The sequence below is a fragment of the Macaca mulatta genome, chromosome X (assembly GCF_049350105.2).
Source record: "Macaca mulatta isolate MMU2019108-1 chromosome X, T2T-MMU8v2.0, whole genome shotgun sequence".
NCBI classification, from domain to species: domain Eukaryota; kingdom Metazoa; phylum Chordata; class Mammalia; order Primates; family Cercopithecidae; genus Macaca; species Macaca mulatta.
This window is the reverse complement of record NC_133426.1, coordinates 140,929,747-141,001,835: the sequence shown is the minus strand read 5'-3', so window position 1 is coordinate 141,001,835 and position 72,089 is coordinate 140,929,747. Positions and strand designations below refer to the sequence as shown.

The 72,089-nt window shown below is 40.9% G+C and overlaps 1 protein-coding gene across 1 annotated transcript; it reads right to left on the bottom strand.

The window, feature by feature from the left end:
• Window positions 1-18,333: 18,333 nt before the first annotated feature.
• On the bottom strand, window positions 18,334-60,346 carry HPRT1 (hypoxanthine phosphoribosyltransferase 1). The gene is made up of 9 exons (XM_028842547.2): window positions 60,166-60,346; window positions 46,942-47,048; window positions 44,826-45,009; window positions 33,165-33,230; window positions 29,490-29,507; window positions 25,500-25,582; window positions 20,575-20,621; window positions 20,327-20,403; window positions 18,334-18,971 (listed from the first exon to the last, which is right to left on the bottom strand). Exons 1-9 carry the CDS (start codon window positions 60,190-60,192, stop codon window positions 18,924-18,926), a joined length of 657 nt encoding a protein of 218 aa, XP_028698380.1. The 5' UTR covers window positions 60,193-60,346; the 3' UTR covers window positions 18,334-18,923.
• Between the last annotated feature and the right edge of the window lie 11,743 nt (window positions 60,347-72,089).

Here is a 72,089-nt window from a genome sequence, read left to right as displayed (position 1 = left end):
TTTTCCGTAGTAATGTTCTCCTCTTAACATACTATATATCACTTATACATTATTATTTATTGTATATTAAGTGCCACAAAATTAGAGACACTTTTCTTTTGTTGTTGTTGTTGTTGTTGTTGTTCACTTATGTGTCCCCGGTACCCAGTAGAGTGCCTGGCCCATATGTAGTATTCAATAGATATTTGCTGAATGAATGAATGAATTGCACAGGCTTAGGCTGGACTGGACCATACATTTGACCTCATGTATGCCAAAGATACATAGTAGAGGAAGGAGGTCTTTTGTGAGGAGAGACTTTCAAATGCCAATTCAATCTCTTTAATGATTATTGCATTTTTTTCCAGATTTTCCATTTCTTCCTTAGTTCCATTCTAGTAATTTATTCTATTTAGGTTCTCAAACTTATTTCTATAAAGTCTTCACAATATTCTCTTATTATAGAAAATTTCAAAAATACATAGAAGTAAAAGAGTGTAGTTTAATGAGCCCCATGTACCCAGCATCAACATATGGGCATTCTAGTTTCTCCTGTATCTACCCAATCGCTCCCATCCCTCTGGATTCTTCCTTCCTTCCTTCCTTCCTTCCTTCCTTCCTTCCTTCCTTCCTTCCTTCCTTCCTTCCTCCCTTCCTTCCCTCCCTCCTTCCCTCCCTCCCTCCTTTCTCCCTTTCTTTCTTTTCTTTTCCTGTTTCTTTCTTTCTTTCCTTCCTTCCTTCCTTCCTTCCCTCCCTCCCTCCTTCCCTCCCTCCCTCCTTTCTCCTTTTCTTTCTTTTCTTCTCTTTCTTTCTTTCTTTCTTTCTTTCTTTCTTTCTTTCTTTCTTTTCTTTCTTTCTTTCTTTCTTTCTCTTTCTTTCTTTCTTTCTTTCTTTCTTTCTTTCTTTCTTTCTTTCTTTCTTTCTTTCTTTCTTTCTTTCTTTCTTTCTTTCTTTCTTTCTTTCTTCCCTTCCTTTCCTTTCCTTTCCTTTCCTTTCCTTTCCCTCCCTCCCTCCCTCCCTCCCTCCCTCCCTCCCTCCCTTCCTTCCTTCCTTCCTTCCTTCCTTCCTTCCTTCCTTCCTTCCTTCCTTCCTTTCCTTCCTCTCTCTCTCTTTCCTTTCTCTCTCTTGCTCTTTCTTTCTTTCAAGATGGAGTCTCACTGTGTCACCCAGGCTGGAGTACGGTGGTATGATTTTGGCTCACTGCAACCTCCACCTCTGGGTTCAAGTGATTCTCTTACCTCAGCCTCCCGAGTAGCTGGAATTACAGGTGTGGGCCACCATGTCCAACTAATTTTTGTATTTTTAGGAGACAAAGGGTTTCACCATGTTGGCCAGGTTGGTCTCAAACTCTTGACCTCAGGTGATCCAACCACCTCAGCTTTTTTTTTTTTTTTGAGACAGGGTCTCACTCTGTTGTCCAGGCTGGAGTGCAGTGACACAATCTCGGGTCACTGAAACCTCTGCCTCCCGGGCTCAAGCAATCCTCCCACCTCAGCCTCCCAAGTAGCTAGGACTATAGGTGTGCACCACCAACTCCAGCTAATTTTTGTATATTTAGTAGAGATGGGGTTTTGCCATGTTGCCAAGGCTGATCTCTACCTCCTGGGCTTACGTGATCCTCCCAACTCAGCCTCCCAAGTAGCTGGAACTACAGGCATGTGCTACCACCGCACCTAGCTACTATTTGTATTTTTAGTAGAGACAGGGTTTCCCCGTGTTACCCAGGCTGATCTCGAACTCCTGAGCTGAAGTGTTCCTCCTACCTCGGCCTCCCAAAGTGTTGGGATTACAGGCATGAGTCACCATGTCTGGCCCCCTGGATTATCTTCAAGGAAATCCCAGATATCCCAGCATTTTATAATAAGTATTTCAGTATGTATATCTAAAAGATAAAGGGCCGGGTGCGGTGGCTCATGCCTGTAATCCCAGCACTTTGGGAGGCCAAGGCAGGTGGATCACCTGAGGTCAGGAGTTCAAGACCAGCCTGACCAACAAGGAGAAACCCCATCTCTACTAAATAATACAAAAATTAGCTGGGCGTGGTGGCGCATTTCTGCAATCCCAGCTACTTGAGAGGCTGAGGCAGGATAATAGCTTGAGCCTGCGAGGCGGAGGTTGTAGTGAGCAGAGATCGCGCCATTGCACTTCATCCTGGGCTACAGAATGAGACTCTGTCTCAAATAATAATAATAAAAAATAAAATAAAACAAAACATAAAGACTCTTATTTCTAGTATTTTCTTCATGATCTTTAAAATCTCAACTACATCTATAGTAATGATTCTGTTTTATTTTTAATATTGTTTATGCCTTCTCTTTCTTACTTCCTTTTTAAACTTTAAATTTTGATGTAAGTTCAAATTTACAGAAATGTTGCAACAGTAGTACAAAGAATTCCTGAATACTCTTTGCCCAGATTCACCAGTTTAAAAAAAAATCTTGTCCTACTTGCTTTATCATTTGCCTTCTCGCTCTGTCTCTCTATCTGTATGTGCGTGTGTATCTATTTTTTCAGAACCGTTTGTAAATTGCAGCTATTGTTCTCCTTCACCTGCGGATATTTCAGTGTGTATTTTCTAATAAAGACATTCTTTTACACATGACAGTACAATCAGAAAATTTAGCCTTGATTTGTTACTACTATACTCCAATCTCGACAACTGTTTCAATACCATCCTTTATAGTTACTTTTTTCACAGTCCAGGATCACACATTAAATTGTATCCTGAACCAGGAAGAGTTCCCCAGACTTTGTGACATTGGCATTTTTGATGCACATAGGCCAGTTGTTTTGTAGAATGTCCCTCAATTTGGGTTTGTCTGATGCCTCCCCACGAATAGACTCAGGTTATGCATTTTTGGAGGACTACCACAGAACTTATGCTTGTTCTCAGAGCAGCATAGCAGGAGGTAAATTATATCATTTTTTTTCCCATTATTGTTGATGTTCTTTCATTATCCGTTTACGGTAGTGTCTTGCCATTGTAAAATTACTACTTTCCCCTTTGTTATTAATAATTTGTGGCTTCATTTGGGGGTATCTAAGTGTCCTATTCCTCATCAAGCTTTCACCCATTGATGACTCTTGCCCAAATCAGTTATTACTAGTATGGTTGCTAAATGGTGAGTTTCTCTCTCTCTCTCTCTCTTTCTCTCTCCCTCTCTCTGCCTTTCTTTTCTTTCTTTCTTTCTTTGTCGGAGTTTCCCAGGCTGGAGTGCAGTGGCGCGATCTCGGCTCACTGCAACCTCTGCTTCCCGGGTTCAAGCAATTCTCATGCCTCAGCCTCCTGAGTAGCTGGGATTACAGGCACCTGCCACCACGCCTGGCTAATTTTTTGTATTTTTAGTAGAGACGGAGTTTTGCCATGTTGTCCAGCCTGGACTCCTGACCTCATCCATCTGCCTCGGCCTCCCAAAGTGCTGGAATTACAGGCGCGAGCCACCGCGCCCGGCCGTCAGTTCACAGTACTTTCAAATATCCCTTTTGATTTCTTCTTGATGCATAAATTTTTTAGAAGGCATATTAATTTCCAAATATTTGTGTATTTTCCAGAGATATATTATTGGTTTCTAATTCATTTCCATCATGGTCATGAGCATACTTTATATGATCTGAATACTTTCAATGTGTTGAGACTTGTGGTGACCCTTTTAATTGTCTATCTTGGTAAATGTTCCATGTGCACTTGAAAAGAGTATAGTTTCTGACGTTCTTAGTTGGAATATTCCACAAATGTAAATGAGGTCAATTTGGTTGATAATATTGTTCAAGTCATATATCTTTACCAATTTTCTGTGTACTTGTACTGCCCAGTTTTTCATAGAGGGATACTGAAATCTTCAACTACAATCGTTAATTTGTCTCCTTTCCCCCACGGTTCTATCATTTATGCTTCATGTATTTTGATGCTCTGTTAAGTGCATAAGTGTTTAGGATTATTATGTCTTCCTGATGAGTTGACCTCTTTGTTCAATGTAAAATGACCCTTTTTCCCTAGCAGTAATCATTGCTCTGAAATCTACATCATCAGTTCTTATAATAATGTCACTCTAGTTTTCTTTTGATTTTTGTTAGCGTACGTCTTTTTCACTCTTTTAATATTCTTAGCTTAAAAAAAGGAAGGAGCAGAGCAGTTGTATAGTATGCTACTATTTGTGTTACATGGCAGAAATATGTATGTATATATCTACTTGCATACACATAAAATAGCTCAGGGAGTGAGGAAACTAAAATTATCTGTTGGCTGTTGGGAAGTGCACTGGTTAAATGGAAAAAAGGGATGAGAGGAAAATTTCACTGTGCACTCTCTCATACTTTTTAAATTTTAGGTTATACAAATATATTTAAATTATTCAAATATAATTTTTAATTATGCAAATTATACTAATTTTTAAAATTCAAACATTAAAAATAAAACAGATAACTAATAAAAAGCATTATATCAGAAACAGAAAAATAATCATCAAGCAAATAGCATATGAAAAAGTTACCATGTCCAGGCACAGTGGCTCACGCCTGTAATCCCAACACTTTGGGAGGCCGAGGAGGGCCGATTGCTTGAGCTCAGGGGTTTGATACAAGCCTGGGCAACACAGTGAACCCCGTCTCTACAAAAAAACAAACAAACAAAAAAAACCAACAATACAAAAATTACCAGGGTGTGGTGGTGCATGCCTGTAGTCCCAGCTACTTGAGAAGCTGAAGGGTTGGATGGTTTGAGCCTGGAAGGTAGAGACTGCAGTGAACTGTGATCGCACCACTGCACTCCGGGCTTGGAGACAAAGTGAGACCCTGTCTCAAAAAATGAAAGAAACAGCTACCTGCCTCATTCAGTGAGTGTATTAGTTTTCTAGGGCTGCCTTAACAAGTACCACGTGCTGGGTTCTGGCTTAAACAAGAGATTTGTTTTCTCACAGTTCTGGCAACTGGAAGTCCAAGATCAAGGTGCAGGCAGGGTTGGCTTCTTCTGAGGTCTGTCTCCTCGGCTTGTAGATGGCTGGCTGTCTTCTCCCTCTGACTGTGTGTCTGCGTGCTAATTTCCTCTTATAAGGATACCAGTCATATCGGATTAGAGTCCACCCTAATGACCTCATTAATTAATTTACAATGACCTCTTTAAAGACCTGTCTTCAAATATAGTCACTTTCCGAGGTACCATGGGTTACGACTCCAACATAGGAATTTTGAGAGGACACAATCATCCCATCACATTGAATCACCAGAAAGATTTACGTAACTCAAGATCAGTTTATACTAATAGCTAAGAGTTAGTAATAGCAAATGATACAGAAAAGAAGGAAGCTGGAAAAATATATACATCGGGCATGGGGGCTCATGCCTGTAATCCCAGCAATTTGGGAGGCCAAAATGGGAGGACTGCTTGCAGCTAGGAGGCTAGGAGTTCAAGACCAGCCTGGCCAACAGAGTGAGACTCTGTCTTTAATATACATACATACACATCGGGGGGTCCAGAGAAGCCCAGCACAGGCTTCCAATGTCCTTCTTCATTTGAGAGGAAGCCACACAGGATGTGATCTTTCCGTCTTGAGCAGCAAGCCACAGAGCATGGACAGAATATCTCTGCCCAGGGAAGCCTGTTTGGAGTTTCAGGGTCTGAGAGACTCAGATAGGGGCTGATCACACACATACAACCTGCTAGCAACCGGCCATGGCACCTGAAACTCAGGACCCCAAGCACGGATCCGGGTTCACATATGTCAAAGCAACCCTGACAGACTGGTATGGTATGTTCCATTGCTCCAGGTGTACATAACAAAATCACGAATCAGTAAAAGAACACTCTTGAGGGCCACATTCCCGGGGGATAGCTAAGGGTGAGTCATGGTTCCCTTGGAGACATGAAAGAAAGAAAATAACAGAGCTGCTATGTTACCTCTTTGCTCAGAAAACCCAACCGGGAGATTTCTCTATTCCTAACTCCCATCACTTACAAACAGGAGTTGAGGTACAGGTTTTAGGGATAGAGAAGTGAGGGGGTGAGGGAGCTAGGGATTGGGCACCATTTGGCCTAAAAATTACATATACCCAGGAATCGTGTTTTAATTGAAATTATCTTTACCATGAAAAATGGATACCTCTGCTTTTCTGGGCTTTTTTTCCTAATTATGTCAACCTTTCCAGCTCTTGGAACAGAATGCAAAGTCCTTTGCATGATACACAGAGCCCCATCTGATCTCCCCACTCCGGGATCTCCCTGCCCTCATCTCCATGGCCGTCTTCCTTCATGTCTCTGCTCCAGCCATGCTGGCAGTCCTGAGGTTCCTCACACACACCAGGCCCCTGCCCGCTTCAGGGCCTTGGCTGTCGCTGTTCTGTGTGCCTGGAGTGTTCTTAGAAATCCTCTTCACTGTCCCCTCATCTCCTGCACGTCTCTCCTCAAAGGTCACCTCATCGGAGGCCTCCTGGCCGCTGTATCTAAAACAGCAGCCCCTGCCATTCTGTGTGCCCTTTTCGAAATCCTCAAACCTGACAATATATCGTTAACCTGAATATTTAATTATTTTTTACCTGTTCTTCCTCCAACTCCAGAGGAGAATACCTGCACCATGGGGGGCAGGACAGTTTTCGGTTCACAGCGAGGTCCTGAGGCCTAGCACCATGCCTGGCTGAGTGAGTGCCAACTGACTGAATGAATGAATTCGATCCAGACAGACACTGGGTGGAAGAAGGAAAAGATTTAGGACACAGTAAGATTCTCTATTTTTAGCTCCAGACTCTAGAGGAAATACTCAACTAAACTGTTAACTTTTCTCTCAGGATTCACATATGCAAATATTATATTTAATATACAATTTCTTTTAGAAAGGTGATTCTTGCTCCCTTTAAGGGGCTAACCCTGTCTTAACAGTTTATTTCTTTCTTTTTTCTGATGACAAGTAACACATTTGTAAAAGAAAATTAATGCAGAAAGGAGTAAAGTAGAAAGTGCAGGTCCTTTGGATTGGAGGTTAGGGGGAGAGGAAGAGCTGGGGCTAATGCATTTTGAAAGGGACAGCTGTCACATTGTTGGCATCATGGCAGCTGTGTCCATAGGGCTCACCAAAATGCCCCCCTGGATAAAATGGCCACATCGAGCTGTTTTCTTGCTTTGCTGTTTATGCCCTTTGCCTGTGTTTTTAGGAAAATATCCTCGAATGTGTATTTTTTTTTAATTTTTAAAGTTTTTGTTATATTAAAAAAGTCCTTTGTCTGTCCAACAAGTTACTAATTCTTTTCTCCAAATTATTGCTTGACTTCTAACTTTGTGGTGCTTTCCACCATTCAGAAGTGATTTGATTTTATTTTAATTATTATGTTTTTTGAGACAGAGTCTCACTCTGTCACCCAGGCTGGAATGCAGTGGCATGATCTTGGCTCACTGCAACCTCCACCTCCCAGGTTCAAGTGATTCTCATGCCTCAGCCTCCTGAGTAGCTGGGACTAAAGGCATGTGCCACCATGCCTGGCTAATTTTTTGTACTTTTAGTAGAGACAGCGGTTTGCCATGTTGGCCAGGCTGGTCTTGAACTCCTGGCGTCAAGTGATCCGCCCACCTCGGCTTCCCAGTGCTGGGATTACAGGCATGAGCCACCGCGCCTGGCCTCAGAAGTGATTTTTATTGGATGGTGGATTCTGTCAATTCTTTGCCTTTATTGTCTCTGCCTTTGGTATCATGCCTAGAAAGATCTTCTCCCGGCTGGGCACGTTGCCTCAAGCCTGTAATCCCAGCACTTTGGAAGGCCGAGGCAGGCGGATCACGAGGTCAAGAAATCGAGACCATCCTGGCCAACAGGGTGAAACCCCATCTCTACTAAAAATATAAAAATTAGCTGGCCGTGGTGGTGCGAGCCTGTAGTCCCAGCTACTCGGGAGGCTGAGGCAGGAGAATCGCTTGAACCCATGAGGCGGAGGTTGCAGTGAGCTGAGATCACACCTCTGCACTCCAGCTTGGGGACAGAGCAAGACTCCATCTCAAAAAGAAAAAAGAAAAAAAAAAAAAAGGTCTTGTCCCTGCCTCCCTGCCTCCCCCCCCACCGCCCACCCCCGGATTAGAAAAGTGTTCACCTAAATTTGCTTCTAGTATTGTCCATGGTTTGATTTTATTTTTCATTTAAATTTTCAAGGCACCTGGAATTTATTTGGTGATAATAGACATTTATAGAGTGCTTATGATGTGTCAGGTTCTGTTCCAAGTGCCTTATATTGATCATCTTATTTGAAAGCTGGTAGAAACTGTGTTTTCACAGGTGAGGAAACGTAGGGACAGGAGGTTGGGTACTTATCCAAGACCACACAGCTGGTGAAAGTTGGTCCATCTAATGCTAAAGCCTATACAGGGTTCTTGTAAGGATTATAATTAGTGTATGTAAAGTTTCTGGAATATAGGAGGCAGTCAACAGATGATAGGGTTTAATATTATTGCATACTTCCCATAAACATAATTTCTGATGGGTGTATATTATTTTTTAAAATGGTATCTTTTAAAGTTCAGTTTATTTCTAAACTATTATTCCTTCACAAGTATGAAAAGCTTTTAGAATTCCATGGGAATAAATGAAATCTTTATGTAAAGAAAATGTTCTCATAAACAGAGAGGGCAACAACACACACCGAGGCCTGCTGGGGAAATGGAGGGGAGAGCATCAGGATCAATAGCTAATGCATGTGGGGCTTAATACGTAGGTGATGGGTTGAAAGGTGCAGCAAACCACCAAGGCACACGTTTACCTATGTAACAAACCTGCAAGTCCTTCACGTGTATCCTGGACCTTAAAATAAAATAAAAAGAATTAAAAATAAAAAGCATGTTATCATAAAAATAAATTTTGGAAGGATGTACATCAACATGTTTAGAGTTTCACTGGGTAATGGAATAACTGGGTTTTCCTAAAAAAAAAAAAAAAAAAAAAAAAAAAAAAGAAAGAAAGAAAAGAAATCTTGCCTCGGCCGGGCGCAGTGGCTCACACCTGTAATCCCAGCACTTTGGAAGGCGGAGGCGGGCAGATTGCAAGGTCAGGAGTTCGAGACCAGCCTGACCAACACAATGAAACCCTATCTCTACTAAAAATACAAAAATTAGATGGGCGTGGTGGTGGGCACCTGTAATCCCAGCTACTCAGGAGGCTGAGGCAAGAGAATTGCTTGAACCCAGGAGGCAGAGGTTACAGTGAGCTGAGATCTCGTTACTGCGCTCCAGCCTGGGCAACAGAGAAAAACTCCGTCTTAAAAAAAAAAAAAAAAAAAAAAATCTTGCCTCTATATTCCAGTTTTCTAGAAACTGTTTTTTTATTTTGTGATCAGAAAAATAACCACAATAACTGCTATATATATGTTTTAAAGGCTATGAATAGAAGGAGGTGAGATGTATGTCGAGAGTGACAGAGGCTTATAATATTTTCTTTTTGGTAACATGGTAAGAACCTGAAGCTGATGGGAAGGATAAATGGAGAGAGGGTGGCTCTCCAGGAGCAGAAAGGGGCAGTGAAGGAAGGAGGGAGGTCTTTGAGGAGGCAGCAGGTAAGAGGACGTTTATGCAGCATTTATACAACTATATAAAGACAGAAAGAATGAAAGAAAAGATGTAAAAATGGATACCCTGGTATTAGGGTAGTGGGATGATGGTTGCATTTTACTTTTATTCTGTATTTGTATCTTCTTGTGCATGTTTACTTCTTTTATACATTCCATTTCCCTCCATCCAGGTCCATAACTTTTTAAAAATTTTATTATTATTAAGATGGAGTCTCACTCTGTCACCCAGGCTAGAGTGCAGTGGCGCAATCTCGGCTCACTGCAACCTCTGCCTCCCGAGTTCAAGCGATTCTCCTGCCTCAGCCTCCTGAGTAGCTGGGATTACAGGCATGTGCCACCATGCCCAGCTAATTTTTCTATTTTTGGTAGAGACGGAGTTTCACCATTTTGGCCAGGCTGATCTTGAATTCCTGACCTCAATTGATCGCCCGCCTCGGCCTCCCAAAATGTTGGCATTACAGGCATGAGCCACCGCACCCAGCCTATTATTATTATTATTATTTTTGAGACAGGGTCTTACTCTGTCACCCAGGCTAGAGTGCAGTGGCACAATCACAGCTCACTGCAGCCCTGATCTCCTGGGCTCAAGTAATCCTCCCACCTCAGTCTCCTGAGCAGCTAGGACTACTGGTGCGTACCACCACACTTGGCAATTTATTTTTATTTTTATTTTTTTTTGGTAGTGACGGGTTTTCACCATATTGCCCAGTCTGGTCTGGAACTCCTGACTTCAAATGATCTGCCCGCCTCGACTTCCCAAAGTGCTAGGATTACAGGCGTGAGCCACCATGCCCAGCCAAATCCATAACTTTTAAAATCGGGGGAAATGTTATTTATCATGAAAACAAAAGTAGAAAATCTGTTTCCCAGTGCAGGAGGACCATAAATTAGAGGTAGCTGGAGCACCTGACTCTGGCACAGAAGCCACCCTGGAAGAAACTTTTTTTTTTTTTTTGAGACAGAGTCTCACTCTGTTGCCCAGGCTGGAGTCCAGTGGCACGATTTTGGCTCACTGCAACCTCCGCCTCCTGGGTTCAAGCGATTCTCCTGCCCCAGCTTCCCAAGTAGCTGGGATTTACAGGCGCATGCCACCACACCCAGCTAATTTTTTATATTTTTAGTAGAGACAGGGTTTCACCATGTTGGCCAGGCTGGTCTCCAACTCCTGACCTCAAATGATCTGCCCGCCTCGGCCTTCCAAAGTGCTGGGATTACAGGTATGAGCCACCGCGCCCAGCCCACCCTGGAAGAAACTTCTAGGGCTTTCCACCCTCCAGTGTTCTATCTTTTTAGTGGCCTGTTGTGGCTGTTTTTCAGGCCCTTGGTCGATTTCCCCACTTCTTCCCCTTCCTGATTAACCATAATTATAGAATTATCCATTGCTTCTAAGAGACTTACATTTTAATATCTCAGACATTGGGTTGCCCCCCGCCCCTTATAATCACTAGCATGTTGTAATAGACAATGTGTCATGCCACCTAGGTTCCCCTTCCTGGACAAAAGGTCTCCTTTGAGTAGTGGCTGAGAATGCTGACAGCCGACAGCCCTCAGTGAGTGGCTGATTCTTTTTGGAATCACCTCGTTTGAAGAAAGCTACCTCTGCTGAAGAGATGCCCATTCCTAAGGTAGCCCACATCCAGTGACCAGTCAACATGGGGATATGAAGACCTAATTCACTCACCACAAGGCAGGACAACACTGAAGGGCCATCTCAGCTTCTCGAGCTCCCTGTGGGGTTGGCTGAGGCCTTTGTTGTGACTGCATGGCATCCCAACTTCTCCCTGTGCCCCACCAACCCTGCTTGGTTCTCCTTCTCCAGTACTGATCCCAAGGGCGTTTTCCCATAAATGTCCTGCATTCTCACCTCCTTTTGAGCCTGCTTCCCAGAGAACCCAACCTGCAATACATCCTAACTTCATTGGTAGCATCTTTTCTTCCTTGGTGGTACATAAAATAATGGTATATCTTGTAATTGATAGGCTCTTAGATTTGATGAAACACTGGAATATTTTTTGGTCTATCAAACTTAAAACATTTTCCATGATCCCCATTTTTACCTTAACAAGCAGAAAACACCACTTTCTTGGCACTTGAGACAACAGAGGTTATTTTCGGTTGCCTACCCAACACCAAACCAATTCTCCACTTCTTCCTTCTTCATTGAATCCTAATTCTGTTCAATGTGTCCCAAGGGAAATGGAGTCTAATCTTAGCTCCAGAAACGGACCTGACTGGGCAAAGGGCAATCCCACCCCCAGCTGCCAGTGACTGGTAAGAAATGGGTGCATGGGCCCATTCTGGTCAGTGTGACTTGAGAGATTTTTCACCCCTTTTAAGAGAGTTGACACAGAAAGACTTTCTCAAAGAAACTTGCACTCAGATTACTATTGGCAGCCCTTGTCTGACCACAAGGACTGGCCTTAGGATGAAGTTGGCTCTATGGACAGCAGAATCATGGGGCGGAAATCCCATGGGTCTTTGACATCATAATGGAGCAGTGGATCAAACTGATCTGGCCTGAGCTACCTCTGGACTTCCCAATTACATAGCCGATAAACCCCCTCATTGTTTAAGCCGGTTTGAGCTGGGCAATCTGACTGGAGTCTAGAACATCCTAACTGGCACAAAGGCCCTTAAGATGACCCCAATCCATCTGTCTGGCTTTCTCTCTTATCACTTCCTTCTACATCCTCTCTGCCACAACCAAATTAGAATCATCACCATTCGCCACACTGCCCTGTGATTTCCTTCCCTCCTTCCTTTTCCTCCCTCCCTCCCTCCCTCCCTTCCTAACCAAATTAGAATAATCACCATTCGCCACACTGCCCTGTGATTTCCTTCCCTCCTTCCCTTCCCTCCCTCCCTCCCTTCCTTCCTAATCAAATTAGAATAATCACCATTCGCCACACTGCCCTGTGATTTCCTTCCCTCCTTCCCTTCCCTCCCTCCCTCCCTCCCTTCCTTCCTAACCAAATTAGAATAATCACCATTCGCCACACTGCCCTGTGATTTCCCTCCCTCCTTCCCTTCCCTCCCTCCCTCCCTCCCTTCCTTCCTAACCAAATTAGAATAATCACCATTCGCCACACTGTCCTGTGATTTCCTTCCCTCCTTCCCTTCCTTCCCTCCCTCCCTCCCTCCCTCCCTCCCTCCTTCCCTTCCTCCCTTCCTCCCTTCCTTCCTTCCTGAGACGGAGTTTCACTCTTGTTGCCCAGGCTGGAGTGCAGTCACGCGATCTCAGCTCACTGCAACCTCTGCCTCCTGGGTTCAAGTGATTCTCCTGCCTCAGCCTTCCGAGTAGCTGGGATTACAGGCACCACCACACCCAGCTAATTTTTGTATTTTTAGTAGAGACAGTGTTTCACCATGTTGGCCAGACTGGTCTCAAACTCCTGACCTCAGGTGATCGCCCACCTTGTCCTCCCAAAGTGGATTTTCTTTTTTTACCCATGCATTTGCCCAAGCAGACTTTCTGGCTAAAATCTTTCCCCTAGCCTTGCATCCTCTATATCCGTCTGTCCAAATTTCCCTTACTCTCCAAAGTCTCATTTTAAATGTTGCTTTTCCCTGAAGCTTCTGGAATGACTCATCTCTCCCTTCTCATTCTGATCATTTCCTCTTTGAATTCCCATAGCATTAGATATGCCCTCCTCTCCCAGCATTGAATCCAGCCTTGCCTCGCATTAGAGTCACTTGTACACCTGACCTTAAGCCCCCTGAGGGCAGGGATAGTTTGTATTTATCCCAAAGTCCTGAAACAGCTAGTACAGAACCTGAGAAACAGGAAGGTCCCAGAATTGTCTACTGAATAGAACAAGGAGAGTGCTGAATTTGGTTGCTCCTTTTAACCTGTGTGACCCCAGACATTTGTTTTCTATGAAGGCTCAAAACATGGTTATATTTCCTAATTTACAAGTAACACATGTAAACCCATGTTTTGAAAGTGGGGGTGGGGAGGATCAACTGAAGGCAGCCTCTTCACCCAAGTTCCAAAGGCCAGGTGGCCCATTGTGAACCTTGTTTAACCACACAGAACACATGAATAGCTAGAACAAGGGATTTAACAGTTACCAGAATGTTTTCAGAGAGGTGACTTCAGAAGTGCCAAGCTTCAGGAAGACCCGGACAGAGAAGGGATTGGACAACTTTAGGAAAGTAGGTGCCAAACAGCCCCTTTACAGTTTACACATGCCTTGATGTCAGAAAAATAGATTTGAGTACTGGTTATGCATCAGAGATGTCACTCTGGACAAGCTCCTTATGCTCTCTGGGATTCAGCTTTCTCATCTAAAAAATGGGGATAATAGCTGGGCGTGGTGGCTCATGCCTGTAATCCCAGCACTTTGGGAGGTCAAGGTGGGCGGATCACCTGAGGTCTGGAGTTCGAGACCACCCTGGCCAACACGGCAAAACCCCATCCCTACTAAAAATACAAAAATTAGCCGGGTCGTGGTGGCTTGTGCCTGTACTCGCAGCTACTCGGGAGGCTGAGGCAGGAGAATCACTTGAACTTGGGAGGCAGAGGTTGCAGTGAGCCGAGATCACACCACTGCACTCCAGCCTGGGCAACACAGTGAGACTCTGTCTCAAATAAAAAAAAAAAAAAGGAAAAAAGAAAAAGGGGGGATAATAATAGTGCTTACCTCAAGAGGTTGCTGTGAACACCAAAAGAAGCAATACACACCAAGTGCCTACAGATAGTAAGCACTTGGTAAAAATGTAACTGCCATTAAAAATAAATATGATGCTCACAGGGTCAGTGGAAAGTAGGAGTAGTGGGAACAGAATAGGAGGGAACAAAGCACCTCTGAGTAGACCTTTCTGTATAGCTCTGACTCTTATTATGTTTCACCCTAATAATTCACTAAAACTAGGATATGAAGGCTGAGGGTGTATTTGGAATACAAACACTAATGAACCCAACTGCATTATAAATAATGGCCACACTGAAAGGGATGAAGAAGAAAATAAGTAATTTTGGAAAACACTATTTTGACTGGATACTGTAAGGCAAACTTGTCCAACCTGCAGCCCGGGATGGCTTTAAACATGGCCCAACACAAATTAGTAAACTTTCTTAAAACATCATGAACTTTTTTTTGTGATTTTTTCTTTTTTTAGTTTATCAGCTACCGTTAGTGTTAGTGTATTTTATGTGTGGCCCAAGACAATTCTTCTTTTTCTAGTGTGGCCCAGGGAAGCCAAAAGATTGGACACCCCTGCTGTAAGGCTTCGGACAAAAAGATCTGTCCACAAATAATGAACTCTAGTTAGTCAATCTGTTACAGGCATACGGAACTACTTTAGGATACTAGGGTTAAACAAATAAGTGAATAAAGTGTACATAACAAGAGCCACATTTCCCACTGTTGAAAAAGCGAAAAAGAAGAAGAGGGGGAGGCTAGGATGAAGGCTATTAGAGCAGAAACATTAGTTATCAACTCATGTTTAATATGTATACAGATACAGAAATAGATGTAGATATGTGTGTATGTGTGGTTAGTACGCATGTTTTATTTCCTAATCCTATCCACTGGGAGGACCTACAAACAATTCACAAATTATTTGTATGGCATTCCAATAGAAATGAGCATGCCTAGCACCAGATCCTGGTTTCTAATAGCATTCTCCAATAATGGAACCAGGGCTCCTTGAAGTAATGGCTGATTCTGGGTCAGGGTAGGGAAAACACAACATGAGCCTGTTATGTCTTGCACTGCCAGAAAATAGAAACACTCAAAAAAGGGTAGGGGCATGACAAGAGGACACAGGGGGCAACGGGAAGATGCGGGGCAAAAAGTTCCAGGCAGAGGAAGCCACATGAAAAATAATCAAACCTTTGACTTATGTTCAGAGCTCTCAGATATTGCCATAATTAAAGGGACAGAAAAAATGTTGGGAAAGGAAGTTCTACTGAAAAGCTACCAAGTTTGAATGTCACTTCACTCATTAATCATGATGAGGAAGTCCATTATGAAGTACATCCATATTGTGTAAAGAGAAAACTTGAAACTTAATTTGGCAGTGTTTAATGCTTGAAGTTGCAAATAATAATGAAAACCATTAAAACATCATCACTCTTTCAAGTGGTTTGAAGTGTCTATAAAATTCACATTTGAAAATGGCAGAACAAGCTGAGCATGGTGGCTGATGCCTATAATCCCAGCACTTTGGGAGGCCATGGCAGGAGGACTGCCTGAGTCCAAGATTTCCAAGACCAGCCTGGGAAACAGAGTGAGATTGTATCTCTAAAAAATTAAATTAAAAATTAGCTGAGAGTGGTAGCATACACCTGGCCTGAGCCCAGGGAGGCAAGAGGTTGCAGTGAGCCGAGATCATGCCATTGCACTCAGCCTGGGCAGCAGCAGAGCAAGGCACTGTCTCAAAAAAAAAAAAAGAGTAAACACAATCCTTCATACCAGAAAGTTATTTTGTCTGAAGCTGTCCACAGGATCATAAAATAAGCCAGCAGAAAAATCTGAAGAGAATGTTGGAGAAACTCTCTAACAGTCTTTGAAAATGCTTTCTAGTGCCAGAGGAAATCAGTTTACATTCTTAGAGATCAGCTGTGACCTCGAAAAGCTGTGTTTAATGTACAAGTCATCCGGACTTATTACATTCAATGAGCTTAATGTTTTCCTCTATGTTATCAGTGTATTAATTTCTACACAAGAGCTGGCCACTATAGGTTAAGTGGCAATGAACTAAGAGGGCAGATGGTGGAATACAACTGCCTGGGTTCAAATTCCTCATCTGCTACTTACTAGCTGTGTGATCCTGGGCAAATTATGTGGCTCTCTGGACCTGCACTTCTTCATCTGTAAAGTTGGGACAATTAAAAAACCCAAACAACCTACCTTATAGGGTTATCATAAGGATTCAAAAGCGCTTAGTATCATTCCATTGCATATAGAATTCAATACATGTTAGGTATTCTTAATTTTTTTTTTTTTTTTTTTTTTGCTTAACCTGAAAAATGTTTTGCTTCTTTCTAGGTAATACAGACATTATAATTTTCAAGTATTTTAATTGCTTTTTAACTTCCTATCATTCTATCATTTATCCAACAAATATTTATTGAGCACTACAATTTTTCAGGCACTCTTGTAGGTGCTGGGGATGTAGGAGTGACTAGGACTGACAAGGTCCTGTACTCATGGAGCTGACAGCCTACTAAGGGAGACAGACAGTAAGTAAGAAAGGAAAAGATCAACTTAGTAGATGCTTCTAAGGGAACAGCTCTGCCATGAATGTCTCCACACAGGCCACATAGACAAGGTCAATAGCAGTCTGACACATCTTGGAGGAATGCCATGTGATCCTCCCAGGAACACTGTAACATAACCAGTCTTGGGAAGAAGCTGTCCCAAGGCCATTTGTCACCCACCTCCCTATGTTGTGGGAGCTGCCATAAGGCAGTTTCTCATCTGCCTCCCTGGTTCTGATAAGACATGGGACTTTCAACATTGCCTCCTCACGTAGTGGAGAGCTGCGAGGTTATAAAATCATTTAGCTGGAGTCTGGAGCTAACTCCTCCAGGACATAGCAACCCACCACTTGTGTCATTCAAGTAAATTATATAACATGTTATTAGGTTATCTGACCGGCAAACTGCCTATCACCGGCCATTTTTTACCTACAAAAATGGTAATTTCATATGGTTCAACTTACTAGAAGGTGGTAATAAGTGCAACTGAAAATAAAAGAGTAAAGAGGCTTGGCAGTGGGAAGCTGGATGCAGTATTCAAGAGGGTAGCCAAGTGGACCTCAGCAGGCTGACATTTTAGGGGAAGAAGGGGATTCAGGAGTTCTGGATATTGCACTCACACATGGTAACATCTACCTCAACCTTACATGGGTATGAAGATCAAATGAGATAACAGAAGCAAAAATATTTTGTAAACTAAGAAGTTCTACGACTACAGAAAATTATTTAGTATTAGTTTGAGTCTCCTACTTTGTTGCTGGGCATTACAGCAAACTTTTTTTTTGAGACAGGGTCTCACTCTGTCGCCCAGGCTGGAGTGTAGGGGCATTGTCAAGGCTCACTGCAGCCTTGACCTCCCAAGCTCAAGCAATCCTCCCACCTCAGCCTCCCAAGTAGCTGGGACTACAGTTGTGTGCCACCATACCCAGTTTTTTTTTTTTTTAATTGTAGAGATGGCATTTTGCCATGTTGCCCAGGCTGGTCTTGAACTCCTGAGCTCAAGTGATCCCCCACCCTGGGCTCCCAAAAGTGCTGGGACTATAGGCATGAGCCACTGTGCCCGGCCTACAGCAAACTTTTTAAGGAACACGTGTAAGCTAGATGGCTCATAAGGTTGCTAGTTCATACCTCACATGGAGCAGATAAGCAATTAAGAGTTTTGGCTTAAAACTTTTCTCCTGCTCCCAGAGAACAAAAGGTGTTGTTGTCATTGTTCTTGGTCAATAAAGCACTATCTACACAAAGAAGGTGATAGGACATATCTGAGAACAATCTGTTGAGATATAGCTGACATTACAATCTGCAAAACTGAACAGAATTCCAAAACAAAGCCATGTTATTTTAGCATAGTAAAATGTAATATAAAGTGTACCACGTGTCTGAAATTTAATGTCTCCGAAGTAGCTAGGAATTTTTGTAGCTCCACCAACCAATTCTACTACATAATCATTAAGATTACAATTTAGCTACTAAAACTTAACAAACAAGGAAAATGGAACCAACAGAAAACTATACTAGGTTAATTTGTAGAGAAATGATAACTATGCATAGCTTTTTTTTTTTAAAGAGACAGACCTTATTTTAAGGATTTTTAAATTGAAGAATCCATAAAGCAGTAAATTTTTGGGAATTTATTGGTTTGCATTTAAAAGGAACTGCTGACAAAGATTCACTGGTAATAATCTGAACAAGTTGGAAAATACAGTCAACACTACTGAAACACTACTAAAATAATTCCAGGACACAACAAAACTTCTTAGATGCTGTCTTTGATGTGAAAATTGACTGCTTCTTACTTTTCTAAACACATGGTGGTATAATTAACAATATTCAATCACTTCTGTTCTTTCCTGCATATATAAAAATTAAAATACCAATTAAAAAACTAATATATCCTCTCTTTATTTCTTACAGATACGAGTTCAATGTTTCACTCAATAGTGGTGTGGTTTAAGAGAATTTTTTCATTTACAAGTTAAACAACAATCCACCCAAAGGGAACTGATAGTCTATAGGCTCATAGTGCAAATAAACAGTTTAGGAATGCAGCAACTGACATTTCTAAAGTACAAAACAGATAAAATTCTTAGAAGATACATGCAAAAAGCTCTACTAAGCAGATGGCCACAGAACTAGAACATTGATAATTTTACTGGCGATGTCAATAGGACTCCAGATGTTTCCAAACTCAACTTGAACTCTCATCTTAGGCTTTGTATTTTGCTTTTCCAGTTTCACTAATGACACAAACATGCTATAAAAAAAATCCAGAAATTCACATTTAAAAAGTATATTCTGAAATGAAAGGCAAGAACAGCATTTTACATATAAGAACACTATTAGTTGGCAGGGTTCTTACTAAACAGAGATAGTACTACTATATTTTAGACCAGTAACTTTTGGGGAGTGTATCTTTTGAAAACAAAGCAGTAATCTATCCCATTAATTTGCTTCCTGTCTTTTTTTTTTTTTAATTTTTTGAGACGGAGTCTTGCTCTGTCGCCCAGACTGGAGTGCAGTGGCACGATCTCGGCTCACTGCAAGCTCTGCCTTCTGGGTTCACGCCATTCTCTTGCCTCAGTCTCCCGAGTAGCTGAGACTACAGGCACCCGCCACCATGCCCGGGTAATTTTTTGTATTTTTTGGTAGAGACAGGGTTTCACCATGTTAGCCAGAATGGTCTTGATCTCCTGACCTCGTGATCCGCCCGCCTCGGCCGCCCAAAGTGCTGGGATTATAGGCATGAGCCACCACGCCCAGTCTGTTTCTTGTCTTAACACGTAGTTTTTTGTTTTTTTGTTTTGGTTTGGTTTTTTGAGACAGAGTCTTGCTCTGTCACCCAGGCTGGAGTGCAGTGGTGTGATCTTGGCTCACCTGTAGCCTCCACCTCCCGGTTTCCAGTGATTCTCCTGCCTCAGCTTCCCAGGTAGCTGGGATTGTAGGCACGCACCACTACACCCAGCTAATTTTTGTATTTTTAGTAAAGGCGGGGTTTCACCATGTTTGCCAGGCTGGTTTCAAACTCCTGACCTCCTGTGATCCGCCCGCCTTGGCCTCTCAAAGTGCTAGGATTACAGGTGTGAGCTACCGCAACCAGCCTCAATATGTAGTTTTGAAAGACAAATCAAGTAGGGAATTTTAAGCATTATCAAAGTGGGAGGCCAGGGTAAGTGGCAAAAAAAGATGGAGTAAAAAACCTGCTTTAGGTAGTGTGCTGTTGCAGTCTTCCTAAATCTTCCTCAACCATGTTCATGAACACATCCATGGGACTCCTGCCTCCAGAGTAAGAGGCAGGTATCCAAAGGACAGTGAATTAAAAGACTAAACTCGATCATTTATTTCTTACTTATGACCACATTTATCATCTGAAATAATAATGCAACAGTTATTATATATTAAAGCTGTTCAACTATTTCAGCCAACAAGAAGTGTCACCCTAGCCTGGCCAGGTTCCAGTTCTAAGGACGTCTGTACTAGACTACAGCTTTATGTGACTAATGGGAACCATCAGTCTGTTATTATGAGGTGCTGGAAGGAGAAAACAATTCTCTTTCCTAAATTTTTACGTGGGTTTTGAAAAATGAGTGAGAAAAAGAAGCAATTACTTACATTCAAATCCCTGAAGTATTCATTATAGTCAAGGGCATATCCTACAACAAACTTGTCTGGAATTTCAAATCCAACAACTAAAAAGAAACATAATTCATCATTTAGATACAGAAAACACCACTTTTAAATCTAATACTGGCAAATGTGCCTCTCTACAAATATTCTCTAAGCAATTATAAGCCATTTCACATAAAACTCTTTTAGGTTAAAGATGGTTAAATGATTGACAAAAAAAGTAATTCACTTACAGTCTGGCTTATATCCAACACTTCGTGGTGTCCTTTTCACCAGCAAGCTGTTAATTACAAAATGTGACATATAACATACAGAGAGACTACAGGGCATTACAAAAGAAAAGACTAATGTTTCTAAACACTGTTTCATTTCATCCGTGCTGAGTGTACCATGGTCACTTTTAACACACTCAAGGAGAGACTATGAAATGGAGAGCTAAATTATGGGAATTACTAGGAAGGGACAGCAATGAGTTGGCACTACAGACAAGGCCCTTGGTTGATCACCTGGAACCTGAAGGACAGTTCTGAGACCTGCACCCTGACTACCCATGTGTCCACTGAAGGGGAGCTAATAAGGAGGATGAATGGGTATCGAGTGTCAAAGAGCAAAGATGAAAATATAACGGCTCTCAGTCCAAAAACCTTGGAGATACAATCCCTAAACTGTAAAAGGGTGTGGGAGAGGTGAGCATCACCTTTTATCACAACATTCTTTTCTTTTCTTTTTTTCCAGACGGAGTCTTGCTCTGTCACCCAGGCTGGAGTGCAGTGGTGCAATCTCCACTCACTGTAAGCTCTGCCTCCTGGGTTCATGCCATTCTCCTGCCTCAGCCTCCCGAGCAGCTGGGACTACAGGCGCCCGCCACCACGCCTAATTTTTTTTTGTATTTTTAGTAGAGACGAGGTTTCACTGTGTTAGCCAGGATGGTCTCCATCTCCTGACCTTGTGATCCACCCACCTCAGCCTCCCAAAAAGCTGGGTTTACAGACGTGAGCCACTGCGCCCAGCCACAACATTCTTTTCTTTTCTTTTTTGAGATGGAGTTGGCTAGAGTGCAATGGCTCGCCCAGCTCACTGCAACCTCCACCTCCCGGGTTCAAGTGATTCTCCTGCTTCAGCCTCCCGAGTAGCTGGGATTACAGGCATGCGCCACCACTAATTTTGTATTCTTTTAGTAGAGATGGGGTTTCTCCATGTTGGTCAGGTTGGTCTCGAACTCCCAACATCAGGTGATCTATCCACCTCAGCCTCCCAAAGTGCTGGGATTACAGGCGTGAGCCACCATGCCTAGCCTCACAACATTCTTTTTTTAAAAGAGATGAGTCTCGCTCTGTGGCCCAGGCTACAGTGCAGTGGTATAATCACAGTTCACTGCAGCCTTCACTTCTTGGGCTCTAGCGATCCACCTCAGCCTTCCGAGTAGCTGGGACTACAGATGTGTACCACTTCACCCTGGCTGCATCACAACTTTTTAATAACTGGCTTACAAAGAGGAACTTTAGGCTAAAACAACTAGTGTGCCAAAAGAACCAGTATTTATTTTTGAGAGCAAAAGCTGGAGGTGGTATAAGTCAACTCTACCAAAAGCTAATTTTATAACCCAAATGCTGCCTGTAGAAAAATATTCAGCCATTAAAAAAAGCTATAGAAGCTGCTTTGAAAGCCTTTATAGATGTTGAAGGCAGTCTCAAGAAAACTTATGCTTTCCTACATATATACAAGATATATACAAGGCAGTCTCAAGAAAACTTATGCTTTCCCACATATATACAAGATATATACAAGGCCGTCTCAAGAAAACTTATACCTTTCTAGATAAATACATATGTTTAAAGAGCTGGAAAGGGCCCAAAGTGATCTCAACCTGGACTGCACATCAGAATCACCTGGCAGCTTTAAAGAACCAAAACTCAGCTACTCAGGCCACAGCCCTGACCAATTACATCAGAATTGCTGGAGGTGAGACACAGGCATAGGTTGTCCTGGGTTTTTTTTTAACTCTCAGGTGATTCCAATGTGCAGCCTAAGTAGATAACCACTAACCTAAGCCGGAGACTCCAAGGGATATCATCTAATCATGCCCCTCATGACTCTTCCAATAAATGGATAGAGGAGACACTTCAATTCCATTTCCATTTAAAAAGAACATAACAAGCCAATCACAGCAAAAACCCTTCCCTCTACCTGAACTCAGGAATGCTCCAGAAAAGGTATCACTAAACTCAGTGCAATCTGTATTAGGAGTTCAGGAGAACTCAGCACTTCATATGCCTACAGATCTGAATGTTTAATAAAGCTCCATCTCTAAGGCATGACTAGAGTTGCATCTGAAGCATTTTCCATACTGTAAATGGGTAACCGCTCTTAAGAAGATATATGTAAATGGCTAATAAGCAGATGAAAACATGTTCAACATCATTACCATCAGAGAAACACAAATCAAAACCACAATGAGATACCACATCACAGCCACTAGGATGGCTATAATAAAAAGGACAGTAACAAGTGTTGTCAAGGATATGGAGATATTGGAACCCTCATATGTTACTGGTGTAAAATAGTACATATACCTTGTTAAACAGTCTGGCAATTCATCAAAATGTTAAACATAGAATTACCATATGACCTAGCAATTATATACTCAAGAGACCTAAAAACAGGTATTCAAACTTGTACACAAACATTCAAATCAACATTATTCATAAAAGTGAACAGGTAGAAACCCAAATGTTCACCAACAGATGGATAAACAAAATGTGATATATTTGTACAATGAAATATTATTCAGCCAAAACAAGGGATGAAGTACTGATACATGCCCCAACCTGGATGAACCTTGAAAACACTACGCTAAGTGAAAGAAGACAGGATATTGCAAGAGTCCATTTATATGGAATGTCCATAATACACAAATCTGTACAGACTTTCTGTAGAAAGTAGATTAGTAGTTACCAGGGGCTGGGAGAAGGGAGAATGACTGCTAATGGGTACAGGGTTTCCTTGGGTTCTAAAACGAAATAGGGGTAGCAGATGCACAACTCTGAATATATCAAAAACCAGTGGATTGTACAACTTTAAAAGAATGAACTTTATGGCATGTGACTCAGAGCTCCATAAAAAAGAGTATGTTTACAGTTCCAGAACCAGCTACCTATATAATATGCGAAAAATCTTACTACTTCCCTACATTCTAAAATGCACGATTAAGCAGCTGCTCACTTCAATGAGATCAATCACATTATAACCAACAGTGAAACAGTGCTTTGCAGTTAAAAAGACTTTCAAATACATTATCTCCTTGACTCACATAGTTTCCCTGAGTAAAAGATGTTAATAATCATTCCCCTTTAAAGATGAGTAAATACATTCAGAGAGATTAAATATGGAATAGTTGCTCAGATTAAGTGGTAGTGAAATGCCAGACTAAACTCCCAAGTCCATGTCTTTCTCACTTTACTGCTCTGCCTACAACATGAAAACTGGAACTGGGTGAGAAGAACCTTAGAAGTCATCTAGGCCATGCATTCTTTTTTTTTTTTTTTTTTTTTTTTTTGAGATAGGGTCTCACTCTGTCACCCAGGCTAGAGTGCAGTGGTGTGATCACAGTAGGCCACTTATTCTCAACAGAGGCGATATCACCTCCAAGGAAGCCAAAACTAATTCTCAGCAGGGAGAGTGGAAATATTAGACATTACAAGATTTGTGACCCTCCAAAACAACCCTACCTGACAATCTTATTCCTTAGTGTTTAATTTCTGAGTATCAGATAAGCAGCACTGACGTGGAGTTCATGGAAGATACATGAAATGTATGCAAGATCAGTGCTACAAAACTATGGTGAATAGATGACTTGGGTCAAGAAATGACCCAGGTATTCTTTGAGCATGTCCTACCTGTGGCAACACAAAATCTCTCTCTCACGAACCAGTCTATCTCAATTCCACAGCATATACCAGGAAAGAACAACAAAAGAATACCCGGAGGATTGAAGTCTATGCCACAGTAGGTTGACATTTAAAACCCTAAAGAGCACGTACAAAAACAAGCAAGTGCATTGATTAATTTCTATTAGGTTGGTGCAAAAGTGATTGTGGTTTTTGCCATTTCATAGGATACTACTCAGTGTCCTATAACGTATCACTTATATACTCTCATAGTACCTGTCCCAAATCTATTTAAAAGAAAAACTCACTGATAAACACTTGGACTGGATATTAGAAAAGCCCATACAGTCAAACTGCTGACATATGACTCACTAGAAGGCTTACTCTGATTCAAAGATGCTCGACAGATAGTTATTTTTTAAAAGGAGTTTATAAAAACCTGTTAATCACTTAGGAAAAAAACAGAAGTTAGATCATTACCTGACCCCTACATAAAAACTGCAGATTGATCAGAGACTTAATTTTTTTTAATGAAATTGTAAAAGGAAAAGAAAAACATATTCTTAAATGTTTGTTTGATGTCACTCTATTAAAAATTTAAGGTAGCAAAAGCATAAACTGTGAGCCAGGTTCCCTGGGTTCAAATCTCATCTCTATAGCTGACTAGCTCCGTACCTTTGGGCAATTCCCTATGCCTCAGTATCCTTATCTGAAAAGTGGGAATAACAATGCCACCCCAGAGTGTTGAGGGATGAAACTAAAATGAGAAACAAACACAGGTAGAACTATAAAAGCAAAAGTCAAACAGCATAGGTAAGGTGAGGAGGTGAGCCTGACTTAATAAAAAAGGAAGCGGGCATTATAAAACTTCACTACAGACACAAAGAAGATGTAGCATACATCACTCAATTCCAGGAGGTCCAGATCTTCAGGGCCCACCCCTTCCTATCACTTCCTCACCCCCTGTGGAATCCTTATTCTTAATTTTGTAAGGGGGCTCAAAATCCTCTGCCATGCTACTCAGGACAAACTGATATAATTAGCATGCTGAAAAACCAAATGTTAATATTAGGCAAGGAAGTGACTGTAACTATGAGCTTTATTGACACATGACAAAATTATTTAAAAGGATTATATCTTAAGTCTTATATGAGAGTACATTACTTCTTAAAGATAAAATGACAGTTGAAAACATTTATCCTTAAAAAGAAGCAATCACTTAATCCCCCTTCAAATGAGGAAAATATTCTATGTCAAAATGTCATACATACCTTGCGACCTTGACCATCTTTGGATTATACTGCCTGACCAAGGAAAGCAAAGTCTGCATCGTTTTGCCAGTGTCAATTATATCCTTTCAAAAAAGAAGACATTGCATAGCTTTAAATTCAGAGTCACTATATAAACATAAAGTACCAAAACCCCCATGTATAACTGTAATACTGCCATTCTTTTCAGTGCAGTAATTGTCACCAAAATTCACACGGAGATATTCTGGAATCTATAAATCATCTGGCCCTCAGCAAGCAGTAAGAATGCCAGCCCCCAGGACTGGATTTTGTAGGCACAGGGTCAATTACAGCAAATTTAAATATATACATGCACATTTTATTAGGGAGTTATGATGTTGTCCTTCATTATAAAAAGTATTTTAGAATTTTTCTCATAAATTCAAGATACAGACTCTCTCCTCCCAACTCTCCAATATAGGTGGCTAACAGACTACACTTTAAGAAACACTGCTTTATACCATTTTTAAAGGCACCCAAATTAATAAGGCTATAAAATGACTTTACATAAAAGTGAATCCCAGCTATTTAGTCAAAAGTAGGACTCTAAACAAACTCATCTTTGTTACGGAAAATATTTTTTAAACCATAATCCTAATGCTTTTCAATAAAAATACTCTTTAAAAATGGAATAAAGCAGTGTAAGCCATCAGAAACATCATGGCTGGAGACTTGTGAAAAATGTAGATTTCTGGGCTGTGGTAGGCAGAATTCTGACGGCTCTCAAAATTCCTGCCTCCTTTAGGGATAAAAGACTTTAAGACTTTTTAAGAAAAAAGAAAAAGAAAAAGAAAAAAAAAATCCTGTCTCTTGGTGTACACACCTGGAAGAGTTCCCTCCCCTTGAATGTGACCAGGATCTGTGAAACTAACGGGATAGCCACTCCTGTGATTAGGTTATGTGGCAGACTAGAGCAAGATTCTCCTGCTGGTTTTGAAGAAGTCAGCTGCCATGTTGTGAGAATGTAATGGGCTAGGGCATGAGCCTTTAAATAGCTGACAGCAACCCCTGGCCAGCAGCCAGTGAGAAAACGGGCCCTCAATCCTACAATCACAAGGAACTAAATTCTGCCAACAACCTGAAGGAACTTCGAAGAGGATTGTGAGTCCCTTGATTCAGCTTGATGAGCCCCTGAGCAGAGGATACAGTTAACTTGTACTAGGGAAGTATAAAAAACATGCATGGGAATGATATATATCAACTTTAAGGATAATTGTCATACTTCTGGGAATGAAGGGAAAAAATCGGGCTTTAGTTGTATTATGACCTTTCATTTCTTTAAAACAATAAGATCAGAAGCAAATATGGCAAAATGTTAATACTTTGTGGTGGGTACATAGGTATTGAGCATACCCTCTTTTCTGAGTTCAAAATATTGTATAATTAAAATTAAATGCAGGCCAGGTGCAGTGGCTCATGTCTATAATTATTCCGAGCACTTTGGGAGGCCGAGGTAGGAGGATGGCTTGAGGCTAGACCAGCCTGGCCAATATGGCAAAACCCCGTCTCTACTAAAAAAAAAAAAGTATATATATATACACACACACACACACACACACACACACATATATATAGACACACACACACACACACACACACACACACACACACACACACACACAATTAGCCAGGCATGGCAGTGCAGACCTGTAGTCCCAGCTACTTGGGAGGCTAAGGCATGAGAATTGCTTGAACCTGGGAGGCAGAGGTTACAGTGAGCTGAGATCATACCACTGCACTCCAGCCTGGTAACAGAGTGAGACTCTGTCTTTAAAAAAAAAAAAAAAAATTAAATGCAAAAGGTCCAAGTGAATTGAGGAGGAAAGAGGTATCAAGGAAGGTTTTGTGGAGGTGACGTTTGAGCTGGGTCTTAAATGACTAAAACATGGGATAAGAAGAGAGGGAATAAGGACATTTCAGGTACAAGAAATAAGGAGCAAACAGTGGAAACAACCTAACGTCTGTCAACCAATGAATGGATAACAAAAATGTAATTCAGATGGCATCCAACTTATGATGGTTCGACATGAGATTTTTTTGACTTTAGGATAGATTTATCAAGGTAGTAAATCCATTTTCAACTTATGATGTTTTCAACTTCAGATGGGTTTATCAGGACACAGTTGAGGAACACCTGTCTATCCATAAAATTTGTCAGTAAAAAGGAATGAGTGCAGATATACTCCACAATGTGAATGAACCTTGAAAACATTAAGCTAAGTGAGAGAAGCCAGATACAAAAGGCCACATATCATATGATTCTATTTATACAAAATGTCCAGAATAGGCAAATCTTATAGATAGCAAGTAGGTAGATGATCAGTTTGCTAGGTGCTGGGGGAAGGGAAAATGGGGAGTGATGGCTAAGGGGATTGGGTTTCTTTGTGGGGCAATGAAAATGTTTTAAAATTGAATGTGATAATGATTGCACAATGCTGAGAATATAATAAAAAATTTTGAATTGGCCAGGCGTGGTGACTCATGCCTGTAATCCCAGCACTTTGGGAGGCTGAGGCGGGTGGACCACGAGGTCAGGAGATCAAGACCATCCTGGCAAATAGTGAAATCCCGTCTCTACTAAAAATACAAAGAATTAGCCGGGCGTGGTGGCAGGCACCTGTAGTTCCAGCTACTCAGGAGGCTGAGGCAGGAGAATGGCGTGAACCCAGGAGGCAGAGCCTGCAGTGAGCTGAGATCACGCCACTGCACTCCAGCCTGGGCGACAGAGCGAGACTCCGTTTCAACAACAACAAAAAAAATGGAATTGTACACTTTAAATGGGTGAATGGTATGATATGTGAGTTATATCTCAATAAAGCTATTATTTTAAGAAAAGAAATAAGGAGCAAACAACAGGGGCAGAAAAGTAAAGGTACAAGCTCTGGGAAACAGTAAAAAGTATAGAGAAAATGAAAGGAAGCTGGAAAATAAGGTTGGCAATGTATATTGGGGTCACACTGAAAAACTCTAAAGAATGTAGCCTAAAGACTAAAGAATGGGAGAATGGGGTCTGAGTAGGAGACAGGATCACAAGCTGTGCTTTAGATGTTTGTAGGATTCAGTAAGATAGAAAGGTTTCAATAGATGACCACAGACAAAAATATAGATATATTTATATCTACATAGATGTATATATATCTATATCTATATCTATATCTATCTATCTATATATATGTATAGAGAGAGAGAGAGAAAGAGGCTGTTAGACAGTGATAAGTGATCAGGAAAATAAAAGTATTGAGGAGAAATAGGAAGTTGACAGCATGAAAAAGTGAGATTTTAGATAGGATGGCCAGAGAAGGCCTAAATGAGAAAATGACTTATGAGTAAAAACAAGGGCCCCTAAACCTTAGCATGCATCAGAATCACTCAAAGACTTGTTAAAGCATAGCTTGCTTGGCCTCATCACAGATACTTTGATTAGGTAGGTTCTTGTCTGATATTAATACTTTTGGTCTAGGGAACCACATTTTGAGAACCACTGAGCTAAAGGAAGTAAAGGTTTCCCTTAGCTTACTAGCGGGTAACCCTAGGAAACTGCTTAGCCTCTCCGTGCTAAGATACAAAATACTTTAGGACATAATGACAAATGGAAAATAGTCTATAAATTATAAATATTACTTTTTATGTACCAAATATTACATAAGACAAAATCTAAGCAAGATATATATATATACATAAAATATAAGATATATATGTATATATTATATATAGATAAATAGAGAGAGAGAGTTATGTTTAGAAAGAAAATATTTCAAGCTAAAAAAAGAGAGGTAGGAAGTATACCATTCCATTACTGGTAAAAACAAATTACTAAGTAGTCTTTACAAAAAACCAGTCTCACTCCTTTAGAACACAAGTCCACCATTAAAACTGATGCAGAGGAATTTCTTTCCCTGGCTTACCTTTAGGATGGTGCATACTAAATTAGAAAAATCATAAATGTTATATTAAAAGTAAATGTGAACTTACTTCCACAATCAAGACATTCTAGAAGAAAAAGAAATGAAAATCAGTACAATGAATAAGACGGTATTTCCAATTATAAGTCAAATCACATCATAACAACCCTAAGGAATTATTCACACTCTTGTTTTTAGATACTTTATTACATCAAACTCTCCTTTAAACAAGTGGGCCATCTGCTGGGATTTGGAAGCCTGTAATACTGAAATTTTCATCGTAATGGAAATTTTAAAAACAGAATTTGACCCATTTGTTTTTAAAACACTTTCATTACTTAACAAGAGGTCTAATCTTGGGCAAGTCTTGAAATTTCTCTGGCCTCAGTTTCCCATGTGTTAAATGAGAAACTTGAACTAGTTGGTTTCTTATAGTTTCCTGACTCTAACATTCTAAGAATTATATTTGTACAATAACTCAAAAACCATATGGACTCCAATTCAAAATATATTTTCTCATTAGGCTAAAATTGATCTGCATTTTCTGGATGTGTCCATATTCTTGGACTACACTAAAAAATGATACCAATGCTTCCTCTCACCATAAACCCTCACTTCGCTTTCTACATTTAAGAATTTTATAGCTAGAAGAGTCCTTAAGAGAAAATACCATCTAATAATTACCCCTCAAAATCAAGAAAGTCCTATCTGTTCTTATGCTAGTTATAAGAATGAGGCAGCATTTTGGTTATAAACATTGCCACAAGAAGATTCATGATGTATTGTTTATCTGTAGCTCTCACTATACTCTGTCATATAACTATATAAAGATTTTAATGTTCTATATAGTCTTCTAAGATAGTGTTTACCAGAGTAGGGCATAAAAGAGTCACTGGTTTGCAAGAAAGATTAGAACTTTTTAATTTTTTACCTCACCTTGTTTAATCTATATTTTTGTATGTATTTTGTAACATATATAATATTATTACCATAAATCATATATAATTTAAAATGCATATATTAGGGGTAAATGCTCAGAAAACTTTTTATAAATTGGGCATGCAAATACAAGTTTGAAGACTCACTGTTCTAGGTATTAAAAGTAAAGTTATAACCAAGTAAAGCTTCTACCTTTTCCTGTCTCAAAGCAGTTTATTGTTGGAGGTAAGATCTCTAAGAAGCCTAAACAGGTCCAAGTACAGAATGAAGTAAGGCTAGCCCATAATTTATGGCAAGCAATTCATACTACTTCTCTCATGCTGAGCTATCCTCAGTGAAGCAGCTACTGCAGACAACTGCAGCCCATTGGTAGCCTATTTTACAGGCAGGAAAAAATTACTTTTTATTCAAAGTGGAACTCAGGATATGGTGAGAAAATGAATACAAAAAATAGGGTCAATCCAAAGGCACACAGCAAATGAGTAACACAATTATGTTTTTTTCTCATTTGTACGAGATCCCAGTAAATTCTAAGTAAATTGCAAATTTAATAATACACTAAAAAAAGCCATGTAATTGTTCAAATGAATCCCAGCATGGTACAAGGATTACAGACACTAGAGTCTAAAAAATAAAAGAATGCTATTATTGAGAGTTTTTGAATTATATCAAGTAGTTACATCTCTACTTAATAAATGAGAAAAATGAGGAAAGAGGCCATTTGATAAAATGAAAATAGCCAAGAAGTGGTATTAGAGACTTGAATACAGGTATTCAGGGTCCAAAGTTCATCTGCTCAAGTACTAACTGGGGAAAAAAAGGAAAAATATTTATATACATATGTATCTGTGCACAAAAAATGCCCCCAAAAGACAAAATGAGGCCAGGCAGGGTGTTTCACTCCTGTAATCACAGTACTTTGGGAGGGTGAGGCAGGCAGATACCTGAGATTAGCAGTTGGAGACCAGCCTGGTCAACATGGTGAAAACCTGTCTCTACTAAAGATACAAAAATTAGCCGCACATGGTGGCGTGTGCCTGTAATCCCAGCTACTTGGGAGTCTGAGGCAGGAGAATCACTTGAACTGGGAAGGGGAGGTTGCAGTGAGCCAATATTGTACCACTGCACTCCAGCCTGGGCAGCAGAGCGAGACTCCATCACAAAAATAAATAAATAAATAAAATAAAATAAAATAAAATAAAATGAAACAGAAAGTTCAAATAATCCCATAATCTTACCACCAAGAAATAACTTTCACTCAATTTATACTTATTGATTTTTCCATAATAAATGTACTTTACTGTGACTATCATGAAAATAAAGTTATTTTAGAAACAGAGAACTGTTTCAGATCAGATCTATGTAGTAGAACAGAGCCATTAGGTGGGAAAGATAAGATCAAGCTAAATCACAGAAGGCCTAAAAGGCTAGGTCTATTCCAGCACTAAAAACTGATTAGACAAGTAATGGCTTCAACAGCTTCTAAATATGGACAAAGCATGCTGAAAGGGAAGGACAGGTCTAGCAGTGGTATATGAAATGAACAGGAGGGGCAAAGCTAATTTCTCCTCTGAAGCTTTCCAAATATGCTGAGGAGGACATTAGTTTGACATGACCCTGATATGGGACAAGAGAATTTCACACAAGTTTTACATGTTAAAGTTTTCTTATAGATACTCATTCATGTAAGCAATGAACACTAAAATCTAAAGAAAGAAAAGAGCTTTAGAGTCAGGTCTGCATTCAAATTCAAGCTCTACCACTTACTGGTTCTGTGACTTTGGGCATGTCTTTTAACCTTACTGAGCCTTAATTTCCTGATCTGTAAAATGGGGATATCGTCTCCCTCACAGGATTGTTGTGAAACTTTTATGAGATTAATGCCTTTATATTTGGCACAGTGTAAGTAAACAATAACTGGCAGCTTCAAAAAAAAAAAAGCAGTAGCATTCCATCATTATTGGTTACTCTCAAAAACTTTTTCAATGTACTAGAAGATAAATATTCAAATATCTTAATATCTCCATTATTTTCAGGTAAACAGCATGCTCCTGAACAACCAATGGGTCATCAAAGAATTCAAAAGGGAAATCTAAAAACATCTTGAGATAAACTACATGGAAGCACAATATACCAAAACCAATGGTCCACACCAGGAGGATTTTAATGTACTAAGATAACTCTTTGAGATTTCTTAAAATAATAGTATGCCTGAATTTATTGAGTGCATTTATTTACCAGAAACTGTTGTAAGAGCTCTACTTGCATTATAGCACTTAATTCTCTTAACTCTATGGCTGCCATTATCAACCTCACCCTAATCACATATGGGACAAAAAGAGGTTAAGTAACTTGCCCAAGGTCACAGTTAGGAAGTACTAAGCCAGGCTTTCAATCAGTTGTCAGGCTCCGGAACTCACACTTTCAGCCACTACATGATACTGCTTTGCTATCTTTTAGGAAACTATGTTAGTCTATCTCAGGAAGACTCACATAGTTTTTTTCTTTTTTTTTTTAAAAAAAGGCTGTCTTTTCCCCCATCAATGTTTTTTGAAGGATCCCAAATTAGAGTCCCACAGAGGCAGACAGCAGTACTTGACAATAGGGACGTTTAAGGTTAATGTTGGATTCTACTGTCTTTTTGCTACATGACCTAGGGAAAGATAATTAACCTAGATTGCTTCCAAGGGTTAAATAACCCATTTAGTTATACTATGTAAACTATCTCTTAGTGATTGAAAGCACACTGTTACTAATTGACTCTTGGTATGAAGTGCTTTTTTTTCTTTCCCTTCAAGATACATACCTTTCCAGTTAAAGTTGAGAGATCATCTCCTCCGATTACTTTTATGTCCCCTGTTGACTGGTCATTCTAGTAAAAAAAACAAAACAAAACAAAAAAAAACAACTATATATATATATACACACACACACACACACACACACGTATACGTATATCCTTATGTACACACACAAACTTCAAATTAAATGAGAACTAGAAGATTTGAGAAGTTAGCTATCTAATGTTCATAGCATTATGATATTCTAAATGACATGAATTATAAGAATTAGGTTTCCTGAAATGAATGACTAGAAAACTTTCAAGAGAGATTAGTAAAAATTAAAAAGTCCTAATTGGCCATTACTGATTTGATGTTTTTAAGAGTCCTAAAAAATAGGTTACATTCATTTTTAAGTGGGCAGTATTATAACAGCCACCCATCTTCAATCACAGTGATTTCTGAATTGTGAGGGAAATTATTAGCATGACAGGTGTCTGGTTCTGGCCCTGTACGATTCCCATGAGTCAAGCAAATTGTAAGGGCTGGTCTATATCACACCCAACCCCAAGGTATGTCCCTCAAAAGTCTAGCCCAGGCCCAGTCATTTTCAGCATTGTCTGGGAAACCAGGTCTGATTAGTAGTCCTTTAAGGAATACCTTAGGCTCCCATTTTCCTGCTACCACAGAATCCAATAAAACCCTTACAGGAGATTCAATGGGAAATGCTCAACACCCACTGCAGTTGGTGGTGACAATGACCATAATTTGGCTGTGCTGGATTCAGGACAGAAAATTTGGGTGAAAGAGCAGGTGAACAAAAGAGCTTCGACTTGCCCTTGCAGAGAGCAAGCCATACCATACTATAAAGCCACAGCAATTACAACGGTGCAGTACCAGCACAGTAAATGAACAAACTAGAGCCCAGAAACAGACCCAGAAATATATGAGGATTTAGTATACAATAAAGATGGTATTTCGAGTCAGTAGGGAAAAGATGAATTATTCAATAAATGATGTTTGGTCAACTAGTTACCCATTTGGGAAAAAATAAAAGTATGGTCCCTACCTCACAGCATACACAAAAATAAATTCCAGATGGATTAAAATCTAAATGTAAAAAATAAAGCCATAAGTGGACTGGAAGAAAATATAGAAGAATTTTTTTTAACATCCATAGAAAGGGTAAAAACCCAGGCATGACATGAATCAAAACTGAAAAAGTTCTGTAACGAATACCCCCTTTTATATATTGGGCTCCAACAATAAGAACCCATAGGAAAATGGAGAATGAACACAAATAGACAAGTTATAGAAGAGAAGGCCATAAGGTATAAAATTATATCTATCTGAGAAACAAACACTAAAACAATGAGATTCTACTGTTCACCCACCCGTACTGGCAAAACTTAAGCCTGATAATATGCTGAGGGGAAATAAGCACTCTTGTTGGTGAGAGTATTAATTGGCATAGCCTCTTTTGTTAAAATTGCAATACGCATGTCACTTAACCCAGTAATCCCACTTCTGGGAATCAATGCTACAAAAACACTGACAAGTATACAAAGATACATTAAAGAGTGTTCACTGGGCCAGGTGCAGTGGCTTCATGCCTGTAATCCCAGCACTTGGGGAGGTGGAGGCGAGAGGATCGTTTGACCCCAGGAATTCAAGGCCAGACTGATAAACACAGCAAGACCCTGTCTTTCTTTTTATTATTATTATGAAAAAAAAAATGTTCACTGTACCAGTTGTTCACAAAAACGAACATGTCCATTAACAGGGAACCATTTAAATTAATCAAGTTCATCTACACAATGTAATACCATGCAACTATTAAAAAGCACCTGGTAATCCAATGCACACTGAGACAGAATAATGCTATTAAAAACACCAAGGAGTGGAACACTGTGTTGCCTATGACACCATTTTTATTCAACATTTAAACAAATTTGTAACAGCAATTGCATGAGTAGTGAGAATGGGGTTTATGAGACTTTTCACTTCTATGTGCTTCTATTTTTGCTATGCTTCTATATATACATCCATTTATTATGGAGTATTACTTTCGAAAAACACAAATGGGCCAGTATTGTTTGGTGTTGCAAAGTGAGCATATGACTTCTGATATCAACCTTTGCATATTACTTCTCATTTTAGGGAAATTACAGACATCCCTTATTCACTAACTTAAAACTCAGCATTTCAAACATACAGAATTGATGGGGAAAAAAAAAAGAAAAAGAAAGAAAAAAGAAAGAAAAGACAACAAGCTTCAGATGACAGTGACTCACACCAAATTATTTACACTGTAAAGCCTGTTAAATAGTGACATCTTCTGGAGATACTTGGTATTACAGTCTGACTCCAGTTGATCTCTTTTTACAGAGACAAGAGGAATAAAGGAAAAAATACTCAAGAACTGAAAAGTATGGAGTTACGGAAAAATTGCTGTGATCCAAAGGCTATGGTGATAGGACAAGAAACAAGAGAACTCCAAGCAGTAAGACACTGCTGTTCTATTAGCATCCAAACCTTCATATTCTTGTTTGCCCCAAGGCTTTTTTAAAAAATAGAGACAGGATCTCACTATTTTGCCCAGGCTGGTCTTAAACTCCTGGACTCAAGCGATCCTCCTGCCTCAGCCTCCTAAAATGCTGAGATTACAGGCTTGAGTCATCATACCTAGCTATTTATTTTTTCTTAACTCTCTCGCCTGGCCTATAGCCACCATGGAAGCTAATAAAGAATATTAATTTAAGAGTAATGGTATAGTTCACTACATTGGAATACAGGTATAAGTGCCTACACTGTATATGGATGGCATACATGGATCAATTACACCACCTGGGTGGCCAAAGGAACTGCACAAACCTTCCTCCTTGGCTGTCTGGAACAAGCTTCCCACTAGATCCCTTCACTGAGTGCCTCCCTCATCTTTAATTATGGTTAAGTCTAGGATAACAGGATTGGCAAAGGTGAGGGGAAAGCTTCCTCCAGAGTTGCTCTACCCTCTCCTCTACCATCCTATCTCCTCGCTCCTCTCAGCCAAGGAGTTCAATCTGTCCTGAACTCAAGAGTGTCACTGTCAACTACATAAAATTGCCAGAGCAGCTCTTTGGGACTGCAAACACATACCCTTAATGTCTTTATTTCTATTTTGTCTACCTCTTCAGTCTAGGTGAAAAAATAAGGATAATAGGGAAGAACTTTATTTATGCCTGCTTGTCCGCCCCTAGGAATTTTGAAAACCTCTAGGTAGCAATAAGAACTGCACCATGGTATAGGAAAAGAGGAGGAAAAGCTGTATAGAAGTGCATAATAAATGGGCTGGAAAAGAACTGCTTTGAACAAACAGGGAGGTTGAACTATAAGGAGAGAAAGCAGAGAGGCTAATCAACAAGGCTGGGTTCCCAAGAGGGCATGATGAGAATATTACCAAGGTAGGAAGTCCTGGCTCCATGTCCCCTTAGTGGCTTAGTACTATGCAGCTTGCTTTCTGCAGTGAACTTCAGACCTTTCTTTTAGGATCCTAGAATGGAATTTTTTTATTGGAAAACAGTCATCCTCTCAACATTCAGGCAGGCCCCAAGTCTACCACACTCAATCACATTTTCTCTTCATATCATAATCTCTCAACCATCCTCTGTCCTTTAACTGTTTTCTATACCCTGATCAAATGCCAACAAAAGTGAGAATGTTAGAATCATATATTTTTAGAGGTAGACTGTATCTCAGATAAAAAAAAATGGCAGATATTCCATTTTCCAAAATATGTATGCAGAAAAAATAAGTATGGAAGGATATATGCTCAGGTAGTAAGTTTATTTACTTGTATTTTATGAATTCTTTTAAATAAACACATTACTTAAAAAAAAAGAACTAAAAGTCTCTGTCAGTTAAAAAATGACATTGATGAAGCAGGGCCTTTACAGATCATCTAGTCCTACACTATCCCATACGGTAGCCACATGTGGCAATATAAATTACTTAAAAATTCAGTTCCTGTGTTGCACAAGATGTGTCAAGTGCTCAAAAGCCACATGTCACTAGTGGCTCTGTACCATACAGCAGAAGCATAAAAGATTTCCACCCTCAAAAAAAGTTCTATTGAACAGCATTGCTCTAATTAAATAAAAAATACCATTTAGCACAACACAGTAATAGAAAAGATTGAAGAGGTAGTGCTGATACTTAAAAACCTAGTATTTTCAGCCAGGCATGGTGGCTCCTGCCTGTAATCCTAGCACTTTGGGAGGCTGAGGTGGGAGGATCACTTAAGCCCAGGAGTTCTAGACCAGCCTGGGCAACAGGGTGAAACCCTGTCTCTACAAAAAATACAAAAAATTAGCTGGGCGTGGTGGCATGCGCCTGTAGTCCCAGCTACTTGGGAGGCTGAGGTGGGAGATCACCTGAGCCTGGGAGGTCAGGACTGCGATGAGGTGAGATTGCACCACTACACTCCAGCCTGGGTGACAGAGTGAGACCCTGTCTCAAAAACAAACAAACAAACAAAAAACAAACAAACAAACATCACCTGGTATTTTTAAGTACACTATTTTCAAACATTCAGAAGTTATTTCATCCTATCTTCATGGTTTCCATTCTATGCCTGGTTTGGGATTAGGATCTGATAAAATAAACGTGTGCAACAGAACCACTTCTCATGTCTGTATAACAGATAATCAATATGTATCTGCTGAATAAATTATTCAATTTTCTTAATTTTTTTTCACAAAATTGTGGTTTCAAGGGACCAGACTTGAATACTACACTTCATGTTCTAAGAATCAGGGGACTTATATAAAACCTCAGTTGCCTGATAAGGACTATATCAAAGTGAAAAGCCATGGGAAAGAACTAGAAAGTACACTTTTGAACCTAGCTCTGTAGTTTCCTTATGCCACAGATAATACACATTCCCATTCCTGCCAAATTTTGTATCTCACCCCTGTCTATGGTCTCAATTCAATAAATAGAAGAAGGGCATGAATTTGCTTTGGTTGGTAGGTAGGTTGGTAGGCAGGCAGGCAGGCAGGCAGGCAGGCAGGCAGACAGACAGACAGACAGACAGACAGACAGATAGATAGATAGATAGATAGATACAAACAAAGATGGAGACAGATGGAAATAGAGACAGATTTGCAGAAGATAAGTTCTAGGTAAATTAGTGTCAACATCAAAGTGGTATACCTACATCTAACTATTCTGGAGAGAAAAGTATACCTCAAAGAAATTGACTAAATACATACAGAGAAAAAGTTTAAGCTGAAAGCTACTGCCCTCTTATATGAGACACTTTAAGAAACTACTTGGGGGGCAAGTGAGAAAATGGGGAGATGTAGCTCAGAGGATACAAAGTAGCAGATATGTAGGATGAACAAGTCTAGAAATATAATGTACAACATGAGGTATATAGGTAATAAAATTGTGCTGTATTTGGGATTCACACTAAATGAGATTTTAAGCTCCTCTTGCCACCAAAAAAAAAAAAAAAAAGGGTAACTATGTGAATTGAGGGATATGTTAATTTGCTTCACTGCAGTAATCTTTTAACCATCTGTATGTATCCCATAACATCATGTTGTATATGTTAAATATACAGACTACAATTTAAAATAAAAAACTACTCCAAAATTTTCTGCATTTTTAATATGCTCACTCAAAGACAGTATTAATTTGCATCTTTGATGTTAAACAGATAGCCTAATCAAGTCACTATCAAGAGCAAGACTAAAGCTACAGCTTTTCTCTTTTGATGCTTTTGAGATACACGTGTGTGTGTGTGTATTTTAAGTTCTCGTTTTGGCCAGGTGCAACGGCTGACATCTGTAACCTCAGCACTTTGGGAGACCAAGGCAGAAGGATTGCTTGAGACCAGGAATTTGAGACCAGCATAGCAAGACCCTATCTCTACAAATTAAAAAAAAAAAAATTAGTCAGGGGTAATGGCATGTGCTTGTAGTCCCAGATACTTGGGAGGCTGAGGCAGAGGATCCCTTGAGCCCAGGAGTTCAAAGCTGCAATGAGCTATGACTGTGCCACTGCATTCCAGTCTGGGCAACAGAGCAAGACCTTGTCTCAAAAAAAAATTTCTAATTAAAGATAAAGAGTTATAGTTTTATGAACCTTGACTGCAACTGAGGGAAAAAGTCCCATAATTGGCAAAATGAATTCTGTCTGCTTACAAAACTTCTGACTAATAGAGAATGAATAATAGGAAGCCCATATTAGAGGATCCACATCAGTTAAAAAGTTTTTCCAGATAAGAGTGACTCTGAGTTCTACAGAGTTAAAAGATTGGGTTCAAATCAAAGACTTGTATGATCTTGAGTAAGTTACTTAATCCCTCTGTGACTCACTGTTCTCAAATGTAAATGGAGATAATTTGTAACTCAAAAAAAAATAAAAATGAAAAAGTTTTCTCTAAGATTGCAAATCCTAAGGATAATTTCATTTTAGTATCAGTCATTTAGTCTGAATACACCATAATGCAGACTAATTTTCCCTCTGCTTAAGGTCCACACAAAAACATTTCCAATAAAATTTACTTGTGTATCAAGTTTTCCTCCTGAGGCTTCATTGTTTCTTTGGTAAAAAAAATAAATAAATAAAAATTTAAAAACCACTAGACTGGGTACAGTGGCCCATGCCTGTAATCTCACTTAGGGAAGCCAAGGCAGTTGGATTGTTTGAGCCCAGGAGTTTGAGATCAACCTGGGCAACATGGCAAAACCCTGTTTCTACAAAAAAAAATACAAAAATTAATCAGGTGTGGTGGCACACACCTGTGGTCCCCGCTACTCGAGAGTGAGGTGGGAAGATTGCTTGAGCCCAAGCAGAGGTTGCAGTGAACCAAGATGGCACCACTGCACCCCAGCCTGGGTGACAGAGCAAGATCCTGTCTCAAAAAAAACAAAAACAAAAACAAAAACAAAAAATCACTGACCAGGCACGGTGGCTCACGCCTGTAATCCCAGCACTTTGGGAGGCCGAGGCAGGTGGATTACCTGAGGTCAGGAGTTCTAGACCAGTCTGGCCAACATGGTGAAATCCCGTCTCAATTAAAAATACAAAAATTAGCTGGGAATGGTGGCAGGCTCCTGTAATCCCAGCTACTTGGGGGGCCAAGGCAGGAGAATAGCTTGAACCTGGGAGGCAGAGGTTGCACTGAGCTGAGATCATGCCATCGCACTCCAGCCTGGGGGTCAAGAGCGAGACTTCGTCTCGAAAAAAAAAAAACATCACTATAAAATTGAAATAAATTCACAACAAAGGAAATACATTTGCATACTTAACCTTCTTTTTATTTATTTACTTATTTTTAATATTTTGAGATGGCATCTCGCTACGTTGCCTAGGCTGGTCTTGAACTCCTGGGTTCAAGCCATCCTCCCGTCTTGACTTCCCAAAGTACTGGGATTACAGGTGTGAGCCACCATGCCCAGCCCATATTTAACTTTCACTTTCTGAATATCACAGGACAGAAAAGGTCATCAAATATATAGTACTATATTTCATTGCTCTAAGATGCACATTCACACTTTATTAATAATAGCTCTAACTTGATGTATTACAATTGATGACAATTTACAATTATAACTGGTAGTGTTTCTTTCTTGGCAGTATGAAAAAGTGTTAAGCCTTAAAATCAGCAGCATCTTTAATTTAATGAAATAGGTATTTGGAATGCCCAGGCAATTTCCCATCTAGGCACTAGGTAAATAAAATCCTACCTAGCTACTTGGATTAAGAGTACGCATGTGTGTGTGTACACAGAGAATTCTTTAGAATATTCTAAATAAAAAGTGGCAGTGACTGAAATCCTTCATAATTTTCTGCAGTTGTGTTTTCTTTCTTATTTTTTTAAGACAGGGTCTCCCTCTGTCTCAAACTCCTGCAGTCTCAAACTCCTGGGCTCAAGGGATGCTCCAGCCTCTACCTCCCAAATAGCTGGGACTATACGTACATGCCACCATGTGCAACCAATTCTTTTTGTGTAGAGATGAAGTCTCATTATGTTGCCTAGGCTGGTCTCAAACTCCTGGCCTTGAGTGACGCTCCCACCTCGATCTCCCAAAGCACTGGAATTACGTGTGCCACTGTACCCAGCCGTATGTTTTCTAATAAGCATGTTTTCTTTAATAAGAAAAATGGAGTTTTTATTTCCAAAAAAAAAATAGATGGGTGTGTTTATATCATAACTCTTCTTTATACAGTCTGGAAACATTTAATAGTTCATAGAATATTTCTTTAGGATTTAGTATGGATCAGCCAGATTTTAACTATTTCAAACTGGTCAAGATCAGCATGTAAAAATCATACTAACATCAATGTTATTGATGCTGCAAACAATTTAAAATTTCCATTTTACAGTTTTACCAAATTAAACTGCCTAATGTTTTATATGCATATATGAATATCTTACATGACAAGCTGCTGAATTATTAAACAGGGTAGAAATGTTACTTCAAGCTGGGCATGGTAACTCAAGCCTATAATCCCAGCACTTGTAGAGGCTGAGGTGGGAAGACTGCTTAAGCCCAGGAGTTTGGGATCAGTCTGGGCAACATAGTAAGACCCAATCTCTACAAACATAAAAAAAATTAGCCAGTCATGGTGGTGCACACCTGTAGTCCCAGCTACTCGGGAGGCTAAGGTGGGAAAATCACTTGAGCCCAGAAGGTCAAGGCCACAGTGAGCTGTGATCTTGCTACTGCATTCCAGCCTGGGTGACAGAATGAGACCTTGTCTTTAAAAAAAAAAAAAAAAGTTACTTCAAACCAACAGATATTTTTATTTTTATTATTTGTAGAGAGAGCGTGTCACTGTGTTGCCCAGGCTGGTCTCAAACCCCTGGCCTCCTGTAATTCTGCTGTCTTAGCCTTCCAAAGCACTGAGATTACAGGCATGAGCCATCACCAAATCAAGAGATATTATCAGAAGAGCTTTCTCAATTTCTACTGTTTAACAGTATATCTTCCTTGCATAGCCTTATAAATATACTAAAAAGCTTGGAATTGTACCATTAAAACATGTGATTATTATATTATATAAAATATACCCCAGTAAAGCCTTTTTAAAAAAATTAACATGTCGGCCGGGCTCGGTGGTTCACCCTTATAATCCCAGCACTTTGGGAGGCCGAGGTGGTCAGGGGTTCGAGACCAGCCTGACCAACAAGGTGAAACTCCGTCTCTACTAAAAATACAAAAATTAGCCAGGCATGGTGGCAGGCACCTGTAGTCCCACCTACTCAGGAGGTTGAGACAGGAGAATCGCTTGAACCCGGGAGGCAGAGGTTGCAGTGAGCTACGATCACGCCACTGCACTCCAGCGTGGGCAACGGAGCGAGACTCCATCTCAAATAAATAAATAAAATAAAATAAAATAAAATAAAATAAAATGCCGGGCGCGGTGGCTCACACCTGTAATCCCAGCACTTTGGGAGGCCAAGGAGGGTGGATCATGAGGTCAGGAGATCAAGACCATCCCGGCTAACACAGTGAAACCCCATCTCTTTTTTTTTTTTTGAGACGGAGTCTCGCTGTGTCTCCCAGGCTGGAGTGCAGTGGCGTGATCTCGGCTCACTGCAAGCTCCGCCTCCCGGGTTCACGCCATTCTCCCGCCTCAGCCTCCCAAGTAGCTGAGACTACAGGCGCCCGCCACCACGCCCGGCTAGTTTTTTTGTATTTTTAGTAGAGACGGGGTTTCACCATGTTAGCCAGGATAGTCTCGATCTCCTGACCTCGTGATCCACCCGCCTCGGCCTCCCAAAGTGCTGGGATTACAGGCTTGAGCCACCGCGCCCGGCCTGAAACCCCATCTCTACTAAAAATACAAAAAATTAGCCGGGCGTGGTGGCAGGCGCCTGTAGTCCCAGCTACGTGGCAGTCTGAGGCAGGAGAACAGTGTGAAACCAGGAGGCGGAGCTTGCAGTGAGCCGAGATCATGCCACTTCACTCCAGCCTGGGTGACGGAGCAAGACTCCATCTCAAAAAATAAAATAAAATAAATAAATTAATTAATTAAATATGTAAATAAATACTAAGAAAAGTATATCTACATAGAATTTCACATAAAATAAATTGTTTTCTATGTGAAAATTAACCTAAAAATATGCTTTGCTTATGTTTAAGATGTCATGCTTTTTATCAATTGAGTTCAGCTTAATAATCCTCTAAGATCTAAAACAGGAAAAAAAGTAAAAGTAGAAAATGGAAATAAAATGTCAAAGTGCTTCTACCACTCAAAATTGCTCTTATAACTATAAAATGATTTTTAAAAGAAAATATTAAAGTTAAACTCCCCTAATTTTTTTGCTCGTTTTTGCTTATCTAAAATAACATTCTACACAAATCCCCAAAGATTAGTCATAATGTAACAAGACTGATTAAGACTGATGGGGATGGGGAAGGAGGCTATAGAAAACCAAAAAGATAAATCATACCATGAACTCTAAGTACACACTTTGACTCTAAGCAGCAATGTATTAAAGGCTGGCCAGTTATACTTCCAGCAACTATACTGACTAGAATGAAGTCCTAGTGTAAACCATCAATTAACCAATCAATCAATAACTTTTGTTGAGTAAAAGTCTAAATTTTGTGTTTAAACAAGTCTTTAATTCAAGCAAGACTTTAACAAGTTAAAAGGAGCTTATGGGTAGGAAGTAATGTTATGATGTATGGGCATAAAGGGTTTTAATGGGATAGGGAAAATGTCTATAATAATACTTAAATGGCTGCCCAATCACCTACAGGACTGATGTAAACATGGAAAAGGTCAAAAACTTGGGTCACTCAAATAGATGATTAATGGAGAGGATGAGGTTGAAGGTTAAATGTAGATAAGTGGTCTTACTCTCAATAAAAATGTGAACATAAGGCGAATTTCTACAAAGATGGACAAAACTCATTCATGAAACAGCAAAAGCTGGACATTTGTTCTCATCTTTAAAGAGTATGAAAAATTCCTATTTTAAAGGAAAATAGTAACTCACAGGAAATACCAACCCAACATAAAATCAGAAACAATAGTCTAAAGTAATAAAAATCAAACATCTGCACTATCAAATTATGAATGAAATTCACTTGTAAAGATCACACTGATTTTGTTTCATCCACAGTGTCAACGTTGTGATGCATTTCAATTGTGTGACACAGGCAGAGTGACTGTGGATCAAAAGCAGTTTCTGGTATACCCATACTCTCTCGGGTATACCTGCACTCCCCTTTCTTAAGTGTGTTTAAAAAAAAAAAGTGGTTTCTTCAATTTGCCAATGCTCTAGCTCTCCATGTGCTTTCTAGGAAACAAGTGTTGACCCACCTTATTTGTCAAACCTAGCTCCAAAGGACTTTTGACCCCCCCAAACCAATGTAGCTCAAGAGATGATATCTGCCACTAGTGAGTATGTATAGTGAAAACAGCATCCCAAGTCCCAACAGCAATTCCTAAAAGAAGTTTATTAAAAAAAAAAAAATACCTGTAAAATAAGTACATATCCTCCAAGGTGACTAATTTTAAAAAGACAGTATTGGCTTTGATGTAAACTACTAGTGAATATGTTAGAAAAATCTCACTGTAACCAAGTGAAATGAATGCCAGTATAGTTTGCAGAGATTCAAAGAAAATATAAGAAAACCTACTGTTACCATTAAAAAGAATCATATATTAAATATACTCACACAATAGCTCTTCAGTCTGATAAAATCTACAGTCATAGGAATGGATCTATCACTATTTCTATTCAGTGCTTTGATGTAATCCAGCAGGTCAGCAAAGAATTTATAGCCCCCCTTGAGCACACAGAGGGCTACAATGTGATGGCCTCCCATCTCCTTCATCACATCTCGAGCAAGACGTTCAGTCCTACAGAAATAAAATCGGGAATTTAATAGAAAGTTTCATACATTAAACTTTATAACAAACACCTCTTAGTCACTAAACTTCCACACCAGCCTGGAAATTAGCCAGGCATGGTAGTATGTACTTGCAGTCCCAGCTACTCGAGAGGTGAGGTGGGAAAATCACTTTATTGCAGGATGTTGAGGCTGGAGTGAACTGTGATTGTGCCACTGCATTCTAGCCTGGACAACAAAGCAAGACCTTGTCTCAAAAAAATGCATTAAAAATTTTTAAAAATCTTCCAAGTAACACATCCTTTGCCCCCATGTTTCATAAGGTAAAAAATTTGACACCTTCAAAAAAACCAAGCATACCACTATCATAATTTTTTTTTAATGCAAATAAAAACAAGATATCATTTTCACCCATTAGACTGGCAGGTTCTGATTAAATGAAATTTCTTGGATAATATACAATATTAAAAGAGACTGTAGAAACCGGGCCAGTGGCTCACGCCTATAATCCCAGCACTTTGGGAGGCTGAGGTGGGCCAGATCACTTGAACCCAGGAGTTCAAGACCAGCCTGGGTAACAAGGCGAACCCTATTTCTACAAAATAAAAATAGTAGCTGGCAGTGGTGGCGCACACCTATAGTCCCAGCTACTCAGGAGGCTGAGGTGGGAGGATCGCTTGAACCCAGGAGGTTGGGACTGCAGTGAGCTGTGATCATTCTGCTACACTCCAGCCTGGGCAACAGAGACCTTGTCTTTAAAAAAAAAAAAAAAAAAGGCCGGGCGCGGTGGCTCAAGCCTGTAATCCCAGCACTTTGGGAGGCCGAGACGGGCGGATCACGAGGTCAGGAGTTCGAGACCATCCTGGCTAACACGGTGAAACCCCGTCTCTACTAAAAAATACAAAAAACTAGCCGGGCGAGGTGGCGGGCGCCTGTAGTCCCGGCTACTCGGGAGGCTGAGGCAGGAGAATGGCATAAAAACCCGGGAGGCAGAGCTTGCAGTGAGCTGAGATCCGGCCACTGCACTCCAGCCTGGGCGACACAGCGAGACTCCGTCTCAAAAAAAAAAAAAAAAAAAAAAAAAAAGAGACAAATTGTGAGGAAAAAGGAACTCTCATATAACATCAGGAGTATAAAATGATTCAGTTTCTTAGAGGATAATTTGGCAATACCGAAATATTCAATAAACTCTTTCCCCCTGACCAGAATTTCTACTTGAATAAAGCTGAACAAATACCAAACATGTAAAAGAATGTTTCTTCTAGTACAGTTTGTAAGAACAAGATAGTGTCTATCAATAGTGAACTGGTTAAATCAGTTATGGTATCTCCATAAGATGGAATGCTATGCAACCTTTAAAATATATTAGATAGCTCTAGATGCACTGATATTAAAAGTGTCCAATAACATTTAAAACTATACTCATATGTTAAAATATAAATATATATATGCATAGTTAGAATATTTTGTAACACAAATATTTTGATATTATAATTTTAAAATAAAAACACAGAATAGCCAGACATACAAGGCAAGCATTCAATACCAGGTAAGGTTTTTCACTGTAATTGACTTAACGGAAAATTTTCAAGCTAGATGTGCATAATAATAAAAATCTGACTTTGCCTTCATGTGATTCAGCCCCAGCCCATTATCCTGTTTAGAACTGAGAAATGCAAGACTCTGGCTAGAGTTCCTTCTTCCATCTCCCTTCAATGTTTACTTTGTTCTGGTCCCTACAGAGTCCCACTATACCACAACTGATACTAAGTAATTAGTAAGGCCCTCCTCTCTTTTTTTAATAAAGAATATTTTAACAATAGAAAGCATCTATTATTTAATAAGTTGGCCTAGTTTATGTTCAAATAGCAAGTACTCAGTTGCTGACATTTGAAATTAACATAAGAAAAAGTAAAAAACCTCATTTTAAGATCTTACTTACCTGTCCATAATTAGTCCATGAGGAATAAACACCCTTTCCAAATCCTCAGCATAATGATTAGGTATGCAGAATAAATCAAGGTCATAACCTGGTTCATCATCACTAATCTGAAAAAGAAATATAGCTGTTTCAATGACAGCATTATGGGATACAAACATTTGATTGGATTTAGATGTTAAAAAATAACCTTAGTCTATCAGAGAAATTTGAGTATAAGATGATATTAGTAACTGTTAACTTTGTAGGTATTATAATGAATTATATAAGAAAACAACAGGCCAGGCGCGTTGGTTCACACCTGTAATCCCAGCACTTTGGGAGGCTGAGGCAGGCAGACTGCCTGAGCTCAGAAGTTCGAGACCAGCCTTGGCAACATGGCAAAATCCCATCTTTACTAAAAATACAAAAAACTTAGCCGGGTGTGGTGACACATGCCTGTAGTACCAGCTACTTGGGAGGCTGAGGCAGGAGAATCACTTGAACCTGGGAGATGAAGGTTGCAGTGAGCCAAGAATAATGCACCACTTCACTCCAGCCTGGGAAACAGAGCAAGACTCTGTCTCAAAAACAAACAAACAAACAAACAAAAAACAGGCCGGGCACAGTGGCTCAGGTCTGTAATCCCAGCACTTTGGGAGGCCGAGGCGGGCAGATCACCTGAGGTCAGGAGTTTGAGACCAGCCTGGCCAACATGGTGAACACCCCCGTCTCTACTAAAAATACAAAAATTAGCCGGGCATGGTGGCAGGCGCCTGTAATCTCAGCTACTTGGGAGGCTGAGGCAGGAGAATCGCTTGTACCCGGGAGGCAGAGGTTGCAGTGAGCTGAGATCACGCCATTGCACTCCAGCCTGGGGGACAAGAGTGAGATTTCGTCTCAAAAAAAAAAAAAAAAAAAAAAAAAGAAAAAATCAAAAACCCACCACTTAACCATATGTCTTAGTCATCTTAGTCAAGAATATAGAAGTCAAGTGATATGATACGGAATTTCCTTTAGGTCACAAAGAGAAAAAGAAAAATTTTAAAGAGCTAAGACAAATGCAGCAAAATCTTAATATTTAATAATATTCTAAACATGGGTGATGATATATCAGTATTCATTACACTATTCTCTCCACTTTTGAGTATGTTTGAAAATTTATTAAAACAAATTTTAACACACTGCAGTCTAACAAGATAAAATATCACACAGAACAGGAAAAACTGGCATGGTGTGGTGGCTCACACTTGTAATCCCAGTGCTTTGGGTGGCTGAGACAGGAGAGTTGCTTGAGGCCAGGAGTTCGAGACCAACATGGGGAATGTAGCAAGACTCCATTCCTACAAAAAACTTTTTAAAAATTTGCCAGGCATGGTGGTGCACACCTGTAGTCCCAGCTACTCGGGAGGCTGAAGCAGAAGGAATCACTTGAGCCCAGGAGTTTGAGAATGCAGTGAGCTATGATCACACCACTGCACTCCAGCATGGGCAACAAAGACCCTATCTCAAAAAACAAAACAAAACAAAACAAGAAAAACTGCTGGCTGATGCAGTGGCTCATGCCTGTAATCCCAGGATTTTGGGAGACCCAGGTAGGTGGATCATCTGAGGTCAGGAGTTAGAGACCAGCCTGGCCAACATGGTGAAACCCCATCTCTACTAAAAATACAAAAACTAGTCAGGCATGTGGCACGTGCCTGGGGAGGCTGAAGCAGGAGGATCACTTGAGCCCAGGAGGTGGAGGTTGCAGTGAGCTGAGATCACACCACTGCACTCCAGCCTGGGTGACATAGCAATACCCTACCTGGAAAAAGAAAAGAAAAACTGCTGTCCCCCCTACCCCAATCCCAAATCCAAACAGCCTCTCTCATCTCACAGTAGGGGGGGAAAATCACCCAAAAAAGCTAAGTGATCATTTGAAAACCCAAACTCTTAGAAGTCTAAGATTGTTACAGTCAACTAATGAAGTGCCATCATAAAAGATACTCTAATATTGTTTAAGTAGAACCACATATTGGTTGTCTTCGTATGTCTAGCCCCTGGCATACAAAATATTTAGTAACACTGATATGGTACCTGTGATGTGAAAATGTACTATGATTACAGCTTTATAAATACTATATATGTACCTATATACAGAAAAAAATACAACAAAATCATAAAAGCAATTATCTTTGAAAGAGGAGTTATAGCAATTTTATTTACTTCTTTATTACTTTGCTATATATTCTAAATTTTCTTCAATGAATATATACTACTTTTTAAAAAAAAATCAATGGTCTTTCTTATAAATTATCTTTGGCAGCATGTATTTTTATATATAGATATAAAATGTATGGGAAATTAACGGATACATTAAATTAAAGCAAAATATACAAACAAAAAATCAGAATACAAAGATAAAAAGATTGGGAAGGGAGGGAGGGAAAAAAGAGGAAGGGTGGGTAGGTATAGAGAAATATACCAAATAATGGTAAGAAGTGGGGTCTTGACACTTTCTACACTTTTTAAAAATTCTTTAATTAAAAAAATCTTTTTTTTTTTTTTTTTAGAGACGAAGTCTCCCTATGTTGCCCAGGCTGGTCTCGAATTCCTGGGATCAAGCGATCCTCCTGCCCCAGCCTCCCAAGGTGCTTGGATTACAGGTGTGAGCCACCACGCCTGGTCACTTTCTACACTTTAATATTTGTTTTTTTTTTTTCATTTTCAATGTCATTTTTATTAATTTATAATGCCCATTCACCATTATATTCAAAGTCTATTTGAAGAAATAAACCAGAACGAATGAAATACTCTAGCTCATGTGATATTCAATACTAAATTACCTTTCAAATCACATTCAAGAAGCTGATGATATAAGCTTTGGCAATTTCCAAGAAATACTGGTCAAACCATAATTAAATCTCAACATACCAGTTAGTACCCACTGAGCATCTCCTTTTACAACCTAAGCATTGTATTAGGTGCTTAAGTACAAGCAGCTTGACTTTTAATACATTTAAAAATACATATTTAAGACTTAAAATCTTATTTATGGAATTCAGTTATATTTTGAGGTTTCCAGTGCTGAGAAATCTGAGGTTTGTGTTGTCTTTCAGTCCCCAAAGCTCAGTTCTGAGTTCTCAGACTTTGGTGGAACTTCATGTATTGCCAGGTTGGCTCATAATACCTGTGGGACAACTTCAGCCCCTGTGCACATGGCCAGGAGGCTGGCTTCAAACATTTTTAGGTAGGTGGACCAGGACATGCCCCTGGTCATGGCCAGGTGGGGGCGTAGTGCTACACAGCGGGCAGAAGTCAATATTGATTTGTTTTTAAACAAGCATGTACTACTCTCATAAGCAGAAAAAATTTCTATTCTTGGGGGAAAAGATTATGCCAGATCCTCTAGGATTAAATGCTGATGCATCTGCTAAACCTTCACATTATATCAGAACATATTTACTATAGAAAGGATGAAAATGGGACATTTGTGTGTCACCTATATGAACATTCCAAAAATATTTTACAACAAGTAAGTATTTTATAAATTTTATGAACTGGCCGGGCGCGGTGGCTCACGCCTGTAATCCCAGCACTTTGGGAGGCCGAGGTGGGCGGATCATGAGGTCAGGAGATCAAGACCATCTTGGCCAACACAGTGAAACCCCATCTCTACTAAAAATACAAAAAATTAGCCAGGCGTGGTGGCAGGCGCCTGTAGTCCCAGCTACTTGGGAGGTTGAGGCAGGAGAATGGCATGAACCTGGGAGGCGGAGCTTGCAGTGAGCCGAGATCGCGCCACTGCACTCCAGCCTGGGCGACAGAGCGAGACTCTGTCTCAAAAAATAATAAAATAAAATAAAATAAAATAATTTTATGAACTGAAATTTAGTTCAAGTTTTGGGAAAACAACACACTTTGCTAGATATTATAAAAATGATACAATATGTATTCATTTCAGGCTCATCAGAATATATCTGTTATCACTTGACAAGAATGAAAATGCACCATTTTGTAGTGCTTTAAAATCAGAAAGATCCAGAGTACTAAAAATGACTTCTTCCTTGAAGCTTACTCACCAACTTCCTCCCAGTTACTCACTGCTTCTGCCACAAGCACAAACTAGGACCCAGCCAGAACTCCTTGAAATATACACTTGTAACGACTACGGCATCTATCAAAATGGTTCAGTGCCTGGCTACAGGTTCTGCAGATGGACTAAGAATTTCAAAAGTCTTGTTTGTTTCAAATGAAGCCAATGTGAATTCTGCCCAGAGTTCATCCCAGATATGCAGTCTACGAATACAGACAGATCAGCAGAGATGTATTCTAAAATAGGAATTCTATCTCTGTCAATATAACAAATTGATTTCCAATCAAAACAGATTTACATACCACATTTATGTCAATAAGTTGTTTTGTTTGTTTTATTGCAACCTGGATTTTTTTTTTGAAAGATTTATTTATGGTTTACTTTAAGCATAAAAAAATTGCCAATACAACTTTCCCAAAAGGCATAAACAAAAATTCATAAAACTTGCATCACTTGAGATACTTTAGGTATGAATTCACAACTTCATATATATATATATTTGGGTATATTGAGGGGGTTCTAATTTAAGAAATGCATAATTGGCTATAGACAGACAGTTGTCAGAACTTGGCAATGGGTACATGCAGGTTCATTATACTATGTCTACTTGTAGCTGTTCAAAACGTATCATAATACAAGGCTGGGAGAGGTGGCTCATGCCTGTAATCCCAGCATTTTGGGAGGCTAAGGCAGGAGGATTGCTTGAGGTCAGGAGTTCCAGACCAGTCTGGGCAACATAGCAAGACCCTGTCTCTAAAAAGAAAAAAAAAAAAATTTTACAAAATAAAAACAAAATGTATCATCAGACGAAATTAAATAAGAGGCAATTCATTAAAATGACAACTTTTCCCAGCTTGACATTTAACAAAAAGTCTAAGTCCTCTTAATTCATATTTAATGATCAAATATCAAATACTAAATCTTTTTTTTTTTTTTGAGACAGAGTCGCGCTCTGTCGCCCAGGCTAGAGTGCAGTGGCGCGATCTTGGCTCACTGCAATCTCCGCCTCCTGGGTTCACGCCATTCTCCTGCCTCAGCCTCCTGAGTAGTTGGGACTACAGGTGCTCGCCACCACGCCTGGCTACTTTTTTTGTATTTTTTTAGTAAAGACGGGGTTTCACCATGTTAACCAGGATGGTCTCAATCTCCTGACCTCATAATCCACCCGCCTCGGCCTCCCAAAGTGCTGGGATTACAGGTGTAAGCCACCGCGCCTGGCCATCAAATACCAATTCTTAAATGGTAAGGACCCACTATTCAGAACCTATATCCTTATCACCAACATGCAAATATTTATTGAATACTTAGTATGTCATGCATAAAGAGAAAGTTAGATAAATTTGATACAGCTACCCTCATAGAACTTACAGTGTAGTAGATGGCATGACATGTACATGAGTAACTGAACAGTGTTAAACTGCTATTATAAAAAAAGACAGCTGAGTGCTGTGGCTCATGCCTGTAATCCCAGCACTTTGGGAGGCCGAGGCGAGTTGATTGCTTGAGGTCAAAAGTTCGAGACCAGCCTGGCCAACATGGTAAAACCCCGTCTCTACCAAAAATACAAAAAAAAAAAAATTAGCCAGGCATGGTGGCGCAGGCCTGTAATCCCAGCTACTAGGGACGCTGAGACAGGAGAATTGCTTGAATCCAGCAGGCAGAAGCTGCAGTGAGCCGAGATCACACCACTACACTTCAGCCTGAGTGACAGAGCGAGATGCTGTCTTAAAAAAAGAAAAAAAGATACAGGTAAAGTGTTATGGTAGTTTAAGAGAGAACTCAAACTCTGACTCAGAAGCCTCACTTGCATGTGGACCACTGATATGAAATAATATAAATAGGTATAATAAACAGGAACTTCAGTTTTAATCGTCCCAAACACCAAAACTTCCTATTAAACAGGTCCAATAAACTCACTCTCTATAAGAGCTAGACATAAATCTACTTGGTGGCCTATAATCTTATTAGCCCTTACTTGTCCCATCTGATATTAATTAACCCCATCTAATATGGATTAGTTAACAATGCAGTGGCTGCTTTGACAGGAACAGTTGGAAAGAGTTGGGGATTGCAACATACTCAATTATACAAAAATGCATTCAGCATCTACCTTGATTAAGGCACTGTGCAACAGAATTTGCAGGAGGGCACAAGGATGATTATAAATTTACAACCCTTGAAGAGCTTATAGCTGGGCATGGTGGCTTGTGCCTGTAAATCCCAGCACTTTGGGAGGCTAAGGCAGGTGGATCACCTGAGACCAGAAGTTCGAGACCAGGCTGGCCAACATGGCGAAACTCTGTCTCTACAAAAAATACAAAAATTAGCTGGGTGTGGTGGCACGCGTCTATAGTCCCAGTTACTTGGGAGGCTGAGGCAGGAGAATCGCTTAAACCTGGGAGGTGGAGGTTGCAGTGAGCCGAGATTGTGCCACTGCACTCCACTCCAGCCTAGGGGACAGAGCGAGACTCCATCTCAAAAAAAAAAAAAAGAGCTTATAATCTAGTGGTAAAGGCATATATACATAGAACTAACTGTATAGCATAATAAAGCTCATCATCTGTACCAAAATCTAATTCGACAAGCCCACAAACTTGTGATTTACCAAACACAGTTATATATACACAAAAAGTAAACCTAGAACCCAAAGTTACGCAGCACCAATGATTCTCTCCATAAGCAATATCAAGTTTAAAGCAGTGATTACATTCTACTGCCTAGATTGTAAACTGAGTAAAGGAGACCAGCACCTCTCTGCCACTGAACTAGCACAGCCTTCTAAACCAACAAGGCAACGGCAGTGCCCAACTTTCTGTATGAATATAAGTCACATCTCTTTTTTATTTGTGACTTGGTGTTGCATGTGGTCATTATCAACACTTTCTGAAAGAACTATTACCTGTTCAGGCTGCCATAACAAAATACCATAGACTGAGTGACTTAACAGAAACTTATTTCTCACAGTTTTGGAGGCTGGGAAGTCCAAAATTAAGGTACCTGCAAGGTAAGTTTCAATCTGAGGCCTCTTCTTTGGCTTGTAGGTCTTCCAACTGTGTGCTCACACCACCTCTTCTAGTAAGCTCTCTGGTGCCTCTTCTTCTTTTTTTTTTTTTTTTTTTGAGACAGAGTCTCGCTCTGTCACCCAGGCTGGAGTGCAGTAGCACAATCTAGGCTCATTGCAACCTCCACCTCCCAGGTTCAAGTGATTCTCGTGCCTCACCCTCCTGAGTACCTTGGATTACAGAAGCCCGCTACCACACCCAGCTAATTTTTATATTTTTAGTAGAGACAGGGTTTCACTATGTTGGCCAGGCTGGTCTCAAACTCATGACCTCGTGATCCACCCACCTTGGCCTCCCAAAGTGCTGGGATTACATGTGTGAGCCACCACGCCCAGTCTGGTGTCTTTTCTTATAAGGGCATTAACCCAATCAGACCTGGGCCTGACCCTCCTGACTTCTAACTGTAATTACCTTCCAAAGGCCCCATCTCCAAATACCATCACACTGGGGGATTAGGACTTCAAAAAAGGTATGGGGGGTGGGGGAGGACATAAATGCTCAGTCCATAACAAGCACCCAACATAAAAACGGCTAGAACAGATCGCAAAAAAAGGTCCTGTATGGCTTTGGGGAAGGGCTCAACCCCAAAATATTTGAGAGCTCTGGAGGGGCCTAGAAGTGGTAAGCGAATGAAAATGTGGTTACTCTCCAGATCTGCCTTTCTCAATTATGGCCATTTCTGGCTGAACTAGAAATCAAAGGACAGGTTATTAATTACTAGCTCTAAGTTGCTTACCATTTGCCGAGACAGTTCAGAAATCTGACTGCATCTCCTCAGAGATCTGGAACACAGTTCTCAAATTCTAACTTACTTGTGATATACTTGTGAATGATAAAAATCGCTACAGGTACTTTTATTAATATGAAAGAGTATTGAGAAATTACCTTTCATTCTAACTTTTGTCTAGAATGAAAATCAATAGTTTTGCTATAATCAATTACTGAAATAATTTTACTTTCCAGTAAAACTAGCATTACAAATTTTTTTTAATTTTTAAAACTTCGTAATTTTTTGCCAGACTGACCCATGTAAGCATACAAATTCTTAATAATTATGCATGTCACATCTATAATAATGGCCTTCACGTAAACATTTGTGTGGTTTACACATAAAATTTCTAATTACAAAGCTATATTATCTAAAACTACAGTAAGCAAAAAAATTAATCCAAGCTAAGACAATACTTGCAATATCAATTCATCATCTGTGACAAGGATTGCTTACGTCTCTTTGTGGTTAAAAAGAAAAAAAAAAAAAGACATGTTGGCCGGATGTGGTGGCTCACACCTGTAATCCCAGCACTTTGGGAGGCTGAGGTGGGCAGATCACTCCTGGCCTGCCCAACATGGCGAAACCCTGTCTTTACTAAAAATACAAAAATTAGCTGGGCGTGGTGGTGGGCGCCTTTAATTCCAGCTACTCAGGACGCTGAGGCAGGAGAACTGCTAGAACCCGGGAGGCAGAGATTGCAGTGAGCTGAGATTGCACCACTGCACTACAGTCTGCAACAAAAGTGAAACTCCACCTCCAAAAAAAAAAAAGACAATGTTCGTGGGTCCAAACAAAAGTTAATGGAAGTGAGTCTAAAAACGAGCTATGTGGGCTGGGCGCAGTGGCTCACATCTGTAATCCCAGCACTTTGGGAGGCCAAAGCAGGCAGATGACGAGGTCAGGAGATGGAGACCATCCTGGCCAATACGGTGAAACCCCGTCTCTACAAAAATTAGCTGGGCGTGGTGGCACATGCCTGTAATTCCGACTACTTGGGAGGCTGAGGCAGGAGAATCACTTGAACCAGGGAGTCGGTGACTGGAGTGAGCCAACTGTACTCCTGCCTGGCGACAGAGCGAGACTCCGTCTCAAAAAAAAAAAAAAAAAAAAAAAGATAAAAATGAGCTATGTGAATTAAAAGAGGTACAATAATAGATAAACCACATTTTATTTTATTCCTAGTAATCAATAACATTTCCAAACTCGTGGAATGGGCAGAAATTGCTAGTTGGCATATTTTTACCTTTTATATTCAGATACATGAAAATTCTAAAAAAAAAAAAACCCCTCAAAGCAGATGATCTGCCATCTCCTTGGATAATTTGTGTTAACTCAGGATAACAAAAAACCAAAATTATGAGTTGCTGATGCAATATGCCTAAATGTAAAAACAATTTAAGCTAATAGTAGATTCATCTTCCAATTTCATATCAGTCTTACAAATAAACTACATATATAACTTGCTTGCCTTCCCTTCTGAGGGATAAAGCTGTTATAAGAATTAAAATCAGCATTATTGACTACTCAACCAAGAGAGGGAAAAATTATTACCCATTCTAGGGACATGGGCTCATAACTACTATATGTGTAAGGACATGAATTTACTCAATATTATAATTTTTCCTTTTATTAGTGTGTACAGTAGAAGAATAGACATGCTCACTCTGGACAAAAAAAAAATTATACTTATCAGTTATCAGAAGCACAATGCTGAAGACAGTAGTTCCCTAACAATCTGAAGTATGTTATCGAATCAGAAGTAAATTATCTCAGTAGTAGTGAATTATTGTAAATGTTAGTAATTTGGCAGCCACTGGGCAGGAAAATAAGAATTGAGGCTCAATATTGATATTACTGGTGGTGATGGACACATAAATTTTATCAAATCTACACAATATAAAATTACAGAAAGGTAGAAGAATATACTAGTACATCTTCAACATATCTTCACTACAGGGGAGTAAAATGACATGGACTAGTTACTATCTAATGAACTGCAGAAAACTAAAACAAAACTCCAAGGCACCTCTTCTCTGCTGATCTGGTTGGTCCTTTTCCTACCTTTTGCAATACCCAGATATAAACATTGGATAGAAAACAAAGTAGACCTGTAGTATGCAGGTCACAGTGCTAAATTCACAGAAAGAAACCTCTGAACTGAACTGCTCTATTTCTTGGTGGTCACAAAGAATAATTCTGGTTTACACCTACAGACTGATGCCAATCTACACCCTATTGATAACACTGTGGCCAAGGACAAAAAAAAAAGTGCTCCGTTTTACCAATTCTGTAAAAAATTATTGGCAGGGTAAGCTCGGCTAGGGCGGAATTACATTTCTAGGACTACCATCCCTGAAATTTAGAAGATATTATATCCACATAAAGTATATTTTACATTAATTTGCAAAAATCTAGAAGCTTTTTCTTAGCTCAAGTGTGTCCAAGTTTACCCTGGCAGTTTAAAATGATAGTTACAAGCAGCATGGGTTGTATCAGACACATTTGAGGGCCAATTTCATGTAAGTGATATTGGGCAAGTTACTTCATCTATCTGTGCCTCCAAGGTCATACTAGTGTTTATTTACCTAAAGGGTACCTGTTATGTAACTTTAGGGTGTTTACATTAGATAATGCCTGCAAAATATTCACTTCAACGCCTAAAACATAGTTAAGTATTCAATAAATATCTACTATTGTCATCACTAACTTAAAAGTTTAGAGATTGTAAGAGCAGAATCTGGGGTGAGACAAACTGAGGTTCAAATCCTAGTATTGTTAGGTAATCTTGGGCAAGTTACTTAACCTCTCTGATTTGCATAATTAAAAAAATTAGTTAATATACATAATAGGGCTTAGAAGAGTATCTAGCACATAACACCATTTAAGCATTTGTTATTGCTAACATGCGAACAATTTAAGGGAAGGAAATTTTTTAAAAAGGAAGAGGGATTTGCAAACTAAAAACAATGAGTATCTTATGTTCAAAGAAAACTAACAAACAGCCAGCTCTAGCAATAATTAAATTCACTGTATACTGGGGCAGGCATCACACCCCAAAGCTAAAAGCATCTACCTAGGCCAGGCATGGTGGCTCATGCCTGTAATCCCAGCACTTTGGGAAGCAGAGGCAGGCAGATAGCTTGAAATCAGGAGTTTGAGACCAGCCTGGACAACATGGCAAAACACCATCTCTACAAAAAATACAAATATTAGGCCGGGCGCGGTGGCTCACACCTGTAATCCCAGCACTTTGGGAGGCCGAGGCAGGTGGATCACCTGAGATTAGGAGTTCGAGACTAGCCTGGCCAACATGGTGAAACCTCGTCTCTATTAAAAATGCAAAAAATTAGCCAGTCATGGTGGCGGGCACCTGTAATCCCAGCTACTCAGGAGGATGAGGCAGGAGAATCGCTTGAACCCGGGAGGCAGAGGTTGCAGTGAGCTGAGATCAAGCCACTGCACTCCAGCCTGGGCAACAAGAGCAAAACTCCATCTCAAAAAAATAAAAATAAATAAATAAATAAATAAAATAAAATACAAATATTAACCAGGGATGGTGGTGCACACCTGTAGTCCCAGCTTCTCGGGAGGCTGAAGTGGGAGAATCCCCTGAGCCTGGGGAGAATCACCTGAGCCCGGGAAGTCGAGGCTACAGTGAGCAGTGATTGCGCCACTGCACTCCATCCTGGGTGACAGAGTGAGACCCTGTCTCAAAAAAAAGGAAATTGGCAGAATTAAGTAAGTTGATGTTTAGAGACGAAAAATCAACATTTTTTCCTCAGCAACTGAATAAAAACAACAGCCACTACCATTTTTTTGAGTACCTATTATTAGCCTAGTTTTTAACTGGTATTACTCCAGAGAGAGCTAGGTTCGAGTCAGGCTCCTTCTCTTAATAACTATATGACCTACAGTATGTCTGTTAGCCTGAGGCTTCAAAGGTTCCTCATCTGTAAAATGGTAATAATCATACCATTGCTACAGGACTGTTTTGAAGACTAATTAGGACTACGTATGTAAACATGATGATGGCTATTATTACTATTCCCAGCCAGGGACCATGCAAGGGTTGTTTATTCACATAGACTGTCTTATAATCCTCTCAATAACTCCAGGAGGTAACCAGCACCTCAGATATACATCAAATGACTTAAGCCCAGAGAGGTGAAGTAAGTTGCCCACAGCCACACAACTAGTAAATAGCCCAAACAAGCTGGATTCCCAGTCAGACTCCGTTAATAGCACTGCTCTTTACCTTAAGTCATTACAATGCCTAATATGAAATAGAATCGCTTCTTAGGGCTCAAGTGGTTAATCATTTAATGTATTCATTCAACATACCATCATCGAGGACCTCTTACAAGCCAAGTACTAGAGTTACAGCGGTGATTCCTGCCCTTAAAAAGTTTTAGTAGGAGAAACAATCAACAGGTAACCAGGTCATTGCCAAAACAACAAAAATAATCGTAATAAAGCAGGTTAAAGCATTTAACTGGCAGGGGTTTTGACTAGCAAGCATGATCAGAACGGTTGGGGAGGGAGGCCAGCAGCTTGGCCGGTTCAGCAAACAAGAATAAACCAGTGAGGGTGGAGTCAAGATACCAGAGGCTGATTACGGTTAAGAATGTTCTTGAAGGTAAGGACCAGATTCTCATTTTCTATATCCTGGGGCAATGGTCTGCCTGGAATCCGGATTCTAGTACACGTGAATTTCGGCTTGAAATGACCTAATGCCTTTTCCCTAGTTCCTTCGTGTGTCACATACGCATGGTTACCGCTACCAGAGCTGTAGTGGGGCTTCAATGAGGCCATGCGCATCTCCATAAAAATGAACTAGTGCGTGCAAAACTAAAGGCAAAGCCCGGTCCCCACACGCCCTCCCAGGTGGTCGCTTTCCGTGCCGAGGCCCCTCCAGAGGCGCCCCCGAGAACCTCACTATCGCACCCCAAACTTCCAGGGAAGGGCCTCTCCCGAGAAATCCCCCACGCCCCCACCCCGCGCCATCATTCCCGAATGTGCCCTCGGCCCCTCCCCGCAGCACGCTCGCAGGCGGCAAATGTCAACCAAAACGCCATTTCCACCTTCTCTTCCCACACGCAGCCCTCTTTTCCCAGGGCTCCCCTGAGGAGGGACCCACCCCAAACCCCGCCATTCCGTCCTCCCTACCGCCCTCGCGTGACGTGAAGCCGAACCCGGGAAACTGTGGCCGCCCCCGCCTCCGTGGTTCCCTGGGCCCGGCCGCCCGAGCCCGCACTGCGGACCCCACGCCTCAGGGCCCGGCCGCCACCTGCCGCGTGGGCCTGAACCGGCCAGGGCCGGCGGGCCGAGCTGCTCACCACGACGCCAGGGCTGCGGGTCGCCATAACGGAGCCGGCCGGCGCGCGGGCTGACTGCTCAGGAGGAGGAAGCCGGTGGCAGAGCAGAGGAGGTGCAGGCGCAGCTAGAGGCGGCGCCGCGCGGGAAAGCCTAGAGGTTCGCCCGAGGGCTCGTCGCAGCCGCTTGAAGCTGAGGAGAAGCAGGCCCCGCCCTCTCCCCGCCCAGCCCAGCCCCGCAGGCCCCGCCCCCGGCCCCGCCGGCCCCGCCCACGCGCCTACGCCAGCGCCTACCAGTTTGTAGGCTCCCTAGGTAGCCGTGGGAATTTTCTCCCAGAAGAAGCGGAGGCTCCCCCAGCGAAGCCCCTTTCCCTCCCCACTCAGTCTCCTATTCAGAAGGCTCCCAGATTCCCAAACCTACCGCCGTCCGCGTTGCTTCATGGCGGCCATAAACCGGGCGCCGGCTTTTCGGGTTCCAGTCACCGCGTGACTCCTTGGACCAGACGTCCCATTCCCAAGACCTTGCACTACCTGTGGCTTCCATTTTCCTGACTCTTGGTCCAGTGCTTCCCCAAACTCTTAACTGGTTGTAACAGTTGAGACCTAGAGCCCTAGTCACCCATATCAGGGTACACATCTGAGAGGACACTTAACTGCTCTGTAGCTTTGTACAAATCTGACTCTGAGCCTCTATTTTTGCCTCACTAAAATGAGTATATTGGCCGGGCACGGTGGCTCACGCCTGTAATCCCAGCACTTTGGGAGGCCAAGGCAGGTGGATCACCTGAGGTCAGGAGTACGAGACCAGCCTGGCCAACATGGCGAAACCCCATCTCTACTAAAAATACAAAAATTAGCTGGGCGAGGAGGCGGGCGCCTGTAATCCCAGCTACTCGGGCGGCTGAGGCAGGAGAATCACTTGAACCCGGTAGGCGGAGGTCACAGTGAGCCGAGATCGCACCACTGCACTTCAGCCTTCGTGACAGAATGAGACTGCGTCTCAAAAATAAACAAAAATAAAAATAAATTTAAAATAAATAAAAATTAAAAATAAAATGAGCATATTAACAATACATAAACAGGATCATTTTATTAGAGGAATATAGGTATGCGTGTGTGTATGTATATGTATGCACTTAGGACAGTACACAGTCAGCAAATTGGAACTACTGCTACTACTACTGATCTTTATTTTTGCCTACACAATTTCCTATATTGAATCTGAAAACAAAAATATGTTCCCCTGCTAATTAATTCTCAGACAGGTCAGGTAAGCAAGCAACAGTTGCTCCAGCAACACCATTTCTTATATACTCAACCCTATAGCTCCAGCATCCACCACAGTGCCCAGCACATAGTCGGAGGCCTCCCTCTTATTAAGGACGCTGAGGGGGATGTGATGGCAGGAGATTTGTAAAACTAGGCAAGTCATCGAGCTTCTCTGGACCTCAGTCTCTTCATCTAAAACATGAGAATAATAAGCCTTGGTAACATGGTGAGACTCAGTCTCTACAAAAATGAAAAATTAGCTGGGCCTGGTGGCCATGTGCCTGTAGCCCCAGCTACTCGGGAGGCTGAGGTGGGAGGATGGCTTGAGCCCAGAAGGTCAAGGCTGCAGTGAGCCAAGATCGTGCCACTGCACTCCAGCCTGGGCAACAGAGAAATACCCTGTCTCAAAAAAAAAAAAAAAAAAAAAAAGAGAGAGAGAGAGAGAGAATAATAACTACTGCCATGAAGAGTTTTACAAGAATTGTAAAAATCATTTATGTAAAGTACCTCATATGGTATTTGCCACATAATAGGTGCTCAAGAAGCAGTAGCTGTTACAATTTTAGCATGTATGAATTTGTGAAGTCCATACTTCCCTACTTTCCCTGCCTTCCCTCTTTATCCTGGAGAGGCAGGATGCTATAATGGAAAAGGTGCATATGGGCTTTGGACTGAGTTCAAATCCTAGGTTCCCCACTAACTATTATAGCATTATGACTCTAGGCAAGATCCTTGGTCGCTGCGTGCTTGGTTTCTTATATGTCAAATGAGGTTACTGTCTTTGTCACAGAGTGTGGTGAAGATTGAACAAAATAATATATGCAAAAGTGCCTAGCATAGAGCTTGGCTCAATACATGATGATACCAATGTTATGTGTTCCACAGTAATTTTGCCTTAAACAGTTCTTCACTTTCTTCTAGCCTCTAAGACTTTTTTTTTTTTTTTTTTTTGAGATGGAGTCTTGCTCTGCTGCCCAGGCTGGAGTATAGTTGCATGGTCTCAGCTCACTGCAACCTCCACCTCCCGGGTTCAAGCAATTCTCCTGCCGCAGCTTCCCAAGTAGCTGGGACTACAAGTGTGTGCCACCAGACCTGGCTAACGTTTGTATTTTTAGTAGAAAATGGGGTTTCACCATGTTGGCCAGGCTGGTCTCGAACTCCTGACCTCAGGTGATCCTCCCATCTTGGCTTCCCAAATTGGTGGGATTACAGATGTGAGCCACCACGCCCAGCCTGCCTCTAAGACTTCTTATCCATTCCCCTGTTGATGGACATTTGGGCAGTTTCCAGGTTTGGGCTATTAGAAATAATGCTACTATGAACATTTTGTACATATCTTTTGGTGAATATATCAATGCATTTCTATTTGGCATAGAACTTGAAATTCATATTAGAACATTTTCCTTACCCTTTTAACAAACATTGTGTTCTACCAAGAAGTTAATTCAGAGAACTTCCAGTTATATATTCGGCCCCTGACACACGTGGACTCAGCTACTCAAATTTGTTTCTAAATTAGGTACCCAACAATTCAGAATCCTTCCAGCTTGCCTCTGGCTTGCAGTTCCTTTCTCCAAATCCTCCAGTACCAGATATTCCTGTATTTTAACAGTGGATTTGAAACAAATAATGATAGCCAGATGATTGTAAAGACAAAGAAACAGTACTGTTCTTTCAATCTTGTCGTTCCATGTGACAATTTGGACTTTTTATTTGTATTTAAAATGGAAAACAGCAAACACTGCAATCTGCAAGATGTAAGACTTTTTCTTGGTAAGTGAAAATCTGGTTCACATATGAAATAGTTTACTGAATTTGGACACTATATTTAAAATGGAAATGTATTCTTTTAAAATATTGTTTTCCCACTACAGACAAAAGCAAGAAAACAATTATTCCTAATTATTATATGATTATTACTAAAACAATTTTGTCATAGAGGTGAAAAATGTTAAAAAATTATCTACTCTGGATGTCTTATATGCTAGGTGTGTCACTGTTCTTTACTGGAATATCTGCATGCAGGAAGAAATAAGGAAAGCATGAGTGTAACCTAAGATTCCTCTTCCCGATGCCTTTCCAGAAACAATTTTTTTTTTTTTCTGAGACGGAGTCTAGCTCTGTCACACAGGCTGGTGTCCAGTGGTGTGATCTCAGCTCACTGCAACCTCTGCCTTCCGGGTTCAAGCAATTCTCCTTTCTCAGCCTCCCGAGTAGCTGGGACTACAGTTGCATGCCACCACGCCCGGCTAATTTTTGTATCTTTAGTAGAGACAGGGTTTCACCATATTGGTCAGGCTAGTCTCGAACTCCTGACTTCGGGTGATCCGCCTGCCTTGGCCTCCCAAAGTGCTGGAATTACAGGCATGAACCACTGCACCTGGCCAGAAACAATTTTGTAATCGACTTGCTTGAACACAATTATGAATTATTTGTGTGTGTGCCACAACCAAGTCCAACTATATTTCTTCTCTAGAAACTTATTTATTAAGATGTCTGTTTTTAACCATGGTGCTGTTCTCCTCCAAAATTTGTATTTATATGAAAAAAAATCATCACAGAAATATTTATACTAAATGTTTAATTTTTTAATGAGTTGATAATGATTTTCTCAATAATGTCAGATGTTTCACTTTCATCAGAATAGCTTTCCATAAGCTTTACCTTTTTTTTTTTTTTTTTTTTTTGATACGGAGTCTCACTCCGTCACCCAGGTTGGAGTGCAGTGGTGTGATCTCGGCTCACTGCAAGCTCTGCCTCCCGGGTTCACGCCATTCTCCTGCCTCAGCCTCCTGAGTAGCTGGGACTACAGGCGCCTACCACCATGCCTGGCTAATTTTTTTTTTGTATTTAGTAGAGATGGGGTTTCATCAGGTTAGCCAGAATGGTCTTGATCTCCTGACCTCAGGTGATCTGCCTGCCTCAGCCTCCCAAAGTGCTGGGATTACAGACATGAGCCACCGTGCCTGGCCTCCATAAACTTTACTTTTATTCCATAAATGGGGTGTAAAATTGAACCATAATTGGAATTAACTAACATGATGGTTAATTTTTTTTTCTTTTTTTTTTTTTTTTTTTGAGACAAAGTCTCACCCTGTCACCCAGGCTGGAGTGCAATGGCGTGATCTTGGTTCACTGCCACCTCCACCTCCCGAGTCCAAGCAATTCTCCTGCCTCAGCCTCCTGAGTAGCTGGAATTACAGGTGCGTGCCACCACGTCGGGCTAATTTTTGTATTTTCAGTAGAGATGGGGTTTCACCGTGTTGGCCAGGCTGGTCTTGAACTCCTGACCTCGTGATCTGCCTGCCTCGGCCTCCCAAAGTGCTGGGATTATAGGCGTGAGACACCACGCCTGGCCGTGATGGTTAATTTTATGTGTCAACTTGGCCCATATATTTGGTCAAACATTCTTCTGGATGTTTCTGTGAAGGTGTTTTTTGTATGAGATTAATATTTAAATCGGTGGATTTTGAGTAAAGCATATTACCCTCCATAATGTCAGTGGGCCTCATCAGCTAAAGGTTTTAATAGAACAAACACTGACCTCCCCTGATCAAGAATGCTCCCCTGATCAAGAAGGCATTCTCCAGCACATTGCCTTTGGATTGGAACTGTAGCTCCTCCCTGAGTCTTCAGACCGCAGGCCTACACCATCAGATTTTGGACTCAGCAAGCCTCCACAATTGCGTGAGCCAATTCCTTAAAATAAATGAATATCTCCCAACCCCACATATAGACATACAGATAGATCAAGATAGATCTAGGTACATCCTGTTGCTTCTGTTTTTGTGGAGAACCCCGACTAATACAACTGATTTTCTATTGGAACCATCTAAAGATAGTGAAGTTCTGCTAATAGAGCTACTCATTACAAGTAGTGCTTCACTTTTCGTCATGTACAAGGCAACATAAAATGGAAAATGAGCCAATGAATTTTGATCTAAATAAGTCATTTGATCTAAACAAAAGTTCTTCACAGAGCAGTATGTAAATACGTCTCTGCGGCTGTACCTCGTCAAATCATCTTTGGCCACAGTCTTAAAATAACTACAAACTGGCCTGGCGTGGTGGTTCACGCCTGTAATCCCAGCACTTTGGGAGGCCAAGGCGGGTGAATCACGAGGTCAGGAGTTTGAGACCAGCCTGGCCAACATGGTGAAACCCCGTCTCTACTAAAAATACAAAAAATTAGCTGGGCATGGTGGCGGGTACCTGTAATCCCAGGTACTTGGGAGGCTGGGGCAGGAGAATCGCTTGAATCTGGGAGGCAGAGGTTGCAGTGAGCTGGGATCGTGCCACTGCAGTCCAGCCTGGGTGACAGTAGGAGACTCTGTCTCAAAAAACAAAACAAACAAACAATAACAACAAAAAACAACGAACTAAAAACCTTTGAGGTAGATGCTGATGCTTTCTCTGCAGATTTATGTCTTCTGATTTTCATGTGGTCAGTGACATCATTGTGCCCTGTGAGTGGTTGATAAATGCGGACAAATGATTTATGCATGTTATACATTTATCATCAACTTTCTTGAGAAACAGATTCAGTATTTACTTTTTCATTAATTACGCACTTTAGTTTTCGAACTTATATGCTGGAGAAATTGATTGCAAAATTTACAAAAGCATTACCAAACAATAAAATAGGCCAGGCACAGTGGCTCACACCTGTAATCCCAGCGTTGGGAGGCCAAGGCAGTAGGATCCCTTGAGGCCAGGAGTTCGAGACCAGCCTGGGCAACAATGTGAGACTCTGTTTCTAGAAAAAAAAACCCAAAAACATTATTATAAACATGAGTTGGGCTGGGCGTGGTGGCTCATGCCCATAATCCCAGAACTTTGGGAGGCCAAGGTGGGCGGATCACCTGAGGTCAGGAGTTTGATTGAGACCAGCCTGGCCAACATGGTGAAACCCCGTCTCTACTAAAAATATGAAAATTAGCTGGGCGTGGTGGCGGGCACCTGTAATCCCAGCTACTCGGGAGGCCGAGACAGGAAAATAACTTAAACTCAGGAGGCAGAGGTTGCAGTGAGTTGAGATGATACCATTGCATTCCAGCCTGGGTGGAGAGTGAAATCCCATCTTAGAAAAATAATAATAATAAAAAATAAAAACATGAGTTGTAGATACACACTGTATAATGAATAACCATTATACCAAAAGTATTCAGACTACTCAATATATGTTCTAAGGCAGGACTCCTCTGCCTTTATTTCCTGAATATATTTTACAGACATGTAAATGTATAATTTCCTGCATCTACTGACCTACTAACTGGTGGCCTGGCAGCTTCCTGTATCTTGCAGGCTTTGGCATGGGGACAGCTGGCTGGTACACCACTTATTCAGCAAGGCGCACAATAGTGAATACTCCTCTTACTCCCACCTGGGAATAAAATGAGTTCGTTGTCCCTAACCCCTACTGCCTGATTGCACTTGCTTTGTTATCAGTGGACGCCCTACATGCTATCCTTGAGTGAGTTAGTTATATTGTATTTGGAAAAGATTAGAAAAAGGGAGAAGGGTTATCACTGGTTGTCTTTTAGGTTTAACCCGGTGTTAAAGTGAGAACTTGGTTCTCTGTATATGCATCTCACAAGCTAGTAGATGAGACCAAGGCAGAAGCTGGAATTAAAAAGTTGTGATCCTAGGCTAGGCAAGGTGGCTTACCCCTGTAATCCCAATACTTTTGGGAGGCCGAGGTGAGAGGATCGCTTGAGGCCGGGAATTCCAGACCAGAGTGGGCCACATGGCGAGACCTTATCTGTACAAAACATTAAAAAATAGCCACGCATGGTGGTGCGTGCCTGTAGTCTTAGCTGCTTGGGAGGTTGAGGTGGGAGGATCGCTTGAGCCCAGGAATTCCAGGTTACAGTGATTGCACCACTGCACTCTAGCTTGGGAGACAGAGCAAGATGCTGTCTCTAAAAATAAAAACATGGTGGCCCAATAGACTCATCCTGGCTTATTTAAATGCAACTATTAATACTTAAACTTTGTTAGAAAGTGAAGTTTGGGACAAATGCTAAATTAGACAAAATGTTAGAATAACATGTAAACTGGGACTGTCTCAGGGAAACTAGACTGTATAGCCTCCTACAGTGGTATAAGGTACAGGGATGCTTTCCAGTGCTGTTCACCGCAGCCCTTAAACTGTAGTATCCTAATCTCTGACTGCAATTTGCTTCCTCTCCGGTTCCCTCTAGCCACCCTAATTGTGTTTCAGATTCAAGGAGATCTCCAATTCTATGGTCTCCCACCCTGTTCCTGGCTTCCTTTACTTACCAGTTCTGTTTGCATCCCACCTGAATCACTCTGCCCGACTCCTGGAAGCCATTTGTAACCCTATGATTCAGCTCTGCCAAGATGGCTAAGCCATACCCTGGCTCAAAACACACTCCGTTTTCTCTATCCATATACTAGGCTGCTGAGTACTGCTGGAGAAAACCCCACAACTATGGAGACTGGTACAGATTCATGGGCTCAGATCTCAACTTGGCTCTAAACGCCCCTCCACGGTCCTGTATAAATCCTTGGTCACCTCCCTTTGTTATTCCCACCAGTAATGTTCTGAACAGTCTAAGGTCATACCTCCCTGAAGGAAAAAAAAAAAAGGTTAAAAAAGGCAAAAATGTTTTGAGACAGGGTCTTGCTCTGTTACCCAGGCTGGAGTGCAGTGGGGATGATAGCTCACTTCACTGCAGCCTCGACATCCTGGGCTCAAGTGATCCCGATTAGTCCGGCTAATTTTTTTTTTTTGAGACAGGGTCTTGCTATGTTGCCCAGGCTGGTCTTGTACTCCTGGCCTCAAGGGATCCTCCCACCTTGGCCTCCCAACGTGTTGGGATTACCGGGTGTGAATCACCATGCCTGGACCAAACCATGACCTTCCCTCCCTCCCTCCCTCCCTCCCTTCCTTCCTCCCTCCCTCCCTCTTTCCTTTCCTCCCTCTCTCCCTCCCTTTTTCCCCTTTCTCCCTCCCTCCTCCTCCCCCCTCCCTCCCTCCCCCCACCTCCCCTCTCTCTTTCTTTCAAGACATGGTCTTGCTCTGCCGCCCAGGCTGGAGTACAGTGGAACAATCATAGCTCACTGCAGCCTCAACCTCCTGGGCTCAGGTGCCTCCCACCTCAGCCTCCTGAGTGACTGAAACTATAGGCATGTGCCACCATGCCTGGCTAAGTTTTTAAAAAAATTTTACAGAGGGCCAGGCGCAGTGGCTCATGCCTGTAATCCCAGCACTTTGGGAGGCCAAGCGTGGAGAAACCCTGTCTCTACTAAAAATACAAAATTAGCCAGGCGTGATGGCGCGTGCCTGTAATCCCAGCTACTCAGGAGGCTGAGGCAGGAGAATTGCTTGAACCCAGGAGGCAGAGGTTGCAGTGAGCCAAGATTGCACCATTGCACGCCAGCCTGGGCAACAAGAGGGAAACTCCATCTCAAAAAAAAAAAAAAATTATAGAGACGGGGTTCTCACTGTGTTACCCAAGCTGGTCTTGAACTCCTGGCCTCAAGTGATCCTCCTGCCTCAGTCTCCCAAAGTGCTGGGATTACAGGTAAAAGTAATGTAAACATGCATCCCCATTCAACCTCCACCATCCTCACTGTAGAAAAACAGACTTGACCCATTAGTTTGTGAAGAGATTGAAGGATTCAATTATGAACCACATCCATTTCTTTCCGTCCACATCTACACTGCTTCTTCCCCGCTTTCCTCCAGGCCCAGGGGTGAGGAGTCCCTTCTCTGGCCAGCAGATCCATCTGTGCCCTGCATTCCATCACCTTTGGTACTTGCCTCTATCAAATGCTGCTTTTATTCTCCCATAGCTTTTGTTTATCCTTCTTTCTAGTTTTTCCCCTTAGGCTTGTAAACAGACTCAAGTTTTTCCTATCCTAAAAATAAATAAGGAAACAAATAATTGAATAAATGAACATGTTTAAAGCCCTCCCTTGACGATGCATCTTCCTCTGGTTACAGCTAGCTTTTTAAGTTGTCCATACTTGCTCTATCCAATTCCTCATTTTCCATTTTCTCCTCAAACTATCTGTGATCTGTCTTCTGCACCCACCATTGTACAAAAACTGTTGGCAAAAGACACCATTGACTGCGTGACTGCTTTCTTGCCAAATCCAGTGGACACTTTTTTGGCCTTATATAACTGTCCTTTCTATTGCATTTGATAAAATTTACCACTTTGATCTTGAATCTGTTTCTTTGGCTTCTGGAACGCCACCTTCCTGATCCTCCTTCTGAACTTCCCTATTTCTTCTTGCTCATGAGTTCTCACGCTCGCTCGCTCTCAGACTTTTCAGTTTATCCTTCTTCAGTGTTGTTAACATCCAGTGTAAACGGGCCGGGTGCGGTGGCTCATGCCTGTAATCCCAGCACTTTGGGAGGCCGAGGCAGGAAGATAAACTGAGGTCAGGAGTTCGAGACCAGCCTGGCCAACATGGTAAAGCCCAATCTCTACTAAAAATACAAAAAATTAGCCAGGCATGGTGGCACATGTCTGTAATCCCAGCTACTCAGGAGGCTGAGGCAGGAGTATTGCTTGAACCCAGGAGATGGAGGTTGCAGTGAGCCAAGATCGTGCCACTGCACTCCAACGTGGGTGACAGAGAGAGACTCTGTCTAAAAAAGAAAACAAAACAAACAAACAAAACAAAATTTCATGTGCTTCATTTTGGGCCAGAAATACAACAGTAGTAATGGTGTGCCTGTCCTTCACAGTGCTTCATATTAGGAGGCCCAAAATGTCAATTTATTTCATTAATGATGACGTTAATCTGGATTACTTTCTCAAGACAGCCTCTGCCAGATCTCTTCACTATAAACATACTATTTTTCCCTTTGTAATTAATATGAGGAATGACAGTTTGAAACTGTATAAATATTGTTCCTCATCAAACTTTGACCCACTAATTTTAGCATCCATTGATGAGTCTTTTTGTGTGTATACTTTTCAATTTAAGAAGTGAATTATAGGCCGGGCACAGTGGCTCATTCCTGTAATCCTAGCACTTTGGGAGGCCAAGGCAGGCAGATCATCTGAGGTCAGCAGTTTGAGACCAGCCTGGCCAACATGGTAAGGCTCCGTCTCTACTAAAAATACAAAAAATTAGCCAGGCATGGTGGCACATGTCTGTAATCCCAGCTACTTGGGAGGCTGAGGCAGGAGAATTGCTTGAACCCGGGAGGCAGAGGTTGCAGTGAGCTGAGATCATACCACTGCACGACTGCACTCCAGCCTGGGCGACAGAGTGAGACTCTGTCTCAAAAAAAAAAAAAAAAAGGAAGAAGTGAATTATAACAAAGTTGAATTCTGAAGCTGAGGTCATGCATTTGAGAGGAGAAATTGAGAAACAATGGAATGGACCATTTTTGGTTTTGTTGTTTTGTATTTTTTGGAATGCACCTTTAATCATTACATTTAGAATCCTTTACACCTGTAATCCCAATTACATGTAGAATCCTTTCTACATTTAGAACTCTACTGTGTACCAGGTAGTTTACTAGAAAGTATTTTAAAGATTTTATTTTTACTTTTATTTTTTATTTTTCCATAAGTCTTTTGCACTCATATTTTTAATATTTGAAGCCAGAAATTACTCCCTAATCTTTATATCTATGTTCACTGTTATTTTCCATGAAAATTCATTTTTTTCCATTTTATTTTGACAAATCATTGTATATATATTTATAGGGTGCAATGTGATGTTTTGATATATGTTTACATTATGGAATGATTAAACCGGTCTAACAAATCCATCAACTCACATGCTTATCATTTCCATTGATGATTCTTGCCTGAAATAACTATTCCCGAAGTGTTTGTTGAATGTTGATTTTTCCATTATCATCATTCTTTCTTCATTTATTAGATGGGATGTTACTGCAATGAAGCAAATTCCCTTCTCCTCATGTATTTATTTATTCATTTTTGAGATGGAGTCTCGTTCTTGTTGTCCAGACTCAAATGCAGTGGTGCAATCTCAGCTCACTGCAACCTCGGTCTCCTGGGTTCAAGCTATTCTCCTGCCTCAGCCTCCCGAGTAGCTGGGATTACAGGCATGCACCACCATGCCCGGCTAATTTTTATAATTTTAGTAGAGATGGGGTCTCACCATGTTGGCCAGGCTGGTCTCGAACTCCTGACCTCGTGATCTGCCCGCCTCGGCCTCCCAAAGTGCTGGGATTACAGGTCTCATTTATTTTTTTACGAAATTATTTACATCATCATGAACTCAGCGATTCTGATTTTATCCTATAGGGAATGATCCATTAGTAGTACTTAATACTTTGTTGCCCACGTTGTCTAATATTTGGCTACTGGGAGTCCCTTCATGTTGGCTCCTGTATCCTTTCAATATGTCCTCATCACTCTTTGAGCACTTAATTTCTGGCACCACAAGATATTCCAGGCTCATCTTGTACTTTTCCTGCCCTAGCCTTGGAATCAGCCATTTTTACAAAGAGCTCTGGGTTTTTTGTTTGTTTTTGGGTTTTTTTTTTTTCTGTTTAAATTATAAACGCTGATGCTATTATAAAAAATGGTGGCACGCACTTTTTATTTTCTTTAATCAGAAAAATAAGCCCTGCGCTTCTGGGATGGAGGCCCCAGGTGAGCACCGGAGGAAGGGGCCTGGGTGGGCAGGGAGCAAGGGGACCAGGGGCCAGAGCAGAT

Bases quoted from the DNA above. Each gene is read 5' to 3' on its own strand.
- HPRT1 (XM_028842547.2), bottom strand. From the start codon at position 60,192: ATGGCGACCCGCAGCCCTGGCGTCGTG. The intron at 20,622-25,499 runs GTATGTATGACA...TGTAATTAACAG, and splicing joins AAGATGGTCAAGGTCGCAAG to CTTGCTGGTGAAAAGGACAC. The intron at 20,404-20,574 runs GTAAGTGAATTA...GTTTCTTTTTAG, and splicing joins TGTTGGATATAAGCCAGACT to TTGTTGGATTTGAAATTCCA.